General features: G+C 40.9%; 3 protein-coding genes and 1 long non-coding RNA gene across 15 annotated transcripts; 1 reads left to right on the top strand and 3 right to left on the bottom strand.

Annotated features, from left to right (window-relative positions):
• Window positions 1–375: 375 nt before the first annotated feature.
• On the bottom strand, window positions 376–9906 carry LOC120060245 (apoptosis regulatory protein Siva-like). Its single transcript, XM_039009415.1, has 4 exons — window positions 9683–9906; window positions 3037–3228; window positions 2289–2442; window positions 376–557 (listed from the first exon to the last, which is right to left on the bottom strand). The coding sequence occupies exons 1-4, from the start codon at window positions 9801–9803 to the stop codon at window positions 509–511; spliced, it is 516 nt and encodes a 171-aa protein (XP_038865343.1). The 5' UTR covers window positions 9804–9906; the 3' UTR covers window positions 376–508.
• Window positions 9907–10119: 213 nt separating this feature from the next.
• On the bottom strand, window positions 10120–17304 carry LOC120060244 (adenylosuccinate synthetase isozyme 1 C). The gene is made up of 13 exons (XM_039009414.1): window positions 17009–17304; window positions 15611–15713; window positions 15458–15520; window positions 15321–15371; window positions 14636–14702; window positions 14360–14467; window positions 14103–14184; window positions 13889–14015; window positions 13556–13710; window positions 11977–12101; window positions 11458–11555; window positions 11158–11307; window positions 10120–10772 (listed from the first exon to the last, which is right to left on the bottom strand). The coding sequence occupies exons 1-13, from the start codon at window positions 17204–17206 to the stop codon at window positions 10720–10722; spliced, it is 1380 nt and encodes a 459-aa protein (XP_038865342.1). The 5' UTR covers window positions 17207–17304; the 3' UTR covers window positions 10120–10719.
• A 4966-nt stretch (window positions 17305–22270) lies between these two features.
• On the top strand, window positions 22271–24383 carry LOC120060243. Its single transcript, XR_005478201.1, has 3 exons — window positions 22271–22390; window positions 23509–23603; window positions 23771–24383. It is a non-coding gene; the product is annotated as an uncharacterized LOC120060243 (long non-coding RNA).
• A 259-nt stretch (window positions 24384–24642) lies between these two features.
• LOC120060241 (inverted formin-2-like) lies at window positions 24643–54038 on the bottom strand. 12 transcript variants are annotated; one of them, XM_039009405.1, is made up of 23 exons: window positions 53854–54035; window positions 44037–44448; window positions 38375–38490; window positions 37716–37875; window positions 35092–35125; window positions 34647–34788; window positions 34389–34521; window positions 33639–34214; window positions 33332–33474; window positions 33152–33213; window positions 32963–33065; window positions 32769–32854; window positions 32450–32550; window positions 31583–31653; window positions 30614–30721; window positions 30397–30467; window positions 30168–30288; window positions 29872–30036; window positions 29615–29717; window positions 29339–29491; window positions 26210–26980; window positions 25874–25933; window positions 24643–25041 (listed from the first exon to the last, which is right to left on the bottom strand). In XM_039009405.1, exons 2-22 carry the CDS (start codon window positions 44431–44433, stop codon window positions 25875–25877), a joined length of 3675 nt encoding a protein of 1224 aa, XP_038865333.1. In that variant the 5' UTR covers window positions 44434–44448; window positions 53854–54035; the 3' UTR covers window positions 24643–25041; window position 25874. The 12 variants fall into 12 exon arrangements, 9 of the variants coding, with proteins under 9 accessions (XP_038865333.1, XP_038865334.1, XP_038865332.1 ...); XM_039009406.1 differs by lacking the exon at window positions 25874–25933; XM_039009404.1 differs by lacking the exon at window positions 24643–25041 and having other exon boundaries at window positions 25176–26980.
• Window positions 54039–54729: the final 691 nt, after the last annotated feature.

Here is a 54729-nt window from a genome sequence, read left to right as displayed (position 1 = left end):
ACAATCCATTATGATTTACACAAGTGTCCAAGGGAGCAGGGCCTAGGTGACATGACTGAATCCTGTTAGACTGGTAATCTCCACAACCGTGAACAATTACCCAGAGCATAATAAGTGACCCTGAAATCAGTCAGTGATTGAAGGCAAGAAAGAAAAAGAGAAAAAGAAAGTGTTGCCAGTGTATTTAGCAGTCGCAGGAATCTTTTCCCAGCTATGTCTGAATCAGCCCTTGATCTACGCTGCCACCTGCTGGTCCACTAGATTACTTGGTGGATCCTTGATTTACCTACACTTCTGTTATGGGCAGCATAAGAAGTCATGATTAAAATTGAACATTCATGAGAGCTGTATGTAAGCTGTGCATGACAAGCAAAGTAGCAAGCAAAGTATTTATTCCACAAACTACATATATACAAAAATACACATGTATAACATTTGAGAGTTAACATTTAATGTGAAATGACAACTAAAATGTATAAAAACAATCCTTGATTTTCTCCATGTCCAGTTATGATGCGCAGCCACAGCACAGCACTTGATCATACTGTCCACTGTAGCTGAGGAGGATAAAGAGAAAACAATGAGTAACAGGCTAAATAAAGTGCATGAGACATTAGATGCTCTGTACTGCTTGCTTAAATCATAAAATACTGCATACCATCATAGGTACCCTCATGGAAAGTTGTGCCTGTTGTCAGTGCACATGTACCAGTTATGCAGGTCCAGTCTAGGGCTGGGTGACACGATCGAAAAATCATTTTTTCCCTTAACTTAGGCAATTCACTATAGACTTACTAAATAAGCTCTTGTACATTTAAAGCTCAAATACAAGGCATTTCAGTCAGCAATAATCTAATGAATTCAAGGCATGTGAAATTAAGCTAAATAAGCCTCACTAATCAATTTATTTTATCAAATTAGTTTAACCTGCTTTTTTGCAATAATCACTGATGTGGCTTTCAAGTCTATGAAAATGCCCAGTTACAAATTTAAAACCAAAACCATGCATAATGCACATTCACTAATAATGACTAATTTATTGTAGCAGGCATTATAGAAAATTAACACGTCGCAATCTCAAGTACACGTAGCCAGCTAATCTTTATATTTCAAGTTTAACCAACTTGGATCCATTTGCTAGCTAACGATGCAGAACAGTTGAATTGTTATGAACACACATCTCCAACTGAACAGCATGCTAGACTGTCCACTTTGTTCAGATGTAAAAATCATGAGGCCTACCTTATTTCTCAGAATGAGAACGTGTTGCCAAATCCTTACATTAGTGTTATGCTTATTGCACATTTATAAACAGACTATACAGTATAACAGTCAGACTAAAATGCTGCTAGCGGTACCGCAATGTGACAACCTGAGAATTACATTTCCAGAATCAATGTTCATTGATACTCCTGTTTTAGTAATGTGTGCTCTGCGCACAATTTGAGTAGTTGAGACAAACATGTATCGTTAGAAAGGTACATTTTTCTATTACACTAAAATAATCTGTTTCGGTGTCCATGACCGATTGTTGGACCAAACCTCTCACACAAATAGCAAATTGAAACCGCTTGTCAGAGGGGAAGAGGTAACCTCTCAATTTTGTTAGTGTGAGTTGCAGGGGGAGGGGCTTGGTGTGTAAACAAAGGAAAAGGCGAAGCAAACCTCTCGCCAAAATAAGCCCAATGCGTTTCTATGGGCTTATTTTGGACCTAAGCTTGTCACGTGCCTTTGGGACAACGACTTTCATTGTTAGGGCGGAGACATGATCATCTCGTCATTATATACAGAACTCTGGTGTTAATAGGAAGGTGCACAGCACAGGAGTGAAGGCGGCGAGACCAAAAATACACGAGAACAAGCCGATCTAAAATGCATAAACATGAATTCAAAGAAACCTTGATTCTTGCGATACAGGCATTTGGGATATTGAGCAAAACCTAATTCAATTGAGGGGCAGTGCAGGTTCCGTTATATGACCATGCAGTCTATTGTTCTGCCCCTTTAGTACATCCTGACAAAGTGAGCTTCCTGTTGATTTTATTAGATTTGGCGTTGCCCACACGGTACCCTGTGTGACCGTTGAGAATAAACTAAGTCGAGAACTCCATATACCATAGAAATTATTTAATTTACGACTTCGTGAGGTCATTACACTACGATAGCGAAATCGCAGTAGATGCAGTGCTTGCCGTTTTTACTCAACTCGGAGGAGATGCTCCCTCTGACAAAAAAAAAAAAAAGGCTAATTCAGTGGATGAAAGAGAAGGGTGAGGAGTGTCACTTACTCGATGACGGTGCAGACAGAGCAGCAGGATCTGGAGCAGCTGGCGCACTGCTGGATGCAGGAGGGGCAGGCTGGGCGGTCACACTGGGAGCACGGCCTCCTGGTGCCCTGGGCCTTCTGACACACACAGCACCCCACTGGAGCCAATGCTGAACCTGAGAGACAACCATACACAGACCATTCTGGAAATGTGTCAAAATATCCCAATTGTGGGCAAGTGTCAGTCATGTACTAACGTACAGGTGTCAAACTCATCACACAGAGAGCCAAGTATCTGTGGGTTCACACTCCCCTGTAAGGTCACAGATGAGTCCGAAAATCACATCAACTGGTTGCATATAGGCCCGGGACAATACCAGTATCGCGGCAAGGAAACAAAACACGAAGTGGATTTAACTTCTTTAGGAAAAACAGCCCTAATGTTGAAACAAACATATCATCCAGAGTTGCATTAACTTATTTTACAACCCATGGTACACAATATTTACATACAGAAAGTTTTTAAAGGACCCGTCTAAAAAAAATAGTGCGATACTGGTATTGTCCCGGCCCTAGTTGTTTAAGTCTTAATTGGACAAATTATTATTCATTTTTATACACAACCAGCAGTTTGACACCCCTGTACTAAACAGTAATCATTTCCTGAAATGAAGTTGGAATGGCGATTCCAAGTGTGATAGTAGTGGTTTCCCTTCAGCCCATTCTCAGATGTGGGTGAAACGTTGCAGTTTACATGAGAAGCTCATTACCTTGAACAGGTGTAGTTCTCTGTAGTCTGCCATCCTGCCCAATCAGTGTCTGTCCCCTCAGGAGTGTCTGGCTCACATCAGGTTTCATACCTGACCCCGATGGCTGTATTACTGAGCACTTCTCTGCATCTATATTCCAGATTTTCCCCATGACAGCTTTGGTACCATTGAAGAGCAGGTCCTTTGTCTTTTCTGGAATAGGTGCCGAGAGATTATTAACACATACTAGCAGTTTATTATTTTTATTTCACCTTTATTTAACCAGGTAGGCCAGTTGGGAACAAGTTCTCATTTACAACTGCAACCTGGCCAAGATCAAATAAAGCAGTGCGACAAAAACAACAGAGTTACACATGGGATAAATGTACAGTCAATAACACAATAGAAAAATCTATGTACAGTGTGTGCAAATGCAGTAAGATTAGGGAGGTAAGGCAATAAATAGGCCATAGAGGCAAAATAATGACAATTTAGCATCAACACTGGAGTGAAATGTGCAAGTAGAGATACTGGGGTGCAAAAGAGCAAGAGGATAAGTAACAATATGGGGATGAGGTAGTTGGGTGTGCTATTTACAGATGAGCTGTGTACAGGTAAAGTGATCGGTAAGGTGCTCTGACAGCTGATGCTTAAAGTTAGAGAGGGAGATAAGTCTCCAGCTTCAGCGATTATTGCAATTCGTTTCAGTCATTGGTAGCAGAGAACTGGAAGGAAAGGCAGCCAAATGAGGTGTTGGCTTTGGGGATTACCAGTGAAATATTCCTGCTGGAGAGCGTGCTATGGGTGGGTGCTGCTATGGTGACCAGTGAGCTGAGATAAGGCGGGGCTTTACCTAGAAAAGACTTGTAGATGACCTGGAGACGAATATGTAGCAAGGGCCAGCCAACGAGAGCATATAGGTCGCAGTGGTGCGTAGTATATGGGGCTTTGGTGACAAACGGATGGCACTGTGATAGCAAATAGGATGTAGTCTGAGTAGAGTATTGGAGACTATTTTGTACATGACATCGCCAAAGGATATTCAGTTTTACGAGGGTATGTTTGGCAGCATGAGTGAAGGATGCTTTGTTGCGAAATAGGTAGCCAATTCTAGATTTAACTTTGGATTGGAGATGTTCTATTTTGAGTCTGGAAGGAGAGTTTACAGTCTAACCAGACACCTAGAATATATGGACAACTACAAATACCTAAGTCAGAACCGTCCAGAGTAGTGATGCTAGTCAGGAGGGAGGGTGCGGGCAGCAATCGGTTGAAGAGAAAGCATTTAGTTTTACTAGCATTTAAAAGCAGTTGGAGGCCATGGGAGGAGGGTTGTATGGCATTGAAGCTTGTTTGGAGGTTTGTTAACTTTTTAGGGATAGGGGGCAGCATTTTCACTTTTAGATGAATTGGTGCCCAAATTTAACAGCCTCCTACTCTGTCCCAGATGATAATACATATTATTATTGGATAGAAAACACTCTGAAGTTTCTAAAACTGTTTGAATTATGTCTGTGAGTATAACAGAACTCATATGGCAGGCAAACTTCCAAACAGGAAGTGAGAATTCTGAGAAGGGTCGATGTGAAAGTCATCGCCTATTCAATTCCCTGTAATATATGGATCTGTTTGCACTTCCTACGCCTTTCACTAGATGTCAACAGTCAGTAGAACGTGGAATGAAGCCTCTAGTGTGATGTGGGACCGGATGGGAGGGGTATGAGTCTGTGGTCTGGCAGAATGCTAGTTCCTAGTCATGCGCGCTAGTCATGGAACGTCAATGTGTGCCATTACTTATACAGACATGAAGAAATGCTCCGGTTGGAACGTTACTGGATATATATGATAACAACATCCTGAAGATTGATTCTCTACTAAGTTTGACCAGTTTATTCGGCTTGTAATATAACTTTTTGAAGTTTTCGTCCGAGTTCGCCTGGACCAGCGCCAGCGTTTGGACATGTGAACTACACATGCGAGCAAAAGTTGCTAATTCGACATAATTAATGGACATTATCGAACAAAACAACGATTTATTGTGGAATTAGGATTCCTGGCACTGCATTCTGAAAGATCAAAGGTAAGGGAATATTTATGATGTAATTTCTGTTGACTCCAACATGACGGAGAAATGTTGTTTCTATCTGAGCGCCGTCTCAGATTATTGCATGGTATGCTTTTTCCTCGTTTTAAAAAAATCTGACAGCGGTTGCATTAAGAACCAGTGTATCTTTAATTATATGTAAAACATGTATCTTTCAAAGTTTATGATTAGTATTTCTGTTATTTGACGTGGCTCTCTAATTACTCAGGATATTTTGGAGGCATTTCTGAAAATGGCGACAATGTAAACCGAGATTTGTGGATATAAATATGCACATTATCAAACAAAACATAAATGTATTGTGTAACATGATGTCCTATGAGTGTCATCTGAAGAAGATTATCAAAGGTTAGTGATTCATTTTATCTCCATTTCTGCTTTTGTGTGACTATCTTTGGCTGGGAAAAATGGCTGTGTGTTTTTTGGACTTGGCGGTGATCTTACATAATCATATGTTGTGTTTTCGCTGTAAAATATATATTTTTAAATCAGACACGATGGGTAGATTAACAAGATGTTTATCTTTCATTTGCTGTATTGGACTTCTTAATGTGTGAAAGTTACATATTTCTAAAATATATTTTTGAATTTCCCGCGCTGCCTTTTCAGCGGAATGTTGTAAGGGGTTCCGCTAGCGGAACGCATGGCCTAGAAAGGTTAACTTCTCTAGGATAGGGTGCAGCATTTTCACGTTTGGATGAAAAGCATACCCAAATTCAACTGCCAGCTACTCATCCCCAGAAGATAAGATATGCATATTATTAGTAGATTTGGATAGAAAACACTGAAGTTTCTAAAACTGTTTGAATCATGTCTGTGAGTATAACATAACTTATTTAGCAGGCGAAACCCAGAGGACAAACAATTCAGATCTTTTTTTAAATTTTTTAGGTCACTTTTCAATGGTTTTCATTGGGAATACAGATTTCTAATTGACCTTCTTGCCGTTCCTACCACTTCCACTGGATGTCAACAGTCTTTAGAAATTGGTTGAGGTTTTTTCCTTTGTGTAATGAAGAAGTACGGCCATCTTGAACGAGGGTCACTGGAAGTGTACTGTTAGAGGCGCATGACCAGAAATCTAGCTACAGTTTGTTTTAATCCTGTATTGAACACAGATCATCCCGTCTTCAATTTTATCGATTATTTACGTAAAAAAATACCTAAAATTGTATTACAAAAGTAGTTTGGAATGTTTTGGCAAAGTTTACAGGTAACTTTTGAGATATTTTGTAGTCACGTTTCACAAGTTGGAACCGGTGTTTTTCTGGATCAAACGCGCCAAATAAATGGACATTTTGGATATATATCGACGGAATTAATCGAACAATATGACCATTTGTGATGTTTATGGGTCATATTGGAGTGCCAACAACAGAAGCTCGTCAAAGGCATGAATTATATTTTTATTTCTGCGTTTTGTGTCGCGCCTACAGGGTTGAAATTTGCTTCTCGCTCTTTGTTTACTATGGTGCTAACTCAGATAATAGCATCGTTTGCTTTCACCGAAAAGCCCATTTGAATTCTGACATGCTGGCTGGATTCACAACTAGTGTAGCTTTAATTTGGTATCTTTCATGTGTGATTTAATGAACGTTTGATTTTTATAGTAATTTATTTGAATTTGGCGCTCTGCATTTTGGCCAAGTGAGACAGTAGCGTCCCGCCTAAACTCAGATTTTTGGATATAAATATGAACTTTACCGAACAAAACATACATGTATTGTGTAACATGAAGTCCTATGAGTGTCATCTGATGAAGATCAAAGGTTAGTGATTAATTTTATCTCTATTCCAGCTTTTTGTTACTCGTCTCTTTGGCTGAAAAAATTGATCTGTTTTTCTGTGGCTATGTACTGACCCAACATAATCACAAGGTGTGCTTTCGCCGTAAATCCTTTTTGAAATCAGACATGTTGGCTGGATTCACAACAAGTGTAGCTTTAATTTGGTGTCTTTCATGTGTGATTTAATGAACGTTTGATTTTTATAGTAATTTATTTGAATTTGGCGCTCTGCATTTTTACTGGCTTTTGGCCAAGTGGGACGTTAGCGTCCCACATATCCCAGAGAAGTTAAGGACAGACTTCTCCCCATCTTAGTTACTGTTGTATCAACATGTTTTGACCATGACAATCCAGGATTACTGCAAGCAGTTTAGTCTCCTCAATTTGCTAAATTTACACATTTATTCAAAGACGTAGTTGAGGTTTAGGGTTTAGTAAATTATTTGTCCCAAATAGAATGCTTTTAGTTTTAGAAATATTTAGGACCAACTTATTCCTTGCCGCCCACTCTGAAACTGCAACTCTTTGTTGAGTGTTGCAGTCATTTCAGTCACTGTAGTAGCTGACATGTATAGTGTTGAGTCATCCGCATACATAGACACACTGGCTTCACTCAAAGCCTGTGGAATGTCATTAGTAGAGATTGAAACAATGGGCCTAGACAGCTTCCCTGGGGAATTCCTGATTATACCTGGACTATCAGGGAGGCTTCCATCCGTTGGTTATTACTGCATTGTCGGAACTAGAAGCACAAGCATTTCGCTACACTCGCATTAACATCTGCTAACCATGTGTATGTGACAAATAAAATTTGATTTGATTTGATTAAAGAAAACCTGTTCTGTTAGACAGGTAACTCTATCTACAATATAGCAGGGGATGTAAAGTAGAGGCAGACAGATTATTCGGCATGGTCGATTTCAAGTTGTCATAACAATCGGTAATCTGCATTTTTGGACGCCTATTATGGCCGAATACATTGCAATCCACGAGGAGACTGCGTGGCAGGCTGACCACCTGTTACGCAAGTGCATCAAGGAACCAAGGTAAGTTGCTAGCTAGCATTAAACTTACCTTATAAAAAACAATCAATCTTAACATAATCACTAGTTAACTACACATGGTTAATGATATTACTAGTTTAACTAGCTTGTCCTGCGTTGCATATAATCAATGCGGTGCCTGTTAATTTATCATTGAATCACAGCCTACTTCAACTTTGCCAAACGGGTGATGATTTAACAAAAGTGCATTCGCAAAGAACGCACAATCATTGCACCAATGTACCTACCCATGAACATCAATGCCTTTCTTAAAATCAATACACAAGTATATATATTTTTTAAACCTGCATATTTAGTTTAAAAATTCATGTCAGCTGGCTATATTAACTAGGGAAATTGTGCCACTCCTCTTGCGTTCAGCGCAAGCAGAGTCAGGGTATATGCAGCAGTTTGGGCCGTCTGGCTCATTGAACTGTGTGAAGACCATTTCTTCCTAACAAAGAAGGTAGTTAATTTGACAGAATTTTACATTATGACATAACATTGAAGGTTGTGCAATGTAACAGCAATATTTAGACTTAAGGTTACCACCCGTTTGATAAAATACGGAATGATTCCGTATTTCACTGAAAGAATAAACATTTTGTTTTCGAAATTATAGGTCATTAATATGGTCAAATCCAGAAACTAAGGCTCATATTTCTGTGTTTATTATATTATAATTAAGTCTATGATTTGATATTTGATAGAGCAGTCTGAGCGGTGGTAGGCAGCAGCAGGCTCATAAGCATTAATTCAAACAGCACTTTCCTGCGTTTGCCAGCAGCTCTTCGTAATGCTTGAAGCACAGCGCTGTTTATGACTTCAAGCCCATCAACTCCCGAGATTAGCCTGGCAATACAGTAGTGCCTACAAGAACATCCAATAGTCAAAGGTCTATGAAATACAAATGGTATAGAGAAATAGTCCTATAATAACTACAACCTAAAACTTCTTAACTGGGAATATTGAAGACTCACGTTAAAAAAACCACCAGCTTTCATATGTTCTCATGTTCTGAGCAAGGAACTTAAGTTTGATTTTTTTACATAGTACATGTTGCACTTTTACTTTCTCCTCCAACACCGTTTCTGCATTATTTAAACATGTTCCATTATTTATTTGATTTATGTATTATATTAAGTTAAAAAAGTGTTCATTCAGTATTGTTGTAATTGTCATTATTACAGATATATATATATATAAAAAAAAAAGATTAAATCGGTACCATTTTTAAAAAGCAATTTTTATAAGACCCGACGGGGGTCATTGCCTGCTTGAATTATGCAGAAACGGGCAGCGTTTAGGTCATGTAATTGATTCTGTTGGAAAGGGGAGAAATTGTGCTTTACAATGGTATTGACATTACAGTTGATCTGGAAGCATTACGTTTTTGGGGCGCTAAAATAAGGGCAATTGTACGGACCAAGGCGATGTACGAGTTTACGTTAACTAGGTAGTGGCTACCTAGAAATAGCCACCAAAGGCATAAACTGCATTAAATGCCTGTCATGGGTGGATTAGCTATATAGCTAACGTTACTATCAAGTAGCTAATCACTTGACATGAATATTTGGCATAGTTAGCTAGTTAACAGTATGATGTAATCTAGCTAATACAGTTTTATCTGGTACAAGCTAGCTAAACAACAGCAAACAGCGTAGGGCCAGCTAGCTAGCATTACTAAGTTAGCGAATAGCTGAATAATTGGTTAGCTAGCCAGCAAACATTACCGTAGACCTCTTGTCTGTACGTGTTTCCAAATACGTCGTGATGATTCAACTCCTTTTGTCCAACGTGGATTTTATACTGTGATGAGAATGACTCCGCGAAAGGACACGCTCTTTTAGTCATTTCTGCAAAGAACACGCGTCCAAAATTGTTTGATTCAACACAGGGAGAAACAAAATACCGTTCTTATAGCCAGCTACCTCAGCGGAAAATACACTAGCGCGCTAACTAACCAATCCGATCTTGGACCTCTTATCACATGACACTGAGCGTTTTCTCACTCAAACCCTGCTCAAACTAGTGTCTCAAACCACAATCGCAAGTTAATGAATGTTAGTGATGCATTCTGTTACAATGTTTAAGAAAACTCAAGTTTTAATATCACTACTAGCTACATACTATCATTCCTCAATGCATAAAATGTAAAAATACCAAGTTATGTAGCTATCATATACGTTTTATTTTAAAGCTTCCAGTGAGGCAGCATCTCATTTACTCATGCTTTGTTAGGTCTTGCTTATGAAATTGTAGCTAGCAAAGACAAATCAAATTCCATATTAGCCTACTACAAAATAACTTGCATTTACAAGGATGACAATTATTTATCACAATGTTTCACTCCTAAACATGTGCAAACAAACAGCTGGTTGATACAAAATATGTGTAGTCTGCTTGTGTGATAAATGAGTAAAGAAAACTGAAACAGTAGATGTAAGGCAGGTAAGGTTACACAGGAGGAAAAGTTATTGGATGTGTTTTTATCTTTCATGTTTGTTGTGTGGCACAAGGTAAGATTTACTCCTGGGTCAGTAATAGGACTTTCTGGCCGACATCATCACAAGGCAACTTACTGATGAGAAGCACTGCATAGATAGATGTAAAGTTACCAACATTACCAGTCAACATTGTTTCAAAGCTACACAAATCTGTTGGCATAAGTTTTTTTTACCCAATATTAGACAGTTTGGGGGTTGCAAACATATGTCACATCATGCCACATCTTTGTGCGTCCATCTTGGGGAGAGAGGAGGTAAACTCTCTAGAACATCTGGATCATGCACTCTCTGGACTTTCCTACACCGACCCACTTAACTGTAGAGAGAAATGACAAAGGACATTTCAAAAAACATGAACACATCCCCAAAACATTTGCACTAGACTAGTATCATCCTTGCAGAACTGGGTACTAGTTATGATATAGACAATAGTGCTCCCTACTGGCACATTTAAGCCATGTCCCTGGTACTCAGTTGGCTCTTCAGTTTCCTATATAGGGGTCAGTAATAGTATGCTGGACTATGGTATGGTTAAAACTGGGTCCTGTTCAGTAGACATGCAACTGAAGAAAATGTTTTGAAATGTTTTGAAATGAAGGAGGTACTACTACTACCTATAGGCCTACTTGTCCAATAAGAAGGATTTATTTTGTTATCAGTTTGGGTCAGCAGGAACACCCTGTATCCTATATGTAACTTACTGGGTACTCCAATGTGGTTCTCCACAAAGCGGATGTAGTTCTGAGCCTTCTGGGGGAGATTATTCCACTTCCTGGCTGCAGACGTGTCACTCTTCCAGCCGGGGAAGGTCTCATACTCTACCTCCACTTTGTGCAACAGCTCCATGTCAGCTATGTGAGTGAAGGATGAAGATAATTATAAATCAGAGGAGAAATTAAATGTTTTTGTTTAGATAATACTTCATGAATTCTATAAATGTCTATTTTACAGGGTAGGCCTAGTTTGGTACAGTACTTTTGAATCGAATTTAGAGAGCATACCTGGGAAATGGGGAATTCTTTTGCCATTGATTTTGTAGGCCACTCCTACTTTGATCTCATCCAGCACATCAAGGATGTCAAGTTTTGTCAAAGCAATGCTTTAAGGAAGCAATGTTATTTGTTTAACACATTTCAGGAAAGAGATGAAAACTACTACATGAGTTACATTCAGAGTAGCAGTCACAGACAGATACACCACATTGAACAAGGCAGATAAAGAAATAACAAATAAAATAACTTGCCTTTCGTGAACTAACACTCGCCCCTGACTTTTTTCTCCCCTACTAGCACTGACTTTGCTGATAGTTACTTTATTTAGGAAAAATATACTTACTATGACTGAGATATGTGATTGTCCCACCTAGCTATCTTAAGATGAATGCACTAACTGTAAGTCTCACTGGATAAGAGTGTCTGCTAAATGACTAACATGTAGAATGTGAATGTAGTAAAGAGTAGGGTCAGATATTCAAAAAGAGTTAAGATTTGGCAGCCTGCCTTTCAGTCATATCCACTCACGCAGTGAAGCCATTGATCATGTGAGCGTATCTCAGGATGACCAGGTCCAGCCAGCCACAGCGACGTTTCCTGCCTGTGGTCACGCCCACCTCATGACCCCTTGTCTGCAGCAGCTCACCTGTCGCCTGCACAAAACACACTCCGTTATTTAGAATAGATCATTTGATTGATCAATAGTCAAATACTTCAGTGTTGTCCACTTATGGACACCAATCTTAATAGTTTTTATTACAAAAAAGTATTACAAATATACACTTGTGCGGTGGGGGAGATCTTTGTGGGTTATACTCAGCCTTGTCTTAGGGCAGTTAGTTAGTTGTCTGTTGATATAATGTTGGTGGTGTGGGGGCTGTGCTTTGGCAAAGTGGGTGGGGTAACATCCTGCCTGGTTGGCCCTGTCCAGAGGTAACATCAGTCCCCAGTATCTATTCTGTAATAGTCTATGTGCAGGGGGCTAGCGTCAGTCTGTCCCATCTGTTTTAATTATCTTGTCTGATATGGTGCTCTGTGTGATCTTAGGTATGCTCCCTCTATTTCTCTCTTTCTCTCTCTCCTCTCTCTTTCTCTCTCTCCTCTCTGTCTCCCCTCCCGGAGGACCTGAGGCCTAGGACCATGCCTCAGAACTATCTGGCCTGACAACTCCTGGCTGTCCCCGTCCTCAGTCCACCTGGTCGTGCTGCTGATCCAGTTCATGCGGTTCTGCCTACGGCTATGAAACCCTGACCTGTTCACCGAACCTCTGAGTGCTCGGCTATGAAAAGCCAACTGACATTTACTCCTGACCTGTTGCACCCTCTATAACCACTGTGATTATTATTTGACTCTGCTGGTCATCTATGAACATTTGAACATCTTGAAGAACGATCTGGCCTTAATGACCATGTACTCTTACAAAAGGTTTCTTCACAGTTTTTCCTAGCCACTGTGCTTCTACATCTGCATTGCTTGCTCTTTGGGGTTTTAGACTGAGTATCTGTATAAGGGCTTTATAAAATAAATGTGATTGATTTAATAAAAAGCTTAGTAAAGCAATACATTTACAGTTGGAGTGAGGGATCAAGCTGAAACATGTTGACCAGAAACCCCATGGACAGTTCTCATGTTAGGTTACATAACCCCAGGCCAGACAGTATATCTATCTTGAACCCTGACTCTGGCCTAAATTTAGGCCTTGAACATGTGATCAGCATGAGAGCTAAAGAGTGTTGTAATAGGCCTCTCACACAATCTGACAGCTGGCCACAGAGGTAGCGCCTTTTGATACCAGGCTTCCTACATGTGTGAGAGTCATATGATCTTAAACACTAGGTTTACTATACATATCCAACTCAACTTGTACCTCAAAAGAAAACAACATGTCCAAACAAACTGCATATATCAAACTACTAACCCTTCCTGTATGTAAATGCACTACAACCTCTGCTAAGAGGTCTTCACCTTCATGGCACAGGTGATAGTGCACTCTCTCACTCAAGGTCACCGGTTCAAGTCTTGCTATGGCTGTTCATCTTTAATCGTTACAATAGAATCTCCTTATTGAGAGAGTCAAGAATGTCCATATAGATGAATGAGCTCTTACATTGAGTTGTTCTGTGGGGAAGGCACCAATTCCCACCCTGGTGGTGTAGGCCTTTGATACACCATACACTTCACCAATATTCAGGGGAGGGATGCCAAGACCAGTGCATGCCCCACCAACGGTGCAGTTTGATGAGGTAACAAAAGGATATGTGCCTAAAGGGAAGAGAGAAAGTGGGAAATAAATGTACATACAGATGAGTTGTCCATTTAACCATCACACTTTCAATGTAAGATTGTTTGTTTGTGAATAAAGGCCCACGTTGGAGCTTAGGAGTGTGCGGGCTCTATTTATTTTTATAACAGTCCGCAATGGGACCATGACATTTCTTACCAAAGTCAATGTCGAGGAGGGCAGCGTTGGCCCCTTCCACCAGAATTTTCTTTGGGGGTCCATGAAGAGCCTCGTACATGTAGTAGACTCCATCCCGAACCATCGGCCGCAACCTCTCTCCATACTCCTGCACAGTACAAGACAACAAGAAGTCTCATAGATCTAATATATCTGTAGCCCATGACTATTCATTCAGAGGGGATTTACCACATACCTTCAGTTTTTTCAGCTGACTTTCAGTATCAACTGTCAGGGATGAGTACATGGACTGGTACTGTTCGACAAGGTTCTTGAATCTGAAAGAAACGCCCAAATAATCTCAATCTCTATTACCTTTCACTTTAGTGGGTCAATTTAGTTCAAGAGTAAAGTCTTGAGACAGCTACAACCATATACTGTTGGACTCTCAAAACGTTTATTGTATGTCAGGTTTAGATGTTTATATTGTGTCCTGTCTGTCAGTAAGCATACTTGGTAGAAAACTCCTTGAAGTCTCCCAGCAGGTCACAGACACGCAGTCCTATGCGAGATGCCTTGCTGGCATAGGTGGGTCCAATGCCTTTCTTGGTTGTTCCAATTCTGTCATGAGAAAAACACACCTGTTTTAGTTGAGGGGATTACAAAGTAGCATTTGCAATTTTCCATCAGCTGTGAAAGTGATTGACTGAAGTCCTGGGATTTCTATTGACAGTTGGCCATTGTACTCTCTACCTTTATGTAAGCAACCATTGCCTTCCCTACCCTTACATCTTTCCCTCTGTTGCTTGTCTCTGGGTCTCCTGAATTCCATCCACAACCTGATGGAAATCAAACACTGTTGAAAGATAAAAGCAAAATAAATGTAATCCTTTCTCTAAGCACAATACACAAATATACACTGAGTATACCAAACATTAGGAACACCAAATATTGAGTTGCAAAATACAGAAATCATCCCTGTATGATTAATTTTGTATTTTTCAAAATTCAGCATCATATGATGCAAAATGCATCATACGGGGATGATTTCTGTATTTTTTCAGTTATATATCTTGAAAACTTGATTGGTGGTAAGCAAAACATTTTGGGACTACGTCAACAATGGACTAATGAAACAAATACCCAAAGATGTACTTTTCCTTTAAATCTTTTGTCTTGCCCAGTCACCCTCTAAATGGCACACAAACATGATCCATGTCGCAATTGTCTCAAGGCTTAAAAATCCTTCTTTAACCTGTCTCCTCCCCTTCATCTACATTGATTGAAGTGGATTTAACAAGTGACATCAATAAGGGATCATAGCTTTCACCTGGATTCACCTGGTCAGTCTATCTCATGGAAAGAGCAGGTGTTCTTAATGTTTTGTATACTTAGTACATTATGCAGATAAAAATATCACATATTCTGTATACATCTTCGCTTCATTTGTGAAACCAGAAAAATACACACATACCAAGGTGAGCTCTGTCAGAGACTATTAGTCTCTTCTCCCAGCCTTTGAGACCTGGTCAGAGAATGGAGAAAAAAATACTATAATGGTTTCCAAGTCACTTGACAAATACAGCATTGACTGTTAAATATTTAATTTACCTTTCTTCTCATTGTTCTCCGCCTCCTCAAACAAACCTGGTAGGTGTATGACTACGCCATTACCTACAAGGGAACATATGCTAGATAAGAACATACTGACCATTGCCTACTGGAATTAGTGGACATGGGGATAAAGAGTAGAGAAACACTCACCAATGACACATATACTTTTGGGGTTGATAATTCCACTGGGGAGAAGGTGGAAGTCATACTCTTTGCCTTCCACTACCACTGTGTGGCCTGCATTGTTACCGCCCTAGAAGATCAAAACAAGATTATGTTTAGCAAACCTCCAACTGTCACCAAAGTCAAGCAACTTGATTTCACCAAAGGACAGTTATTGATTTGATTTATGGCTGTTTTGCGTAAAGGGTGAGCAGAACATGGACATAAAACTGCCAGGACATCCACTGGCCATGCATCCAGAGCAAATGTAGAATCTTATTTTAGTCAGTGTGTAATAGAGTCTAAGCCCCCTCCTTGTCACCAAGCTACCCCCTACCAACTATTTTAACAGACTTGGCTGCTAGACCCTACACTCCGTCACCCCGGCTAAGACCTGGCCTTCTAAATGTCAAGTCACACTGGGAATGTGACCCTGCACCAGCCCAGTGGGTGGGGCTGGCTGAAGAAGTACACAGAGTGCTCAGTGCTGTGACCTACTGTCAATGGAGAGTACAACACAAAAATTGTGTAATGGACTTTACACTGTTAGTCTCCCAATAAATGATTTATGAGCAAGTTTTGTTTTTCTTTGCTGGTCAAAGAGAAACTTTGATCTTAAGAAACTTTGCCTAAGTGTCATTATTGGCATCATCTTCATTAAGGTGGTCAAGCTCTATATAGTAGAATAGTTTATGACACCCTCTTTATGATATCAATAACCCTTTGTAATTCTATGAGTATTGATCTAATTGTGCTCTAATGCTTCCTTCCCCCAGCAGTACTGTGTGAATTTAGCTTTTTGCCATATGTTGGTACTTCGGTCTATTTGAGCATTTTACTGTATAGGTCTTCAGATAGATACAATTTAGTGATGTGTGATGTATGGATCCCCAGTTGAGAGAATATGCTTGTAAGGATCATGTCGTAAGAAGAGACAAATAACCAGTCAATAGCATTACAATTTGAAAAGTTTAATTTAAACTCCAGTCAAGTCAATAAATACAAATTCAGTTGAAATTGAAGAACGAGTAATAGTCCACCAAGGAATTTTTAATTTTTTAAAAACAATTCAATCTAAACTCATTTCCTGCAATGATAAAATAGAAAACAAAACGGAACTTTATTGATCCTAAATTCCCTTATAACCTCGAGGATATCACAAAAAATTGCTATTTCAACCATTTTCCAATGCCTGACGCACACCTGTCACACTGTAGGCTACAGTGACAGTCACTGATTCCGATGTGTTGGAACACAATTTGCTAAAGACGCACCATGAATTTTACAGCAACCATGCTTATAATGCAATGACATGATGATATAACTTTTGTCAGTTCAAGTATGTGAACGTTGCATTAATATCGTATCATATACACACGATATTACCTGACATCTGCAAACAAGGTCAGACTCAGTCGCCAATAAATCGACGACTTTTCCTTTGCCTTCATCTCCCCATTGCGCACCGAGCACTACTGTCACTTTGTTCCCTGTGTCGTTCCGTGGCCGCTTCAACCCTTGGGTTGGGTTGGAGGGTGGATTTGTATAACTCTTGTGGTCTTTTGCTGACCAGCTAAATGACATGATGTTGCTTATGCTGTCCGTCCGAAACAGACTAGAATGTTTCCAAGAGTAGCATTGCCATATCAATGTCTCCGTGATGTCAGGACGCACGGACCGCAGTAGGCATTATTATTAGTCCAAACAGTTGTTTCTATTGGACACATTCAGGTAGGTCCCTCCCCGTTTCGTTCTGTTAGCTTCCGTTCAAGAAACGTTTTGCAACAGATTCGGCGTAATGAATTCTCCCCCGATCTCGAACCGCGCCTGCATGGGGAGGAGCCCTGTCTCTCAAGTTCACATGTTAATATAAAACTTGTTTGATGTCAATAAAAAGCAAGGCAAATATAATTATTCCGTTGGTGGGCAGTTAATTTTTTTTGGGGCAGTTAGGTAGACTACAATGCTTTTATGAAATTCATAACTGGCACTCTAATCTTTCGAAATGGTAGGATAAATTGTAGACCTAAATTGGCACTCCACATGAAAAAGGGTGCCGACCCCGGCAATATGAAGCCACACTTGTGGAACGGCGCATAGGCCCACAGTGTACCATGACAGTGTCATTGTCTCCTGAGCTTCCCACCAACTTTGTCTCATTGTACTGCTTTCCGAGATGTTCAGCATAATGTGTGTGCACAGCTCATTTTTGCATTTGCCCGTCTGCATTATTCACATGAAAAAGGCATATCTGTGTTATTTTGCCGATTTTAATATTTTCTTTTTATTGGCCAGTCTGAGATATGGCTTTTTCTTTGCAACTCTGCCTAGAAGGCCACCATACCGGAGTCGTCTCTTCGCTGTTGACGTTGAGACTGGTGTTTTGCGGGTACTATTTAATGGAGCTGCCAGTTGAGGACTTGTGAGGCATCTGTTTCTCAAACTAGACACTTGTCCTCTTGCTCAGTTGTGCACCGGGGCCTCCCACTCCTCTTTCTATTCTGGTTAGAGACAGTTTGCACTGTTCTGTGAAGGGAGTAGTACACAGCGTTGTACCAGATCTTCAGTTTCTTGGCAATGTCTCGCATGGAATAGCCTTCATTTCTCAGAACAAGAACAGACTGACGAGTTTCAGAAGAAAGTTCTTTGATTCTGGCCATTTTGAGCCTGTAATCGAACCCATAAATGCTGATGCTCCAGATACTGAACTATTTTTTAAAAATAAAAATAAAAATATATATATTTCACCTTTATTTAACCAGGTAAGCTAGTTGAGAACAGGTTCTCATTTACAACTGCGACCTGGCCAAGATAAAGCAAAGCAGTGCAACAGAAACAACAACACAGAGTTACACATGGAATTAACAAGCGTACAGTCAATAACACAATAGAAAAAAAAGAAAGTCTATATACAGTGTGTGCAAATGGCATGAGGAGGAGGTAAGGCAATAAATAGGGCATAGTAGCAAAGTAATGACAATTTAGCAGATTAACACTGGAGTGATAGATGAGCAGATGATGATGAGCAAATGATGGTGTGTAAGTAGTGATACTGGTGTGCAAAAGAGCAGCAAAGTAAATAAAAACAATATGGGGATGAGGTAGGTAGATTGGGTGGGCTATTTACAGATGGACTATGTACAGCTGTAGCGATCGGTTAGCTGCTCAGATAGCTGATGTTTAAAGTTAGTGAGGGAAATGTAAGTCTCCAGCTTCAGCGATTTTTGCAATTCGTTCCAGTCACTGTGTAACGATCATTCTCCTCCTCTTCGTCCGAAGAGGAGGAGTAGGGATTGGACCAAAGCGCAGCGTTGTTATATGACATAATGAAGTTTATTAAAGAAAGACGAAACACGAAAACACTTCAACAAACTACAAAACAAATAAACGATGTAGACAGACCTGGACTTGAGAACTTACAATATACGAAGAACGCACGAACAGGAACAGACTACATACACGAACGACAAACCGAAACAGTCCCGTGTGGTGCAACATACACAGACACGGAAGACAACCACCCACAACAAACAATGTGAAACAACCTACCTATATATGGTTCTCAATCAGAGGAAAACGTAAAACACCTGCCTCTGATTGAGAGCCATACAAGGTCAATTTAACCTGACACTTAACATAGAACAAACAACACAGACTGCCCACCCAGCTCACGTCCTGACCCACTAAACACAACTATACAAAAGGAAAACAAGGTCAGGAACGTGACACACTGGCAGCAGAGAACTGGAAGGAAAGGTGGCCAAAGGTGTTGGCTTTGGGGATGACAAGTGAGATATACCTGCTGGAGCGCGTGCTACGGGTGGGTGTTGTTATCGTGACCAGTGAGCTGAGATAAGGCGGAGCTTTACCTAGCATAGACTTATAGATGACCTGGAGCCAGTGGGTCTGGTGACGAATATGTAGCGAGGGCCAGCCGACTAGAGAATACAGGTCGCAGTGGTGGGTGGTGTAAGGCACTTTGGTAACAAAACGGATGGCACTGTGATAGACTACATCCAATTTGCTGAGTAGAGTATTGGAAGCTATTTTGTAGATGACATCGCCGAAGTCGAGGATCAGTAGGATAGTCAGTTTTACTAGGGTAAGTTTGGCGGCGTGAGTGAAGGAGGTTTTGTTGCGAAATAGAAAGCCGATTCTAGATTTGATTTTGGATTGGAGATGTTTGATATGAGTCTGGAAGGAGAGTTTACAGTCTAGCCAGACACCTAGGTATTTGTAGTTGTCCACGTATTCTAGTCTAAAGAAGGCCAGTTTTATTGCTTCTTTAATCAGAACAACAGTTTTCAGATGTGCTAACATAATTGCAAAAGGGTTTTCCAATGACCAACTAGCCTTTTAAATAGATCAACTTGGATTAGCTAACACAGCGTGCCATTGGAACACAGGAGTGATAGTTGCTGATAATGGGCCTCTGTATGCCTATGTAGATATTCCATAAAAAATCAGCCGTTTCCAACTACAATAGTCATTTATAACATTAACAATGTCTACACTGTATTCTGATCAATTTGATGTTATTTAAATGGACAAAAAATGTGCTTTTCTTTCAAAAACAAGGACATTTCCAAGTGACCCAAACTTTTGAAAGGTAGTGTGTATATAGTACCAGTCAAACGTTTGGACACACCTACTTATTCCACACTATGAAATAACACATATGGAATCATGTAGTAACCAACAAAGTGTTAAACAAATCAAAATGTATTTTAGTAGCCACCCTTTAAAAGCCACCCTTTGCCTTGATGACAGCTTTGCACACTCTTGGCATTCTCTCAACCAGCTTCACCTGGAATGCTTTCCCAACAGTCTTGAAGGAGTTCCCACATATGCTGAGCACTTTTTGGCTGCTTTCCTTCACTCTGCGGTCCAACTCATCCCAAACCAGGTCACTCCATCACTCTCCTTCTTGTCAAATAGCCCTTACACAGCCTGGAGGTGTGTTGGGTCATTGTCCTGTTGAAAACAAATGATAGTCCCACTAAGCGCAAACCAGATTGGATGGCGTATCGCTGCAGAATGCTGTGGTAGCCATGCTGGTTAACTGTGCTTTGAATTCTAAATAAATCACGGACAGTGTCACCAGCAAAGCACCCCCACACCTCCTCCTCCATGCTTCACGGTGGGAACTACACATGCGGAGATTATCCGTTCACCTACTCTGCGTCTCACAAAGACACGGTGGTTGGAACCAAAAATCTCAAATTTGGACTCCTTAGACCAAAGGACAGATTTCCATCAGTCTAATGTCCATTGCTTGGCCCAAGCAAGTCCCTTCTTCTTACTGGTGTCCTTTAGTAGTGGTTTCTTTGCAGCAATTCGACCATGAAGGCCTTATTCACACAATCTCCTCTGAACAGTTGATGTTGAGATGTGTCTGTTACTTGAACTCTGTGAAGCATTTATTTGTGCTAAAATTTCTGAGGCTGGTAACTTATTCTCCGCAGCAGAGGTATCTCTGGGACTTCCTTTCCTGTGGCGGTCCTCATGAGAGCCAGTTTCATCATAGCACTTGATGGTTTTTGCAACTGAATTTGAAGAAATTTTCCAGATTGACTGACCTTCATGTCTTAAAGTAATGATGGACTGTCATTTCTCTTTACTTATTTGAGCTGTTCTTGCCATAATATGGACTTGGTCTTTTACCAAATAGGGCTATCTTCTGTATACACCCCTTACCTTGTCACAACACAACTGATTGTCCCAAATGCATTAAGGAAAGAAATTCCACAAATTATATCTTAACAAGACACACCTGTTAATTGAAATGCATTCCATGTGACTACCTCAGGAAGCTGGTTGAGAGAATGCTGAGCGTGTGCAAAGCTGTCATCAAGGCAAAGGGTAGCTACTTTGAAGAATCTCAAATATAACAAATATTTTTTAACACTTTTTTGGTTACTACATGATTCCATACGTGTTCTTTCATAGTTTTGTTGTCTTCACTATTATTCTTCAGTGTAGAAAATAGTAAAAAATAAATAAAAAATTAGTAGGTGTGTCCAAACCTTTTACTGGTCCTGTATATATAATTTTGCATTCCCTCACTAAGCTAACTACCTTCATAACCAAGAGGACATAGACGAACAGCCTTAGGTAAGTGTCCTTTTGTGTTGTAATTTCACATTTGGAAGGTGCATTGAAACTATTAGGATGACTATATCATTTCTAGCACAGCCAGCTATCTAGCTAGCAAGCTATATGAATGATGAACTGAAATTAGCTACTCTTGAGGGGATCACTATTGTAGCTATTTATGAATAGCGATAACTTGATAATAATGGCAAAGTTGTTTCCTACAAAACATTTGCCTACTTTAGCAATGACATCATATGTCCATGCCCCTATAGTGTAATGTAAATGAAACAGTCATTAGCCTCCGTCTATCACTTTTGGGCACCACTATGGCGCCGCCGGCAGAGGGCGGCTTGAAAACGTTCATAACAATGGTATGACGTGACCCAGTGACGGAAGTGCAAACTATGAATAGCAACATTTGTCTAATCTGCCCAGCTCTTAAACTGTGTGTCTGTCTGTAGGAGTTCCTACTGGAGGAGTGGTTGCAGTGTTGCCAAATCATTTTCAGGGTAAGTTGCTAGAGGCAGGTTGATTTGTTGCTAAAAGTTGCTAAATGACGTTGTGATGTCATTGCGTGATAACGTAAAACTGCGTCATTACGTAGAATACACAATAACGTTACTCAAATTGACTGGCCATCTCGGCAAAAAATATGATTTGACATTTGTTCAGGTACAGACTCCCACTCTTTTCTGTACTTCTGGCTGTACATTTTTGATTGAGGCATGTTGATTGATGTTGTAAGTTCTGTTAAGACCAACTATATTCATTGGGTTTGGCTCGTCGAACCAGTACTACTGCTGCAGTCAGACAACAAAGACTTGCAATTTGCTGAAATTGCCGCTGCTGCCTGTGCACCAGCTGAGCGCCTGCTGCTGACGTCACTCACAACGCACTTTTGCAGCCAGGCACGTGTGTTGTGACTGAGTGTGTGACAGAGAAAATCGTTTTTGTGTCATTTAGAGGGAATATGCGTGCATTTTAGCGTTTGAGTCACTTTTCAAAAGTTGCTTAAAGTTCCAAATACATTTTTAAAAGTAGCTACATTTGTTGCTAGGTGCTGTTTGAAAAAAAAGTTGCCAGGGTAGTCTGAAAAGTTGCTAAATCTAGCAACAAAATTTCTAAGTTGGCATCACAGAGTGGTTGTGGCCTTGGAGGGCAACTTTACTGGAGCACATGTGGGTGCTCATTGTCATTGAGTTAATCTATAACAGCTGACACAAGTAGGTATCCCATGTTAGCTAATATGCCTGTGCTAGCTAGCTAGCTGGAACATATGGATTTACAGTACTAATTCATATTTAATTAATGTACACGGTTCACTTTGACCCAAGAGAACACTCCAGACTAAGAATTTTCAAAAGAGGTGGAGGCCGGTGGGAGGACAGGCTCATTTTAATGCTGAAATGGTATGGAGTCAAACATGGTTTCCATATGTTTGATGTTTTTGATACCGTTCCATTTATTCCATTCCAGCCATTACAATGAGGCTGTTTTCCTATACCTCCTCCCACCAGCCACCACTGCAAAAGTTAAGATCATAATGAATACTATTATATGGACAGAGTCGACCTGATCCTAGATCAGCACTCCTACTATGATGGTAAATTATCTCTCACTCATCCTTTCTATAACTTTTTTGACCCCGTTCTATGATTAGATGTGGGTGAGTGGACATACACATCTGGGACTAGCCTAGCCACAGATGTTCTTAACTATTGGCAAGGAGTAATTTGACACCCAATCACCATGAAATATGCTTTATTCTGCATTCAACACTTCTATTGCAGGAGAGTTGAGCACCTATCAGATCCTCTGCTGTCCTTCACCCCTCGGTGCAGTCTGCTGACCATCGCTGGGGCCAGGAAAAAGTCTGTCAACCGAGGTAGGAGCCAAGTTTATCACCATGCACCACACGCTACCGAGGTAGACTATGCATTGAGTAGCAACTGACTGACAGTCAGTCAGGCAGAGACACTCAAATTTGACTTGACATTATCTTGACAGAACTTTACTCAGAGATACCCCCACTCTAATTCATCTCCACCCTAGGTTCCAGGTGATCTCCCATCTTCTTCATAGTGGCCTCAGCTGGACTCCACTGCATAACCTCTTGGTCAGCTGGAAACCCACCGCATAACTTCTAGCCAGGTGAATCAAGAGCTTCACCAGAGACAGAAGAGGAAGCGAGACATCCTGCCATTCCTACGTCACTGCCTTATCCGCTTGTTGCCCTGATCCAGTCCCCCATCAGTACACATTTTTATTGTAGCCCCAGACAAGCACATCTGATTCAACTTGTCAACTAATCATCAAGCCCTTGAGTTGAATGAGGTGTGTTTGTCCGGGGGCTACAATGAAAATGTGTACGGTTAGGGGTACTTGAAGACCGGAGTTGGTAAACAACGAGGGAGTTCTATTAACCTGAGCCGCGGTGCACTGGTCTATGACCCATGGTGTGAAAGGGAAAAAGCGGTGAGGGAGGAGTGTCCTTCTCAAATCTAACAGTAATTTGTGCCACTGTCATGTTGTCGACAAGGCAGCATGGTGCATCTTTCAGAAACACATTTTTTCCCATAAAATGTTTGAAATGAAAACAACTAGTTTGAAAATGTGATTGCAGATAATGCGTTTTTATCAAAAGCAATCACTTTCACATGTGAAAACACGGTCCTACTCATTACTCCATGTGCTTAGTCTAGCCTACAGTAGGCAATCTCTTTTCACCCGCTGCAAACAGAGGTGCTCGACACTAAGCACATGTGGACTGACTACAGGTTATAAAGAGGCAGAGGTTGTGAACTGCAAGGTGAGAGACAGACCTTAGTTAAAGGGATACTTTGGGATTTTGGCAATGTGGCCCTTTATCTACTTCCTCAGTCAGATGAACTCAGCTGTTATAGATGTTCAAATAATCCATAATGTAAAAATAAGGGAATTTTCTTTTATTTTCAACATATATCATTAATTTATTTCAAAAGTGACAGTAGGTTTGCTGGGATTGAGGCTGTGCAGAGACCACAGACAGTAGTAGCCTCATGGAACATAACAGGCTGCATGGGAACATGTTCATGACTCAGCCTCTTGGTCGGCTACAAATCAACCTGGCCAGGGAACAATGGCAGGTTTTCAGTTGATTTCAATATTTAAGAACTCAAAATCATCCAAAGGAAGAAAGAACATGCTGATATCTTCTTGGAGGAATCAATTTAGTCCAATATAACGTAGACCTAGTCCATTGCAATGTGCACAAACCATGTATGGGAGAAAAAAAAATCATCTCAACATTTCCTTCCCTCTTGACTTCCTTTTCCGGGAATCGCCTAGGGAAAGGACAGACTGAAATTAATAGATTGAAGGAATCAAATGGCATACCAATGACTTTAAAATAGTATGCCGATAATATCCCAACATTTGTAGTTACTATTGCATTTGATGGATCAGAAAGAGGCTTGGCAGGGGTGAGAATGGACTTTTATTATGTTTCTTATGCCATTTCATTTCCAAAATAATCATATAGTGCTACTGGTTGCATCAGTCTCTAGATCATTAAAGCACTAAATTAATTTAAATTAAAACATCTTTCAGAAAAGACAGACTTACAAAAGGACACAGTTTACAAGAAGCACAAAAAAAGTAATTGTGTTAGTAGGTTAAATAATCCATATAGCTGTTTAGGTTGTTGTGAGGTTGGGCAGTTTAACAACATATGGGTACGGAGGTACAGGAAACACAAAGACAGAAAAACTCCTTCAAAAAAATTACACACAGAGCAGAAGTGCTAAGCAAGGTCTTCCCGCTGAGGTATGACATCGAAGTGTGTAAATTATAAATGTTCAACTGTGGCGTTTATGAGGTGTCAGTTTGAGCTTAAGTCTTGTCAAGATACAAGATTCAGGCTGACAACAGGGCATAAAGTAGCAGCCAAGATGCCAGACAAAGTGGTTTATCTTGAGTTATTACAATTTGATTACCAGGGATTTTATAGATTTTTACTGAAGAGGACAGTGTTAATAGCAGGACAAGACACAATCAGATTAAACCAGATCCCGGTTAGACCGACGCACGTCTGTTAATTGAAATCATGGCTTGGTGCTGATGGGTTAAATGTTCCCGCTTGCACCAGTTAGTTTTCCATCCAGTCGTTTGACCTACCTCACTGCAACACACACCCCTTTTTACATTTAGGGTGTCCCTTTCCAGTGTTACCTTGTGCTTTAGAGAGTCAAAGAAAAAAACACGAAAAACAAACTACATGATGATCATGAAAGGAGTCAATGCGATGTAAATGGGAGGCTTTTAAGATCGGTTTCCAAAAACAGTACATTCATGCTAAAACTTAGGTTTTAAAAACAGCACCAAATGATCAGACACTATATAAAATGTAAAATGCAATAAAACCACATAAAAAAAGGGGACAACATCTCCCTTTCATACACGTCAGGAGACCACAGTTCCAAACATCTTTATTAGAATGAATGAATACATTACCTTCATTACTCTTATTTTTGTTTCTTCTAAAGAGCTTCTGCTGTTTTTTATCCTCTGGTGTTAGGGGTCCCGACTTAAAAGGCAGAGCTTCGGATACCAATGAGAGCAGATCTTTAGAGTCCACTCCATCGTGCACATCGTAAGCCAGAACGCTTTGCACCGCACTGACCAAACACTTGTTGCCATTGGTGTCTCGGTGTCTGTTAGTTACACCGTCATCCTGTGCCACCATCTTCACCATCGTGTCATCCCCAGTCTCATCTGGTCTAAGAGTCTTTACCATCATGCTGCTGCTCTCACCTTCAACATCATCTTGGCCAATGGTTTTTCCCATCAGCTTTTTCTCTATAATCATGTCCATATCAGCGACAGCCAGTGTGCAGGCTCCATTAAGTTGACCCTCTCCATTGCTCTGTGAGCACTCAGGCATCAAGTCCTCTGTCACCAGGCCACTGTTGACATTCTGGTTGATTTCAGCCAGGTCTGTGAAGGTAGAGTGGCTTGGGGTGTTATTTAGGACATCCATTCCTAGTATCGCCGGAGGTGGCGAATTGTCTGTGGGGAGGCTTGGCAGAGGCTCCCCTCCACCCTGGAGTTCAGCTGGGAGCCGGTTAGTCTTTGCCAAAGCTGTTTCTTTTGGGTATTTTTCTTTGGGTTTGCTGGGGCATCCGTTCACTCCTTCTCTTGCTGCCCTCTCCTCTGCCTGGGGTTGGGTGGGAATGGGAGTGCTGGAGGCTTCGACATCTTCTTTTACAGGCTTGACACTTGATCCTGCAGGTGAGAGAGGTTCTGTTAATGCTTGGAGAGGAAGAGCAGGTCTACTGTACCAGGCATTCCTAACATTCCATCATTCTTAATTAAGCAGGCGATGTTTAAATCTGGCAAGTGCTGTTAAATAAAATACACAAAGAAGCCCAACCAAGCACACATTCTTGATGAAATTAAGCAAGTGTAATTGGTAGTGGCTGCAATAAAGCTAAAATGTAAGCACAGAGGATTTTTTAAATAGTAATAGATCAATAATACTCTTAGCAAAGATGTTTCTTTAATTTACAATTTGTAGAAACTTTGAGAATAGAAAGGTTCAGAACTTTTTTGAAACATCACGGCACAGTTGAAAAATATGAATCAAAACTAGATGGTGGATTGCAATAAATGCCATCCAAAAGAAAACTCATACAGCTATATTACAAAGTAAAAAAATAACACATCACTTCTACAAAAAGGAGGATCCTTACAGACTTTATAAATTGTTCAAAACGCCCAATGCTTCCTGGAGTGGAGGGGCTGAGGGTAGCTGAAGGGACTAAAAACAAAACAACTATTGTAAAATATACTGTGTCTGTAAAATGCATATAGTATGTATAAGCTGGAAGTAGAAGCCTAAGTGTTGTTGTCCATTAGTTTACTCCAATTAGGGGAGGTATGGTAGGGTTAGGGGAAAATATATGGGAGACTGGAAATGAAGCAGACAATTACATTGATGGAAGCTCCAATCCAACCGCAATATTAAAGCTAATCTACAGTACCAGTCAAAAGTTCAGACACACTCATTCAAGGGCTTCTTTATTTGTACCATTTTCTACATTGTAGATGAATAGTGAAAACATCAAAACTATGAAATAACATATGGAATCATGTAGTAACCAAAAAAAGTGTCAAAATATATTTTATATTTGCAATTCTTCAAAGTAGCCACCCTTTGCCATGATGGCATTCTCTCAACCATATTCATGAGGTAGTCACCAGGAACGCATAACAATTAACAGGTGTGCCTTAATTTGTGGAATTGTTTTCCTTCTTAATGCGTTTGAGCCAATCAGTTGTGTTGTGACAAGGTAGGGGTGGTATACAGAAGATAGCACTATTTGGTAAAATACCAAGTCCATATTATGGCAAGAACAGCTCAAATAAGCAAAGAGAAACAACAGTCCATCATTATTTTAAGACATGAAGGTCAGTCAATGCGGAAAATTGCAGTCGCAGAAACCATTAAGCGCTATGATGAAACTGGCTCTCATGAGGACCGCCACAGGAAAGGAAGACTCAGAGTTACCTCTGCTGTAGAGGTTAAGGTCATTCAAAGTTAACGGCACCTCAGATTGCAGCCCAAATAAATGCTTCATGAAGTTCAAGTAACAGACATCTCAACATCAACTGTTCAGAGGAGACTGCGTGAATCAGGCCTTCATGGTCAAATTGCTGCAAATAAACCACTACTAAAAGAACCAATAAGAACCAATAAGAAGAAGGGACTTGCTTGGGCCAAGAAACATGAGCAATGGACATTAGACTGGTGTTAATCTGTCCTTTGGTCTGAGGAGTCCAAATTTGAGATTTGTGGTTCCAACTGCCTTATCTTTGTGAGACGTAGAGTAGGTGAACGGATGATCTCCGCATGTGTGGTTCCCACAGTGAATGCATGCAGAAGGAGGGGTGTGGGAGTGCTTTGCTGGTGACACTGTCAGTGATTTATTTAGAATTCAAGGCACACTTAACCAGCATGGCTATCACCAGCATGGCTAGCATTCTGCAGCGATACGCCATCCCATCTGGTTTGCGCTTAGTGGGACTATCATTTGTTTTTCAACAGGACAATGACCCAACACACCTCCAGGCTGTGTAAAGGGCTATTTGACCAAGAAGGAGTGTGATGGAATGCTGCATCAAATGACCTGGCCTCCACAATCACCCGACATCAACCCAATTGAGATGGTTTGGGATGAGTTGGACCGCAGAGTGAAGAAAAAGCAGCCAACTAGTGCTTAGCATATGTGGGAACTCCTTCAAGACCGTTGGAAAAGCATTCCAGGTGAAGCTGGTTGAGAGAATGCCAAGAGTGTGCAAAGCTGTCAAGGCAAAGGGTGGCTACTTTGAAGAATCTCAAATATAAAATATATTTTGATTTGTTTAACACTTCTTTGGTAACTACATGATTCCATGTGTGTTATTTCATAGTTATGTCTTCACTATTATTCTACAATGTAGAAAATAGTAAAAAAATAAAGAATTGAATGAGTAGGTGTCTCCAAACTTTTGACTGGTACTATATATCGGCGAAGCCTGGTTATGGTTCAGTATAGGAGTGAAGCTGGAGACAGGACAGGGTCAGAGTCGTCTTGTCCTTACCAGGCTGGCCCGTATCCCTATTCATTTCACAAGAGAGGGGGCTATCCGTTTCGCACCTGGGCCGGGTCTTCCTGAGATGAAAGCCTTTCCGGATATCATTAAGGAGGTGGTCGATAATACAGCCATCGTCCTGTGGTGGGGGTCCTTTCCGGACTGGTGACAGAGGATAGAGAAAGAGATGTATTAAGATACCACATGGCAGGCTACTATCGTCTTAGTGGGAATACAAAACAGACTCCTGACAGACAGGAGATATGGACCATCAGAAGAACTCACTTATTTTTCCGTTCTCCCCCTTCTGTCTCTTGGATTCCTCCTCCTCAAGCTGCTTCTTCCTTTTCTCCGCCTTCACAGCCTGCTCTTTTCTGCTCTTGTTTTCCTGTGGAAGTACATAGAACATTGGGAAAGAGGATTTGAGGAAACTTCATAACCAAACCTCTGTTTTCAATGTACTAGTGATGGAAATCAGTATGCATTATTAACATTTATCCAAACTTGTGGAATTCCGTCTATTAGTGATGTGCTCCTCTGACCTTTAAGGCTTTGATGAAAAGCCCCCTGAAGGTCTTAATGGTGCCAAAGAGCTCTTCCAGGGAGAGTTGGTTTGCATCCTCACACAGGTAGAGGGCCAGGTCACCCTTCTTCCTCACAATCTCTGCAAACCGCTTTTCCAAATCCAGGCAGGCCCCCAGGTTTTCCTTGGGGAGGGAAACGAGGTTGAACCATTGCCTTTTAAAGAACACTAGTGTATAGTTGACCTCCAAAAGAGTTGAAAAAAAGTCATTATTGGGAGGCAACTACAATAGAATACAATTCACTGGTTTCATACCTCAATGACCTTTTCAAACTGCTCCTTTACATCGTCCACAGAGTTGGTGACTTTCTTTGCCGCTTCTTTCAGTCGTTTTAGTAAGGCACTGGCTTCTGCCTGAATGGAGTCAAGGTTGACTCTAATGGATAAAAGGCAATATTTATAAATGTTTTAATGTAATTTAATCATTTGTTTATCAATTGCAGAGCTCATAATAACAATTGTTTGAATAAAAAGGGTTTTATACCCAGCTGCCTTTTCACAAATCTCAATGTCGTCAGGAAGGTTCAACAGCTCTGGGTGGTTCAGCTCTGCCTCCTGTAAACAAGTCATGAGTTTATTTATGATTTCCAACTTTGATTTGATTGTCCATGTGAAGTATGTTTGGATTCTGTGAGGAGCACTGACCACAAAGTTGTTTTTATCCTCAGAAAAGCACTAACTATTATTTATAATAGGGTTACCTCCAGAATGTGATGGAGCAGGGTAATGCGGCTCTTGTTGGCCTTAGTCTCAGTCAGCTTCAGCAGAGAGCTGATCTTAAAGCCCTCAGCGTTCCCTGTGTGACTTCCCTGTGAGCAAGCAGAGAGTCAGGAGTTAGAGCTTTTCAGACTGCATAAGTGTTGCATGTTTACGGGTGAGTGGAATGTCATCCTTCATCGGTGGGGTTTAACAATTGTTGGCATTCAATATTAATGGTACATTACCACCACCAACTGGACTGGAGTATAAATCCATTATACTTTGTGATGCAAAAAGGGGAAATATGAAAAAACAAAACAAATTAGGCTGCCAACTAACCCTACATTCATTAAAAACCCACCACCCCATTTGATCGACGGTCTGGGAGAACAGGACACTCCCATTCAACACTCCCTGTAACTCTTCTGCAGTAAAATCTTGAAAACCCAAGTACTTCTCTGCAGCTGCCACAACAAAACCTATTTTCGGTGATTTACGTTCCATTTCAGCGTTACAGTTGATAACCATGGCAATGAACACCAAAAAGCCAACCTTACTGAAGCACATTTAATTCGTAGACCTATCATTCTGTACTGGCAAAAGTCTACTACCCACTGGTAGCCTCTTATGATCCCTCAACATTGACCCATCGTCCTCACTGCCTCAGGATACGACACCTTCAGTACAACTGACTGACAACCTGTCTCTCTCGCACCGGACACTTCTGATCCTCAGCAACATGGGCACCTCTATAGTTAACACATACTTTTTTTTTTTCACCAATACTACACATTCCTTAGTACCATGCCTTCCTGCACACATCTAGGAATCTCCCTACCTACTGCAAAATGACCATAAGCTTGGCACTTGAAACACTTGTGGGTTCGGCACAAAAGCTATTACAGGCTAACTGATATCCTAACATTACTTTGTCAGGTAGGAATGCCATCCTTTCGAGAGTCCTTACTTACATAGTTGAGGAAGTTTCCCACATCAAGGATGAGCCTGCAGAAACTAGGCATGAGACTGCTCATTCTGAGACCTGAGGAGATTTTTTTTAAATGAAACATTCTATGCAAAAAAAATACACTTTTAGACATTTTGAAAAACCAACACTTTAGTTGTTAAAACATTTCCAGCACAAAGCAACAATTTGTTCTACATAGAACAGCATATAATAGTTACCACTCGACAGTTCTAACAAACACAATTCTAAATAATAAACTTTACTGTGTCCTCTGCTAGCTTACAAAAATATGCAATGGATTCATAAAGCAATCATTGTAACATGAGTGTTTCAGTGGTGTAAAGTACTTTAGTAGTACTTTAAAGTGTTTTTACTTAAGTCATTTTTTGGGTTCTGTATTTTACTACTTATATTTGACAACTTTTACTTCACTAAAGAAAGTAATGTACTTTTTATTCCATACATTTTCCCTGACACCCAAAAGTACTTGGTACATTTTGAATGCTTAGCAGGACAGAAAAATGGTCCTACTGCCTCTGATCTGGCGGACTCACTTAACACGTTTCGTTTGTAAGTTACGTCTGAGTGTTGGAGTGTGCCCCTGGCTAGCCGTAAATTTTAAAAAACGGTACCACCTGGTTTGCTTAATATAAGGAATGTTTTACTATAGATCCTTACGTATATCTTAGAAATTAAATGTTGATACTTAAGTATATTTAAAACCAAATACTTTTTCTTAAGTAGTATTTTACTGGGTGACTTTCACATTAGTCATTTTCTATAAAAAGGTATCTTTACTTTTACTCAAGTATGACAATTGGGTACTTTTTCCACCACTGGTGTTTACACAGGGAAGTTGGTGTTGACTTACACTGGCATGCTGATTCAACCACCTCTGCTTTGGGCTTGAGCATGTCCAGTACTGAGGTGGTCTCCTCACACAGCAACATACAGTCTATCCTCAGCTCGTAACTGTGGGTAGACACGAGAGCGAGAAGGAGGATACGAAGTAGGGATGGTATGGCAGGGAAGAGAGATACCATTGGGAATTAAAAAAGACAAGTCAAGCTAGGGCCAAACAAAAACAGACACCAGATTCCGTTAACTATCACAGCCAGAGATTCTTCTCTACATAGAGTATCCAGTGAGGTGCCAGGAATTATGAAAACGATAAAAGGAACAGGAGTTACCATGGTACAGCCAGGAGAGTGATGTAGAATCGGTCTACATTGGCCAACTTTAATTTTTCTCCCAGGAAGGATTTCAGGTTATCTATCTAAATTGAGACAGAAAAGGGAGGCTCTTTAGTCAAAACCACCATGTTTGCTGTATTAATAAAGGTTATTTGCAAACATTGTGAACATCTATCTGGTACCTACAGTACCTCATGTTTCTCAGGTAAGAGTTTAATAAGCTGCTTCAAGACCTCCACATCGAACTTAGAGCGATCCCCACTCTGAATCAACACCACAAACTCATCATGAGAGCTAGATAGAGAAGCATGGAGAAAAAAGTAAGCTCAATGGGGTAAAAACATTGATATCAATACCGACTTAATGACAAATTACTTAACCATTTGAATTGCTTGAGAAATATGTTCAAATTCAAGTTCTTCTTTGCATCAATAAAGGAGATCTGTAGAGAGAAGAGGGGAATAGACATTTTGTTTGAGAGGTTGTTTTAGGATTCATAATGAGCCATGTTTCTGGTGTGCTCCAGATACGAGAGCTGTAATGAGTGTTGACCAGTGCACCTCTTTAGGCTCCTTTTTGACAGGAGCAGCTGCCCCCTTGTCTTTGTGTTCGGTCACTGGGAGACAGAACAGCTGTTCAATGCTGGAGTAGTTGGGCTCCAGAGGAGTGTCTTTCTGAGCTGAAGTCCACATGGAATGACCATCTGTGTGTATATTAAAGGAGGGAGAGAATAACCACAACACATCTGGAATTACCTCACAAAAAAGTATCCAACCAGACAATCTTTTCCCCTCCTACATAGAGCAGACTGCTTCTGTTAACACAGGGGAGGATCATTAAAGAGAGATGCCAAGGTTTTCCACTCACCAGTGACAGCTCTGAGTTTCTGCCAGTTGAGCTTCTTCATCCTCAGGGTGGGGCAACGGCCTGCCTTGGAGGCAGCAGCAGAGGCACACCCCAGGGACTGGCTACTCTGGGCCACCACAATGCCACCTATGCCAGGGGGAGGTGGTGGTGGAGGAGGCAGGCCTGGCATACCGGGCAAGGGTGGGGGTAGTGGAGGTCCTCCACCGCCCATTCCTGGTGGGGGAGGTGGGGGTGGAGGAGGGCACCCTGGGGGCACCTGCATCCCTAGTAGAGGAGTTGGTGGTGGGGGTACTCCACCTCCAATGTGTTGTAATGGTGGAGTGGGGGGTGGAGGAGGGCACTGAATGGGACCTGGTCCCATCATATTGGGATATAGGAAAGGTGGAGGGGGTAGTGGAGGAGAGGACACTTTTGTGGAGCATTTGGTCAGTCTTTCTTGGTCATCGTCCACCATGTCGGTCTGAACAGCCTTATCAATCTTCTTGGGTGGCAGACCATCCACAGCATCGACACCAGCTGTCCTGCGCTTGGAGAACACCAGGCGTTGCATAATAATCTCACAAGAGTCCATATGAGCTGGAGCACAGAATCACACACAAACACTCAAATCTACTGAATTTTGTTGACAAGTAACCAAGACAACCATTTTTCCTACGCACTCTGTTCACCCAGACTGCAGTCCTTTGCCCATAACTCTCTTAGGGGTCAGCTTATTGAACTATTGAATGTGTCAGGAGCGTGATGACTCACAGTCTTGATCCAGCAGAATGGCCCGGTTAGTGATGGCCTCCAGGGCTTGCCAGATGTCAGCCCTCTCGGGCCCCAGCAGCAGCAGGGCTTGTAGGATGGACAGCAGCTGGCGGGACGACGGAGAGCTGCTCACCTTGAGGTTGAACAACACACAACCAAACCTTATTTTGAGTGCACTTATAATTTTGTTGTTTACGGAACTAGCCATGAGTAGGTGACATGCAGTGTTATGGCAGTGCAGCTGACAGCTGTGCTCACTTTGTTGAAGAGGGTGATGAACACCTCCTGGTGACTGCTCACGTCTATGCCTCCATAGACCCTCAGCAGCTCCTCCTCATCCTCAGACATGGCCTCTTCAAACACCTCACACTGAATGATCAAGTCCTCATCCTCCTCATCTCTGTCTCTCACACACACACACACACACACACACACACACACACACACACACACACACACACACACACACACACACACACACACACACACACACACACACACAATTAAAAAGGGCCTATTGAGCAAGTAGCCTGTTTACAATGTTTATTTCCCACTTGCACATCAAATCAACATGTGCAAGTAACAAAGGTTTTGTTTAACATTTCACTCAAACTATATTGTACTTGACCAATGCATGGGCATTTCTTATCTGCACATGACAAAAAGGTCACAATGAACCGAGGAAGTAAGTCAAGGCACTCACCTCAATTTGGGCAGTATATCAAGTAATTGTAATCCTATAAAACAGAAACACTGCATTTAATAAAGACAGTCACAAAAACAACGATCCAACTCCCAAATGATCAGTTTCCTACTTTGTAGTAGGTTATTAAAAAGTTGGAACACTGCGGAATATGATCTGGAATCAGCGAGTGAAGTCGATTGCAGGTGAGCGATTAGGACATAATTATGGTGCGTTCATGACAACTCGGAAATCTTCGACCTCAGACTTCAGTGCGTTCAAGACAACTGGGAACTCGAGTTGGATGACCAGCGTTCAAAACTATTTTTCCCAGTCGGAGCTCATTTTTTACAACCCACTAAAGTCGAAAGTTTGATATTTCTGAGTTCCGAGTTCCCAGTTGTTTTGAGCGTGACATACAAGTCGAAAACTCAGGCATCATATCAGAGCTTTGACTTCTGCTGCATTCATAACCAAGTGGAAGGTGGGAATTTACCAGTTTTGAAGTCGTAAATACCAGTTGGATGCATTCAGGTGGTTTGAATTCATTGAGAAACACTGATAGGCTAATGGCCAACAAGTTGTGTAAACCATAAACTAAAAGTACAGCTATCATGCTTGTAAACAAATTATAGTGTTCAAAAATCATATTAATAGATTGCATTTTATAAATAATATTTTGTTGCTGCATTTAACTGCCAGAAATGCTGTTATCGAGGTAATTTCCTTATTAGGTGACGTTAGAGGTCAGCATCTGGGAGAAGTGGGAACTCAGGATGATAGATGAGTTTCCCACCAGTAATTACCAGTTGGAGGTCCGTTCAAAGGGAATTTTTCCACATCGTATGTGGTAAATTCCCCTTCCCACTTGGTTACTAATGCAGCATTCTCCTACCTGAAGATCAATGACTTCTCAATTTCTCTCAGTCTGAGCTCGCATTTTTTGAGTTCCCAGTTGTTTTGAACGCACCAAAAATCTATTTGCAGTAGAGTGGTGATTCGCATAGGCTACATTTACAGAATTTTTTGAAAAAATCTAAAATGTATTTCACATTTACCGTGAATAGCAAATTCACAAAGAAAGGGAATGGCAACTTGACCACAGACAAGCTTTTGTTAGACTGCCGCCAATAGGCCATTATAAAAAGGTAGGCATAAATCAAAGCCTGTTCATAGAGAATAGCCTACTTAGCCCAATATAATGGTGCTTTCAAGACAACTGGGAATTCGAGAAAAAAAAGGTTAAATTATGACGTAAGTGATCTTTAGGTTGACGCTCTAGAAAGATGCCCGAGTTTCTGACATGGAATTTCGAGTTGGATGACCATTCGGAGCTAGTTTTTTCCCTGAGTTCCCAGTTGTCTTGAACGCACTGAAGTCAGAGATTTCCAAGTTCTGAGTGGTGAGTTCTGAGTTGTTTTGAACACGGCATTAGACCGCTTCTTCTTATTAATTAAATAAATAATCAGAGGTCTAATATTGGGATAGACAATACAATAACCTGTCAAGAACCATAATATTATGCATAGCATATATGACAGACTACAGTTTATCAAATTTTGATAGGCCTACTACTATGCCCATATTTCTTCAACAATTTCAGCACTACAGCATACTGTAGATAGGCCTAATCTTGATTTCCCCTTCATTAAAACACATATTTTTCAAAAACAAAAAAAGATTAATGTAACACCATCTATGCCAGACACAAATGCATAATTGTATCCCTGAATATGAGGTTTGCACAAGATTCAGGTGACAGATTGAGGACACGCATATACAGTAGCTAGAAGGACCCAGTGACACTTCATGACAAAAAGAATGTGGACACCTGCTTGTTGAACATCTCATTCCAAAATCATGGGCATTAATATGGAGTTGGTCCCCCCTTTGCTGCTATAACAGCCTCCACTCTTCTGGGAAGGCTTTCCACTAGATGTTGGAACATTGCTGTGGGGACTTGCTACCATTCAGCCACAAGAGCATTAGTGAGGTCGGGCACTGATGTTGGGAGATTAGGCCTGGCTCACAGTCGGCATTCCAATTCATCCAATAGGTTTTCGATGAGGTTGAGGTCAGGGCTCTGTGCAGGCCAGTCAAGTTCTTCCACACTGATCTCGACAAGCCATTTCTGTATGGACCTCACTTTGTGCATGGGGCATTGTCATGCTGAAACAGGAAAAGGTCTTCCCCAAACTGTTGCCACAAAGTTGGAAGCATGGAATCGTCTTGAATTTCCCTTCACAGGAACTAAGGGGCCTAGCCCGAATCATTGAAGAGGAGTGGGATAACATTCCCCAGGCCACAATCAACAGCCTGATCAACTCTATGCGAAGGAGATGTGTCGCGCTGCATGAGGCAAATGGTGGTCACACCAGATACTAACTGGTTTTCTGATCCACGCCTGTACCTTTTTTAAAGTTATCTGTCACCAAGAGATGCATATACGTGTTCCCAGTCATGTGGAATCCTTAGATTAGGGCCTAATGAATATATTTCAATTATAACTTATTTTAAATAATAAATTGTTGCATGTTGCGTTTTATAGTTTTGTTCAGTATACATTTTGTGCCACTGTGTGACCTTGCAGATTAACTGAATCTCTGCCAAGTGGCTGAGTAATGAAGATAAACAATGCGCTGTACCAATAAACTCCTTGCGCATCTTGTCTCTCTGTTGCAGGTCGTCTTTCCCAAAGATGATGGCGTTGATGACACTGAGGAGGGTGACCATGTAGGGCACGTTGTCTGTGGCCTGCAGCTCGTTCATGATCACACTGAAGCGATACAGCTGGGTCTTCACACCCTGCGGGACAAATTAACACATTAGACATACTGTATATCATTCACTCACACTGTGTGAGGACAGCCCCACCCCCCACCCCATACACGGAATGGTTTAATATTGATCAAAAAGTAACATTAATCAATGTATTGACAACTATGGATGTAACTAGATAACAGAATTAAGTTACTTAGGCAGTCTAACATCTGTACACTAGAAGGCATTTCAAGGGGCTAAGTCATATGGTTATTCAGTAATGTATGGAATGAATAAAAATTACTTTAATTATCCTATTTAATGAGATTCTTTTGAGCTGAAATAGCATGTAACATGTTTTTTTGTCATATCTGATTTCAGTCAGCTTTCATCAAAATCACACACACTGTTATGTGTACTTTCCCCCCAGCATTTTTCTCTCTCATTATCCTTCCTAAATCACAATCAGGCAACTTATCCTGTAGATGAATGGTATATATTTCCGTAGCCTCTGTGAAAGCTTGTCTGGCTGTATGGCACTTGCCTTGTAATGGTCCAGGGCATCCAGGGCGAGACGGTACCCATCAGAGGAGAACATGCTCAGGGCAGCAAGCAGCTCAAACACCTGCTTCTTCACCATGGTATTGGACGTGTCCAAGGCTGTGGTAAGACATTGTCACAGTCAGTGTACACATAGGGTGTATTCATTATGCTGACCGCGTTGCAAAACCGAAACGGAACGGAAAATGTTTTTCATTGAACGTTTCTATTGGACAAATTCAGGTAGGTCCCTCCCTGTTTCGTTCTGTTTTGTTTGATTTCAGTTGCAAGATGTAATGAATACAACCATGGTCATGGTCCTCATATTACATCCTGCCTCTTTCTTTCTCCCTTGTCTGGTGTCCTCTAGAATGTTATGGCTTATTTTAAGGAAACATGACGTGAACTTTGCCCCTTTTCTGAAAACGTTTTGTGTTTCTGATAAGTGTGTCAGTGTATGTGAAGATGTTGCGATGCACTGTCTCTCCACACAGTGTCTCACTCCATACACTTTGTCTGACATAATAGCCTATATCTGACCTGAATTGTTCGATGTTGCCATTGTACTCCTAAATCTACAACTGAATAAAAATTCTTAAGGATTATGTATGTGCATTTATGCTCACTAAGACCTTTACATTATATATACAGTACCAGTCAAATGTTTGGACACACCTACTTATTCAATTCTTTATTTTTACTATTTTCTACATTGTAGAATAGTAGTGAAGACATCACACTATGAAATAGCACATATAGAACCATGTAGTAACCAAAAAAGTGTTAACTTTTTAGGGATAGGGGGCAGCATTTTCACTTTGGATGAACAGCGTGCCCAAAGTGAACTGCCTCCTACTCTGTCCCAGATGCTAATATATACATATTATTATTACTATTGGGTAGAAAACACTCTGAAGTTTCTACAACTCTTTGAATGATGTCTGTGAGTATAACAGAACTCATATGGCAGGCAAAAACCCAAACAGGAAGCGGGAATTCTGAGCCTGGTCGATTTTCAACTCATCGCCTATTGAAATCCCCGTGGGATATGGATCTGTTTGCACTTCCTACGCCTTCCACTAGATGTCAACAGTCTGTAGAACGTTGAATGAAATTTCTACTGTGATGTTGAGCCGGATGGGGGCTGTTTGAGTCAGTGGTCTGGCAGAGAGCCAGGTCCTGGTCACGCGCATTCCAAAGGAATTCTCCGGTTGGAACGTTATTGAATATTTAGGATAACAACATCCGAAAGATTGATTCTATAGTTAGTTTGACAAGTTTATTCGACCTGTAATATAACTTTTTGAAGTTTTCGTCCGACGTTCGCCTGGACCTGCACGAGCGTTTGGATGTGTGTACTAAACGCGCTAACAAAAGTAGCTACTTGGACATGAATAATGGACATTATCGAACAAAACAACAATTTATTGTGTAACTAGGATTCCTGGGAGTACATTCTGATGAAGATCATCAAAGGTAAGGGAATATTTATCATGTAATTTCGTATTTCGTTTTTAAAAAATCTGACACAGCGGTTGCATTAAGAACAAGTGTATCTTTAATTCTATGTAAAACATGTATCTTTCATCAAAGTTTATGATGAGTATTTCTGTTATTTGATGTGGCTCTGCAATTTCTCTGGATATTTTGGAGACATTTCTGAACATGGCGCCAATATAAACTGAGATTTTTGGATATAAATATGCACATTATCGAACAAAACATACATGTATTGTGTAACATGATGTCCTATGAGTGTCATCTGATGAAGATCATCAAAGGTTAGTGATTAATTCTATCTCTATTTCTGCTTTTTGTGACTCCTATCTTTGGCTGGGAAAATGGCTGATCTAACATAATCATATGTTGTGTTTTCCCTGTTAAGCATTTTTTAAATCGGACACAATGGGTAGATTAACAAGATGTTTATCTTTCATTTGCTGTATTGGACTTGTTAATGTGTGAAAGTTACATATTTAAAAAAATATATGTTTTTTCCCGTGCTGCCTTTTCAGCGGAATGTTGTTGAGGGGTTCCGCTAGCGGAACGTGTGTCCCAGAAAGGTTCAAACTTGTATTTCAACCTCATGCGAGAAGTGCAAATCAATCCCAGAACAACAGCAAAGGACCCTGTGAAGATGCTGGAGGAAACAGGTACAAAAGTATCTATATCCACAGTAAAACAAGTCCTATATCGACATAACCTGAAAGGCTGCTCAGCAAGGAAGAAGCCACTGCTCCAAAACCGCCATAAAAAAAGCCAGACTACGGTTTGCAACTGCACATGGGGACAAAGATCGTACTTTTTGGAGAAATGTCCTCTGGTCTGATGAAACAAAAATAGAACTGTTTGGCCATAATGACCATCGTTATGTTTGGAGGAAAAACGGGGAGGCTTGCAAGCCGAAGAACACCATCCCAACCGTGAAGCATGGGGGTGGCAGCATCATGTTGTGGGGGTGCTTTGCTGTAGGAGGGACTGGTACGCTTAACAAAATAGATGGCATCATGAGGGAGGAAAATTATGTGGATATATTGAAGACATCAGTCAGGAAGTTAAAGCTTGGTCACAAATGGGTCTTGCAAATGGACAATGACCCCAAGCATACTTCCAAAGTTGTGGCAAAATGGCTTAAGGACAACAAAGTAAATGTATTGGAGTGGCCATTACAAAGCCCTGACCTCAATCCTATAGAAAATGTGTGGGCAGAACTGAAAAAACGTGTGCGAGCAAGGAAGCCTACAAAACCTGACTCAGTTACACCAGCTCTGTCAGGAGGAATGGGCCAAAATTCACCCAACTTATTGTGGGAAGCTTGTGGAAGGCTACCCGTAACGTTTGACCCAAGATAAACAATTTAAAGGCAATGCTACCAAATACTAATTGAGTGTATGTAAACTTCTGACCCACGGGGAATGTGATGAAAGAAATAAAAGCTGAAATAAATAATTCTCTCTACTATTATTCTGACATTTCACATTCTTAAAATAAAGTGGTGATCCTAACTGCCCTAAGACAGGGAATTTTCACTCTGATTAAGTGTCAGGAATTGTGAAAAACTGAGTTTAAATGTATTTGGCTAAGGTGTATTTAAACTTCCGACTTCAACTGTATATGTGTAAATGTCTGAATGCTTATGTGTATATATATATATTTACAAAAAAATTATATGGTGGATAGGAAATGATGCAGACAATTACATTGATGGAAGCAACAATCTATCAGCAATATTAAAGTTGATCCACCCCCTAAAGAAATGACAAAAAATATTACAAATAACAAAAAAAAGAGTGCAAACCTGTCATCAAGGCAAAGGGTGGCTACTTTGAAGAATCTCAAATAGAAACTGTATTTTCAATTGTTTAACTTCTTGACGCTAGGGGCCAGAATTGTTTAAAATAAAAATAACGTTCCCAAGGTAAACGGACTATTTCTCAGGCCCAGATCGTAGAATATGCATATTGTTTGTTATCCCTGTTCTGTTGCCTCTTCCCTTTAAAGGCGTATCAACCAGATTCCTTTTCCAATGGCTTCCTCAGGCTGTGACCAGGCTTTAGACATAGTTTCAGGCTTTTATTTTGAAAAATGAGCGAGATTGTTCAAAATGAGTCAGGTGTCCTTTGATTAGTTCCTGCGCGCGAGAGGGGTAGCTCGACATTTTCTTTCTCTGTAGTATTGAATAGGTTACCGTCCGGTTGAAATATTATCGATTATGTATGTTAAAAACAAACTGAGGATTGATTATAAAAAACGTTTGACATGTTTCTACGAACATTACGGATACTTTTTGGGAATTTTCTTCTGCCTTTCAGAACCGGAACGAGCATGTGGTTTTCTGACCATAATGCGCAACCCAAATGGCGTTTTTTTGTTATAAAACTAATATTTATCGAACAAAAATAACATTTATTGTGTAACTGGGAGTCTCGTGAGTGCAAACATCCGAAGATTATCAAAGGTAAGCGATTAATTTTATTGCTTTTCTGACTTTCGTGACCAAGCTAATTTAAGGCTAGCTGTTCTAAAACTGATTGATACACTCACAAACGCTTGGATTGCTTTCGCTGTAAAGCATATTTTCAAAATCTGACATGATAGGTGGATTAACAACAAGCTAAGCTGTGTTTTGGTATATTTCACTTGTGATTCCATGATTATAAATATTTTTAGGGTTATTTTTGAATTTGGCGCTCTGCAATTCAGTGGTTGTTTAGGAAAATACGTAGCGTCAAGAAGTTAACACTTTTTTGGTTACTACATGAATCCATATATGTTATTTCATAGTTTTGATGTCTTCACTACTATTCTACAATGTAGAAAATAGTAAAATAAAGACAAACCTTGAGTGAGTAGGTGTGTCCTGTCACGCCCTGACCTTAGAGATCCTTTTTATGTCTCTATTTTGGTTGGTCAGGGCGTGAGTTGGGGTGGGCATTCTATGTTTTTGTTCTATGTTGTCTATTTCTATGTGTTTGGCCGGGTGTGGTTCTCAATCAGAGGCAGCTGCCTATCGTTGTCTCTGATTGAGAACCATACTTACGTAGCCTTTTCCCACCTGTGTTTTGTGGGTAGTTGTTTTCTGTTTTGTGTGAGTGCCTGGCAGAACTGTTGCGTTTTGTTCCACTTTTGTTTTTTGTTTCAGTGTCCAGGCTATATTAAAACATCATGAACACGTACCACGCTGCGCTTTGGTCTACTCCTTCTTCCTCAGACGAACGGCGTTACATGTCCAAACTTTTGACTGGTACTGTATATACACTACTGTTCAAAAGTTTCCTTGTTTTTGAAAGAAAAGATAATTTTTTGTCCATTAAAATAACATTGAATTGATCAGAAATACAGTGTAGACATTATTAATGTTGTAAATTACTTTTGTTGCTCGAAATGGCAGATTTTTTATGGAATATCTACATAGGCGTACAGAGGCCCATTATCAGCAACTATCACTCCTGTGTTCCAATGGCACGTTGTGTTAGCTAATCCAAGTTGATCAACGTCAACAGTGAAGAGCCGACTCCGGGATGCTGGCCTTCTAGGCAGAGTTGCAAAGAAAAAGCCATATCTCAGACTGGCGAATAAAAAGAAAAGATCAAGATGGGCAAAAGAACAGACACTGGTCACCAGATCTCAACCCTATTGAGCTATTGTGGGAGCAGCTTGACCGTATGGTACGTAAGTGCCCATCCAGCCAATCCAACTTGTGGTAGGTGATTCAGGAAGCATGGGGTGAAATCTCTTCAGATTACCTCAACAACTTGACAACTAGAATGCCAAAGGTCTTCAAGGCTGTAAATTCTCCAAATGGAGGATTCTTTGACAAAGCAAAGTTTGAAGGACACAATTATTATTTAAATTAAAAATCATTATTTATAACCTTGTCAACGTCTTGACTATATTTCCTATTCATTTTGCAACTAATTTCATGTACGTTTTCATAGAAAACAAGGACATTTCTAAGTGACACAACTTTTGAACTAACACAACGTGCCATATATACTGTATATATATATTTTTTTGTTTTGTACACAGATACTTGATATCCTGTCTCATATGCCCATACGGGCTGGGAACTAATTGGTGTACAACGCGGAAATAAAATAATTAAATCATCAGTGGAACACATTTTTAAACACTGCATTTCTCCTCATTCCTAGGTGCTGTGGAACCTTGGGAGAGTTTGCGGATGTAGCCCTCATTCTCCACGATAAAGTGGATCCCAGCCGAGGAGTTCATGATGGCGCGGACACAGCTGACACAGGTAAGCTGCAGCAGGGCATCTGTGATGCGGGAGCAGCCCCTCCCAGATAGCCTGTCCAGGGCCTCCAGCAGCAGGTCCAGCCCACTCAGCTCCAGGAACTGGACCATCCAGGACTCCTCGCTGCCCTCCAGACGACGCTTCAGCCCAGAGTAGTTGACCACACTGGGCACCTGGAGCATGCGGATGCACAGCTCTGGGTCGGCACTCTCCAGGTTGGCCTCCAGCTGGGTGTCTGAGTCCTGGGAGGAGCCCAGATGGGCCCTCACCGCCGCCCACTTCCTCTTCCCGTCCGACTTCACTGACATGGTGATGGAGAAGGTCTGTGGAGGGAAGTTAAGGTAGTTTAATTAATTAATTAAGGGGGCAAGAGGTTCAGTTCAGCATCATAGTGAACATAAACCTGTTTACTATAAAGTGCTGAAAAGGGTGGAAAGTGAATTTTCTTTTGCCGTTCATGGTAAAACTGTTATTGGCATGGTTTTGTGCAAACAAGCCATGAACTATTTGACCTGCAGATGGACTTTTGCATAAATATGCAGGACAACTAGTCCCCATTAGAATTGTTTCAGAGCGTTCCTGTCTAAAGGATGCAGGCCTTTATCACAACATAGCACATTCATAAGAAATGACAGCTCTGCACATTGTGGGACAAGTGAATGATATGTCAGCAGTCCTGTCGGAATTAGTCCTGCCAAACATCCAAACTTAATCCTGCAGTGAAAGGGAAGCGACTCGCTGTCAGCTAATCAACAGCAAACACAAAGACAGGCATGACAAAGACAGTGCATATTTATGGGAGATATTATTCTGTGTATATACTCTATTTTCAATTACATCCAACCATAAACAAGGTTTTGAGTAATAGTATCAATGTGAAGAGAAAAATACCACCCAGGATATTAATAAGCTCATCTGATCTTTGACTGTGAGTGGCACATTTTGATCACACAAGTGACCTTTTCTGGGATAGCCCCAGAACACTGTTCCCTCACAGTACCCTGCACCACTACCAGATACAACATCTCTTGCAATGTGTAACCAGCAGAGGAGGCTGGTTAGAGGAGGACGGCTCATAATAATGAATAAAATGGAATGAATGGAACCAGGCGTTTGGTGTGTTTGAGACCATTCAATTTATTCCATTCCAGCCATTACTATGAGCCCATCCTCCCCATTTAAAGTGCCACCAGCCACCACTGGTAATCGGTGTATGCAAGCGCCCACACTGACTGGGTAGGGATTGAGTCTAAAAAAGGGCGAAATTCCCAGAAATCTAGAAATACTTCATCTGTAGTTGCAAAGTGTGACGTGTGATGATCTAGCAATCGAATGAACAAAAGTAGAGGTAGAATTTTCCTCCCAAAATGCCTTTAATTATATCACACTTGCCAAGACTAACCTAAACAGATGGTATTGGAGAGGATAAATATAAACAACAAAATTGCAGCTCTGCACGTAGCTCTGCAACACATGGCCTTAGCTAAGGAATCTGGGCTATGTAAATAATGTTTCTGGGTTGAGTTTAATGTAAAAGGCTCTCATGAACACTCTATGCAGAATAACAAAGGGGTAAAAACACTGGGTACAGATGATAAGATTCCACCACAGTGGGAATTTAGATGGAACTCAAGTCAACCCTGAAATGCAAGAAAATGTAAACTCCTACAAATTGGATTTCCATTCAGTTCTCAAGTTCCCTATAATTCAACAGGCAAAAAAAGGAGCTGTTCTATTCCAGACACGTTTGTGGCGTGGCTGATTCTCTCCGTCTTGGGCTGCCAGTGTGACAATGTTACAGTGGCAGCCAGGCCCTTTCACAACAGGCCGTCTCATCTTCCGTCAAAAAGCTCTGTTCATTAGCTACAGAATGGGTGGAATGTCTCCTGCTTCTCTGGCTGCTTTCTGATATCTAATGATGTTTATACTCAAGCATCTGAACACCTTACAAGGATCTACAATCTACTCAACTGTACAAAGTGATGTACAGTAGGGTCCATGGTAAATAGAAGGGTCGTTTCACCAATTCTGTGCCTTTTGAGTAGTGTAACTTCGTGATTTTTAAAATGTTATCTCACCAAATGTTATTTTTATGCTGCTGCAGTGGATAGTGGCCATTTTACGGGCTCCTGACCAATTCTGCTATTTTGTTTTTTAATGCTAATCTTAACTTTTTTTGTACATAATGTCTCCGCCATCCCTTCCTATCACCCAAAACGGCTTCTGGACATCAGAACAGTGATCACTAATCTCGATTTGGATGAAGATTTCTACTTCAACGAGTTGGCAGCTCTGGACGTTATGCTTACTCCAGACCAAGCTCTAATCCCCGGGACTCGAAAGAGGAGGCGGTAGCGAAAAAGAGGCAGGTGAGGCGGTCTCCTAACGAGATTAGTTCGGCAAACAAATAGACCGCCATTGCCCTGTGTTCTGTTGTCGAATGTGCAGTCACTGGAGAACAAACTGGATGAACTCCGTTCGAGACAATCCTATCAACGGGACCAGAAGAACTGTAATATTATATGTTTCTCTTGGCTGAACAAGGACATGGATAAAATATATCTTGTGGGTTTCTCCATGCATTGTCTAGACCAGACGGCAGCCTCGGGTAGGTAAGCATAATGGGGAGGGGGTGTGTCTCGTTGTCAACAGCAGCTGGTGCACAATCTCTAATGTTAAGGAAGCCTTGAGTTTTTGCTCGCCTGAGTTAGAATACCTCATGATAAGCTGCAGACCATATTACTCACCAATTTTTCGTAGATGTCTATTTACCACCACACACCGATGCTGGAACTAAGACCACACTCAACGAGCTGTATAGGACCATAAATAAACAAGAAAATGCACATCCAGAGGCAACGCTTCTCATGGCCGGTGATTTTAATGCAGGGAAACTAAAATCCATTTAACATAATTTTTACCAGCATGTCAGCATCACCTTTACTCCACACACAGAAATGCATAAAAGGCTCTCCCTCACCCTCCATATGGCGAATCTGACCATAACTCTATCCTCCTGATTCCTGCTTAAATGCAAAACAGGAAGTACCAGTGACACACTCAATTCGGAAGTGGTCCGATGAAGCGGATGCTAAGCTACAGGACTGTTTCACTAGCACAGACTGGAATATGTTCCGGGATTCATCCAATAACATTGAGGAGTTTAGCACATCAGTCACCTGCTTCATTAACTTCTTATGGATAGGGGGCAGCATTTTCACGTTTGGATGAAACGCGTGCCCAGAGTAAATGTCCTGCTACTCAGTCCCAGTTGCTAATATATGCATATTATTAGTAGATTTGGATAGGAAACACTCTGAAGTTTCTAAAACGGTTTGAATGATGTCTGTGAGTGTAACAGAACTCATATTGCAGGCAAAAACCTGAGAAAAAATCCAACCAGGAAGTGGGAAATCTGAGGTTGGTCGTTTTTCAACTCATTCCTTATTGAAGATACAGTGGGATATGGGTCATGTTGCACTTCCTAAGGCTTACACTAGATGTCAACAGTCTTTAGAACCTTGTCTGATGCTTCTACTGTGAAGTTGGGCCGAATGAGAGGGGAATGAGTCAGAGGTCTGGCAGAATGCCTTGAGCTCGTGACGCTCGTTCACGTGAGAGCGAGCTCTGTTGCATTTGCTTTTCTGAAGACAAAGGAATTCTCCGGTTGGAACATTATTGAAGATTTATGTTAAAAACATCCTAAAGATTGATTCTATACATCGTTTGACATGTTTCTACGACCTGTAATATAACTTTTTGGACTATTCGTCCGTACTTTCCGCTGGACTTGCACGCGCGTCGTGAGTTTGGATTTGTTTACCAAACGCGCTAACTAAAGGAGGTATTTGGACATAAATGATGAACTTTATGGAACAAATCAAACATTTATTGTGGAACTGGGATTCCTGGGAGTGCATTCTGATGAAGATCATCAAAGGTAAGTGAATATTTATAATGCTATTTCTGACTTATGTTGACTCCAACATGGCGGATATCTTCTTGGGTTGTGTTGGTCTCTGACCGCCGTACTCAGATTATTGCATGGTTTGCTTTTTCCGTAAAGTTTTTTTGAAATCTGACACAGCGGTTGCATTAAGGAGAAGCATATATTTAAATCTGTGAATAACCCTTTTATCTTTCATCAATGTTTATTATGAGTATTTCTGTGATTTGATGTGGCTCTGTGCAAATTCACAGATTTTTTTTGATGCAAAGCCAAATGTAAACGGAGGTTTTTGGATATAAATATGAACTTGATCGAACAAAACATACATGTTTTGTGTAACATGTTGTCCCGGGAGTGTCATCTGATGAAGAATATCAAAGGTTAGTGAATAATTTTATCAATATTTCAGCTTTTTGTGACTCCTCTCTTTGGTTGGAAAATCGCTGTATGCTTTCTGTGACTAGTTGCTGACCTAACATAATGATATGTCCTGCTTTCGCCGAAAAGCTTTTTTGAAATAGGACACTGTGGTTGGATTAACTACAATTTTATCGTTAAAATGGTGTCTAATACTTGTATGTTTGAGAAAATTGAATTATGAGATTTCTGTTGATTGAATTTGGCGCCCTGCAATTTCATTGGCTGTTGGCGAGCGGAACCCCAGTCGTAGACAGGTTAATGAGTGCATCGACGACATCTTGCCCACAGTGACCATACTTACATATCCAAACCTGAAGCCATGAATAACAGGCAACATCTGCACTGAGCTAAAGGCTAGAGTGTCCGATTTCTAGCGGGGCATTAATCTGGACGCTTATAAGAAATCCCGCTACGACCTCCGATGAGCCATCAGACAGGCAATGTGTCAATACAAGGCTAAGATCAAATCCTACTATGCCAGCTCTGACACTTGTCGGATATGGCAGGGCTTGCAAACTATCATGGATTACAAAGGAAAACCCAGCCGCAAACTGCCCAGTGACACTAGCCTACCAGACGAGTTAAATACCTTCTATGCTCTCTGAGGCAAGCAACACTGAACCATGCATGAGAGCACCAGCTGTTCCGTACGACTGTGTGATCTCACTCTCTGTAGCCAATGTGAATAATACCTTTAAACAGGTTAACATTTACCGTGGGGACAGATGGATTACCAGGATGCATACTCAAAGCATATGCTGATCAGCTGGCAAGTGTCTTCACTAACATTTTCAAACTATCCCTGACCCAGTCTGTAATACCTACATGTTTCAAGCAGACTACCATGGTCCATGTGCCCAAGAACACCAAGGTAACATGTCTAAATTATTATCGCCCAGTAGCACTCACATCTGTAGCCACTGTTGGGCTATGAGAATATGAAATATACTTATTCATGTCACTGAGGGAGTGCTTAGGTTTAGAGGGTCTACACCAGAAGTTAATGGTTATCTGTAGGAGGAAGGTATATAGTGTGTGCAATTAAGCTTGGAATGTGCTGAGTGCATGGAAGCGATCACATGTGGCAGGCATTGATAAGGGGAGAGAGCCATAGATTAGTGATGAAGGGGGGTCGAGGTCAGGTCAGGTCGCGTTAAGGGAGAAAGAAAAGTTTATGGCCCAGATTATTTAGTGTCCTGCCAAGCAGTAAAGATGCAATGTTTGTGCAGATGTGTAGGAGGAGATTCAGCCTAGGAGGAAGGGTTAAATATCAGTGCTTGTGTGAAAATGTTTTTGTCTAATGCAGCTGTATTAACCCTCTGGGATGAATAAACTTGGTCTAAAGCTTTCATAGTGTCCGTTGAGTTTTACTCTGAGAATTAGAACCTAACACCACGAAATGATTTGAAAGTCTGATCATGGCTCACATCAACACCATCATCCCAGACACCCTGGACCCACTCCAATTTGCATACCGCCCCAACAGATCCATAGATGACACAATCTCTATTGCACTCCACACTACCCTCTCCAACCTGGATAAAAGGAATACCTATGTGAGAATGTTGTTCATTGACTACAGCTCAGCGTTCAACACGACACTGCCCTCCAAGCTCAGGACCCTGGGACTGAACATCTCCCTCTGCAACTGGATCCAGGACTTCATGACGGACCGCCCCCAGGTGGTCAGGCTAAGCAACAACACATCCACCACAATGACTCTCAACATGGGTGCCCCTCAGGGGTGTATGCTTAGTCCCCTCCTGTACTCCCTGTTCACCCACGACTGTGTGGCTGCGTACGACTCCAGCACCATCATTAAGTTTAGATGAGAAAGCCTTTAGGGAAGGAGGTCTTCCATTCAGATTTATAGAATTGTCCATGTGGTCTATAATAAAGGGCACTTCATTTAATTTAACAGGCTTTTAAAATGCAATATTTGTGCACAATTTCTACTTAAAATATCAAATGAACGCAAAAGGCACTCATTTCTTGGAATGACCCAGAATGTTTTAGTCTAGGTGAATTCCACAACATCAGTCATGAACACAGTCATGGACACATCAGAAATCTATGAACATCATGTAGGGTTTCCTAGATAAGTCAGCAGGACTTTCCAACATGGGTCATGCAGTTTTCAGTAGGAACTAGGAAGGAAAGGAATTTCCTGAGACAGGAAACACAAGAAAAACATGCTGCCACAACAAGATTTGGTGTTCCTCTTTTTAAAATGTTGTTCCTCACACAATGCTGACCTGATCTCAGTTAGAGAGAGAGAGAGCTTATGTTTATTAACATACATCTGGACCAGTTGTGGGTCATCTAGATAAAAAGGGAGAAAGGGGCATTCTTTTTTAGCTTGTAGCTTCTGCACATTCTTTATGCTCAGTGACAGCTCCCACATAGCCACACTCACATTGGCTTACTCACTGCAGGTCAGGAATACACTCCTACTGTACTCAAGGGAAGCAGCCTACATTAAAACAACCCAACCCACTATTCTACTGTAAAAACTAAGTGCTATTATATAATAAAATATTATCCTTATTGATTTCCTTGTAAGCACTCAGCTCACGCATACAGCGTAGATAAATCTGTCTGTATTTTCAAAGGAAAGATTCAAACAATCTATGAGTTTGTTCTTATCACTTTGAGTGCAGGGGGCTTTTGTGTAAGCCAAACAGAAGAAAGTAAATAAACTACAACATGGCTGGGGTAAGAATTGAGCCACATGAAGCCCAGTGTTTATGGAATTTATCGTATTTGTTGTCACTGGAATGCCAGACTTGACCATGAGTGACAGACCCAGGTCATCTCAGCTCTGTCTCAGAGCAAACATTGCTGCCTACAGTTTAGTTGACTGTCGTGTTTCCATAATGCAGACTTAATCCACTAGAAAAGCTAATTCAAAAATATATAACTAAAAGATCAAGCTGGATTGCCTGGGATTATCCTTTGATGATGTCGTCAAGAATTCTATGTTGTTATGAGCTTTTCCAATCAGCCTACTCAACATAATTGTATCTGTGACTTATTTGCCCCCCCAAAAAGAATGTGTTGGCGATGTCCATCTCCTCACTTGCACTACTAGGAGTAGTAATGAGAGATTTCACATCTGGTATTAATTTTCTAGAACTAGCAGCCTGTAATACATTTCTCACTATCTTCATTGATGTTGCGAACTTGAAGAGGTTGAATTTAAACCTTGTTCATGTTATTGACTTCAATGTTAAGACCTGTGAGTTCAGAGCAGATGTCTGAAAAGAGGAGTAACAATCGTCAAGAATTCTTGATGAGCTAATAGCGCAGGCGATGTGTTGATAAAACTTTGGTAGTGTTTTCCTCAGATTTGCTTTATTAAAGTCCCCAAGCTACAATAAATACGGTCTCAGGATATGCGGTTTCCAGTTTGCACAAAGTCCAGTGTAGTTTCTTGAGAGCCATCGCGGTGTCGGCATGAGGGGAAAGATACACGGCCGTGACGATAACCGAAGAGAATTATCTGTTATGGCAATGCCTTACAGTGGGAATTTGAGATCTGCAGTAAAGCTATGTGAATACTATAGCAACGCACAGCTGTGAGGGTGAGAGAGATTATGAGAACGCTGCTGACCTGCAAAATTACTAACCAAAATCTAAAACTGACCCTAACCCTAACCTTTACCTAATGTAAATGTAAATGTAATGTAAATGTAATTTTAACCAATTCTGAAATAAAATGTTGGTTTGCAGGTCAGGAGTGTCCACATAGCCTTTTCCTTTGAGGGTATGCTGTGAGTCACAAAGCCCCGAGTGGGCTGCTTTTGCTTAGTGGCAATTATACATAGTGATATTTCAAAGCCCTCTCATCCTGATTCTCAGGACTGGCGCTAGCTTTTTGGGGACCCTAAGTGAGATTTACTTGGAGGGTTCCCTACCTCGCGGAAAAACATTTTCGTGGCCCCCCTCTTGACATTTATTTCCTGCAATTCTACACATAATTGCTATGGGGTGTAGAGAAAATGTTTCAGATTTAGAACACTTTTTCTGCAATTCTACACATGTAGCAATGAGGTGGAGAGAAGACTTTGCAATTTCAAAACACATTTCCTGCAATTCTACTCATTTTGCCATGGGGCAGAGAGAAGAAATGTGCAGTTTTATAGATAATTTCCTGCAATTCTACCAAATTTGCCATTTGGGGGAGATTTTTCCCCTCCATTTTAAAGCAAATTTTCTGCAATTTCACACATTTTGTAATGACTTATGCCATGTTAATATGATATCTGAGTGGGAATGACTAACAAAATCAATGGGGGGCCCCCTGCAGGTCAGGGCCCCTGGACACGTGCCCTGCGGGCCTGGTCGATATTTGGCCATGATTACTACAAGTTTAGATATCTGGCTAGACTAACTACCAATCTTAAAACTGTTAGCTGACATGGCTGATTAATTCAGTGACTGACATAACACGAGAGAAACTGCTGATGCACAAGGAAATGTAATTCTATATTTATTTATATTGTTTTGGTCAGGGGCCCCCCTTATGACTAGAACGGGATGACTTTGAGCATGCCTTGCCTTGAACAATAAATTCATAGAGGTGCATACAACATTCCTGAGATCATGCTTGCATGAAAGGGCCACCAGAGAGTGATGTTAATAAGCAGAGCCTTATATAAACAGGGCTGAGGTCTCCAACTGAATTTGGACAGTGTATCCCAACCTGGTTACTGTTAAACAGTGCAATGCACAATCATGATTTTATTAGCTGGATGTGAATATGTTAAAAATGCATCATAGGCTATATGTAGACCACATATGTCTGTGTTTCTGTCAAAAGGGACCAACGGACTCCATTGATGTAACTTGACCTGCATCACCCAGAAGCAGTCCTCGTGTCCATGGGAAACATTAAGGGGATGTTTAACAATTTCCAAAATGCATTAGGTCAGGATATTCACTCTTGTAATAATCTGTTTAAAATAAATAAGAGATAATGGGGGATGTGATGTCCATTAGGTGAATTGCCATCTGTTAAATAATTATCAATACAGGTAGGCTAGACTTATGTCAGTAATATTACTCTTTCGAACAGATGTGAAAATGTGTTTTTGTTTGATAATCAAGTGAAGTAAGTACTCTAGTGCTACGGATTCCAATGTTGTGGCACTGTCTTTATTTTGCGCTCTCGACGGCTCCCATTTTCATGGTGTCACTGGGAACATAACGGAAAACCTATCACCGGCTTATAATGTCGAATTCAGATAATTTATCATAAAAAAAATTAACTTCGTTGTCTGAAGTTCTCATAAATAGCCCACCGATGCGCTAAAAGACAATTCCCCTTAAATCGCGCGTTTCCAGCTGCGCTGCTTACCTGATCTTATGCCAAAATAACCACTTGAAGAATCGCGTCCTCCGATTGCGGACAGACAACGTATCTTTCCAGCTTCCAAGCGCCTTTTTCTTTCGTGCTTTACGAGGATACCTCTGTACAATGTATGTAGAGGTTAAGTGGATAATGAGTGGGGATGGTTAGGGGAATTTCAGTTTGGTCGTGGACCTCATCGTTTACACATGAGCGCAATGTGACGACGCTGCAAGCACAACTGGATGGCCCCTCCCACGCCCTGAACTCATCTGGCCCAGCTGGACACCATGCTCTATTGTGTCATGGGGTTTTAAGATAGGCAGACCTCACACAAATGTAGAGTGTTTGGTCATTGTTATTACACAAGTGGAATAGAGACAAAAACAACCTTATACCAACAATTATTATTATTACTTAGAAAATTATATAATCTTGGTATTAATTATCTGAGAACTCCAGAAAGCTTTCCGTGCTTCTTTTCATCTCTTCGAAGTTACTGAGATTTTATTTGATCTAAAAGTCTTACTAAACTTGGTCCAAGCTCACATATGTTGCGGTGGAAGAAAGGCTAGATCAGGTGGCTGCCCTGCTCCCACCCTTAGTTTGCCTCCTGTCCCTCCTATCGTCATGGGTACACTTTCCTGAAAACAATGACACTATACTTTGCTTAAACCTATTTGTGGTGACTTCAAAATGAGGGGTGTTGTTGAAAGCAAAGTCATCAGACATTGGATCATCTCGAACAAATCAGAGTATTAAAGCCAATTCCGATAAATAAATAAAAACTTGTTATACCCATGTGTGTTTTGGCTCTGGCCCAACCCATCGGTTTCTGGGACCAGATGATCTAGAATGGTTTTCCATTCTAGAAATCGTTGGGGA

The sequence above is a fragment of the Salvelinus namaycush genome, chromosome 15 (assembly GCF_016432855.1).
Source record: "Salvelinus namaycush isolate Seneca chromosome 15, SaNama_1.0, whole genome shotgun sequence".
NCBI classification, from domain to species: domain Eukaryota; kingdom Metazoa; phylum Chordata; class Actinopteri; order Salmoniformes; family Salmonidae; genus Salvelinus; species Salvelinus namaycush.
The sequence above is the reverse complement of the archived record's forward strand: the minus strand, read 5'-3'. Positions and strand labels throughout refer to the sequence as shown.

Coding starts and splice junctions, on each gene's coding strand:
- LOC120060245 (XM_039009415.1), bottom strand. CDS start 9,803: ATGACTAAAAGAGCGTGTCCTTTCGCGGAGTCATTCTCATCACAGTAT. Junction 3,229..9,682: donor GTACAGACAAGAGGTCTACG/GTAATGTTTGCT, acceptor CACCTATTCCAG/AAAAGACAAAGGACCTGCTC. Junction 558..2,288: donor TCTGTCTGCACCGTCATCGA/GTAAGTGACACT, acceptor TATCCTCCTCAG/CTACAGTGGACAGTATGATC.
- LOC120060244 (XM_039009414.1), bottom strand. CDS start 17,206: ATGTCATTTAGCTGGTCAGCAAAAGACCACAAGAGTTATACAAATCCA. Junction 15,372..15,457: donor GGAGAACAATGAGAAGAAAG/GTAAATTAAATA, acceptor TTCTCTGACCAG/GTCTCAAAGGCTGGGAGAAG. Junction 14,468..14,635: donor CAAGCAACAGAGGGAAAGAT/GTAAGGGTAGGG, acceptor TTCTCATGACAG/AATTGGAACAACCAAGAAAG.
- LOC120060241 (XM_039009404.1), bottom strand. CDS start 44,433: ATGTCAGTGAAGTCGGACGGGAAGAGGAAGTGGGCGGCGGTGAGGGCC. Junction 33,214..33,331: donor TCAAAAAGGAGCCTAAAGAG/GTGCACTGGTCA, acceptor TTCTCTCTACAG/ATCTCCTTTATTGATGCAAA. Junction 32,551..32,768: donor ACTCTCCTGGCTGTACCATG/GTAACTCCTGTT, acceptor GTCTACCCACAG/TTACGAGCTGAGGATAGACT.